The sequence below is a fragment of the Phalacrocorax aristotelis genome, chromosome 4, assembly GCF_949628215.1.
Source record: "Phalacrocorax aristotelis chromosome 4, bGulAri2.1, whole genome shotgun sequence".
In the NCBI taxonomy this organism is placed as follows: Eukaryota; Metazoa; Chordata; class Aves; order Suliformes; family Phalacrocoracidae; genus Phalacrocorax; species Phalacrocorax aristotelis.
In genome coordinates, this window is record NC_134279.1 from 21,398,206 (window position 1) to 21,470,294 (window position 72,089).

The following is a 72,089-nucleotide window of genomic DNA, read 5'->3' on the forward strand; positions in this document are numbered from 1 at the left end:
GTACTGGCTGCCATAAAGACACGTGGAGAAAGTTCTCTAAAAAATTCATGAGGGAACTTGCCTATAAGGTGACATTTCCTCCTAGCTCCTGGTTACTTATAGGTGACTTAAACTCTTAAATATGTGTAAGCCTACTTGTTATTCTTGTATCCTATCTGATAACATTGTGAAGGTATTAAACACTTGCAAAATATCTAAACCTAATGTTACTGATTCATTTCTTATTTGCCCAGTTACCTTTCTAACATTCAGATCATCAAATTAGATCTAAAAAGGCAGTCTTGCAATTTAACACAATTCTTTTCTGGTTCTATAAGAAGGTTAATTCCAAGACAGTATTTTATAAACTTCTTGTACATCTCTTCTGATTCATCTCCAACTGAAATGTCTTCATTTCCATTTGCTTTCCCATTACTTTTTCACCTGTATGTTTTCCAGGTACCTTGTCAACATGGTTCATCAGTTCCAAAAGGAAGTAAAATTTGTCCTTCACTTTTTAAACACTTCAAAAACTACCTTTTAGAGCAGATGATCAGGAGACAACACAGCATTCTGCATGGGGATATCATCACCAACATACTCACATTTTCTTACATATAACCACCACCTCAGAATTTCTACACAAAAGCAGGAAAGGGGAAGGGCAGTGGCAGATGAAAAGGGAAATCTGAGTCAGGGGAAGTAAACGGTAAGAGAAGGCTCAGGAGTAAATATTTCATTACATTGCCTTCATGTGTGTATAACCTGCAGAGTTATTGAACCAGAGGATACTTTTGTTTCTGCTTTGTCTCCATAACATACGATATTGCCACCAAATTACAGCAGCATTTTTTCTTCCATTCCTCTGTGATGGTTTAGGAATCTGTGTATTGTCACTCTCCTATCTGGTTTGTGTACACCTCCATGGAGTTTTTATTTAAATCAGTTTTAGTTGTGGACTGTCATTGGCTTATGTATCTACAGACAGATGAAAATTCCTTTGTGAAGTTGACAGTCACTCTGCAAGATTTTAACATGAACCCTTCCCTGAAGCCATTTAGATTGAGCTGATTCTGCTGACAGGATGTGGCATGGACAACATGGCCTGCCAGTTCTGAGGGGTAAAATCTCAGTTTTGCTGAAATTGGTGTTAAATGAAAGTATGAGTTCATCCACTGAGCTCAGCTCTTTCCCTCCTCCCCCCAGCCAGACTCCCATATAAGTTATACTTCCATTACTTCTCAGTAAATACTACCCTCTCTAATTCCATAAAGAAAGTTGTGGCTTTCAGGGTATGGAAAACTGGGTCTTCCCCCCATATTCCAACAGAACACTGACTTTGACCTGCTTACTGCTGCGGCTTCCCTATGAGCTCTGTGGCCATGTCAAATACCAACCTGAACTCCTTCTATGACCAGGTGACCTGCCTAGTGGATGAGGGAAAGGCTGTAGTTTTTATCTACCTGACTTTACAAAACCTTGACACTGTCTCCCATAGGATCCTCCTAGAGAAGCTGGAGGCTCATGCTGTAGACAGGTGTATTCTTCGCTGGGTAAAAAACTGGCTGGATGACTGAGCCCAGAGAGCTGTGGTGAACGGAGTCAAATCCAGTTGTTGGCTGGTCATGAGTGGTGTCCCCAGGGCTCAGTTTTAGGGCCAGTCTTGTTTAATATCTTATTGAAATATTGATGATCTTGGTGAGGGGATTGGGTGCACCCTCAGTAAGTTTTCAGATGACACCAAAGTGGGCAGGAGTGTTGATGTTCTCAAGGGTAGGAAGGTTCTACAGAGGGATCTGGATAGACTGTATTGATGGGTTGAGGTCAACTGTATGAAGTGTAACAAGGCCAAGTGCCAGGTCCTGCACTTGGGTCACAACAAGCCCATGAAACACTACAGGCTTGGGGAAGAGTGGCTGGAAAGCTACCCAGTGGAGAAGGACCTGGGGCTGCTGGTTGATAGACGGCTGAATATGAGCCAGCAGCGTGCCCAGGTGGCCAAGGAGGCCAACAGCATCCTGGCTTGTATCAGGAACAGTGTGGCCAGCAGAACTAGGGGAGTGATTGTGCCCCTGTACTCGGCACTGCTGAGGCCGCACCTCGAGTATTGTGTGCAGTTTTGGGCCCCTCACTACAAGAAGGACATTGAGTTGCTGGCGTGTGTCCAAAGGACAATGAAGCTGGTGAAGGGTCTAGAGAACAAGACTTATGGGGAGCAGCTAAGGGAACTGGGGTTGTTTAGTCTGGAGAAGAGGAGGATGAGGAGACACCTTATCGCTCTCTACAACTACCTGAAAGGAGGTGGCAGTGAGGGGGATGTTGGTCTCTTCTTCCAAGTTTCTAGTGATTGGACAAGAGGAAATGGCCTCAAGCTGCGCCAGGGGAGGTTTAGGTTGGATATTAGGAAAAATGTCTTTATTGAAAGAGTGGTCAGGCATTGGAACAGGCTGCCCAGAGAGGTCGTAGAGTCACCATCCCTGAAGGTGTTCACAAAACATGTGGATGTGACACTTCAGGGCATGGTTTAGGAGAGATGGTGATGTTTAGTTGATGGTTGGACTTGAATATCCTAGAGGTCTTTTCCTACCTGAATGATTCTATGATTCTATGAAATTCACCTACAGTACTGCAAAGTGTTATATTTTGTATACGGGAAGTAGCATTTTCCAGTTGAGCTATTTTTCCTAACTTCTGAGAAAATCAAATATGGGAGATCTTTCCCTTAGAGGATTAAAAGGACAAAAAATGAGAAAAAGAGTAATCCAAAGTGTGAGAGATTATCTCTAAATGAATGAAAAGGATGTGCTGGAGCAGATTGCAGCCCTGTGCTCCACAGGCTTGCTCCTGGGGTGGCACATGATCCACCAATTTGACATAGCTTGGGCGAGGCAGAAGGGTCTCATTCAACACAACATGGTAGAAGAAGGGCAGATTAAGTTGCTGGTAAAATGGAGTGAAAAATTTGCATTCTCCCTGTGCTGGAATCCTTCAGACAGGTTCTGTGCTTCAGAATAACCATTCATCCGCATCTCATTCCATGTCTGGACAGAGGCAGGAATGGGTCTCTAATCCTGACTGAAGACCCAATGTGTGACTGCAAAAATTAGTACGTTGTCATGATTTGAGGCTATATATTGGATTCTTAATATTTTTTAAAGTCAATACATCCTACCAGCCTGACTCCTCAGCTAGGTGAACTCAAGGACAGAATCATGTCCATAATCCTTTTTTAGGTTTTATCCCTTGTAATGATCTTCAGAGACTCTAGAGCAACAGTGCTTTATTCTGTCTTGGGGTGCACAGGAAGGATGTTTGCAGAGAAAAGAACTTACATTTAAAATTATTTTCCATTGAACTCTGATAGAGCTGAAATCTGTTGGTTTGGGAGATGTTCCAAACGCCATCCTTTTGCACGGACATTTGTAAGAGACTGTTACTTGAAGGAGATAAACCTATTTTCTCATATGCAGCTCAGCTTGTTTAGCATGACAGTATGTTATAAAACCAGAGGAAGCAAAATCCAGGAGACAACAGTTATGTTAATGCTCTTAAAGAATCACATGCATAATCTTACAATTTCTTCCTTTGTATTCATCAGATAAATCACTACACAGACAACAACTAGCCTAACAACTAGCAGACAGGATGCTAGTTACTGTTTGAATAGTCCTATGTTAAACTGTTATTAAAAGGAAAGTGCAGAAGAAAGAAATCAAAGTCTCATCAACTAATTGAATGGATTTATTCAAGGAGAAGGGAAAAGCCTTGATCTCAGAAATATTTAAGGGTGTGAAGGTTCCATTCTTAACCCTGCTGAGCACTCAGTCTCAGAAAACTGCTCTGAATACTCCTCTACTGATTCTTAAACAATACATTGAAATTTTAATGACCTTGTCAGCAAAGCACTTTCAATCTCAGATGTCATTGACATAACAACTGAACTAAAAGATGCTTGCAAAGGAGTTAGATTGAAATATGCTGTTTACCAAGGAAATGCTAGTACTCTCAATTTCCCGCTGTTTATCCATGATGAACTGGCAGCGTAGCTGCTCTAAAGCTTCAAAGCATCGCTTTTGTACCACTGTCATGGAATCATAGAATCATTTAGGTTGGAAAAGACCCTTAAGATCAAGTCCAACCATTAACCTAACACTACCAAGTCCACCACTAAACCATGTCCCTAATCACCATATCTACACATCTTTTAAATACCTCCAGGGATGGTGACTCAGCCACTTTCCTGGGAAGCATGCTCCAGCACTTGATAACCCTTTCAGTGAAGAAATTTTTCCTAATATCCAGTCTAATATTCCCTTGGCACAGCTTGGGGCTGTTTCCTCTTGTCCTATCACTTAGCTGGAAAAAGAGATGGACACCCATGTTGCTACACCCTCCTGTCCGGTAGCTGTAGGGACAAATAAGGTCTCCTCTGTAAGTTTTCAGAAGAAAAAAAAAACTAATTTACAATGCTGTAAAAGGTGAGGAAGCAACACATGACTTGGATACAAGACTTTTGAAAAAAGCAGAAAGTTTACATTAATCCCAGGTAAAAATATTGTAGGTTTCTGTAATTAAGGAAGTGTCCTTGCAAAGAGCTGGATTACCTCCTGCTTTACTTCAGTTTTGTATGGCTGTAACTCAAATCAATGGAAGCCAATGGACTCATGGAAATAGAACAGTAAAGCTGCACTATGACTGATGCTACCAGAGCCTGAGAAAACTTTTCTCAGCAGTGATCGAATGCTCTGACCTTGGTGATCTGGCATGGAAAAGAAAGATTCCAGTTCCAGGATATGAAAGGCAGCAACACCCTTCTAAAATTTACTGTCTCATATTGTTGTTGCACTACTTTAAATATAACAAGGGGAAAATTCAGATAATCTCACACACGCAGCCCTACTGTATTGAGCAGAGCATGAAAAGCCTGGTGATTCACCAGTGAAATCTATATTTCCAGCCTTGGAAAGCATTTCTATAGATTCATTTGGTTCATGTGCTCTGTGTGTTTCAGTGGGTGGTTAGTTAGTATTTGGAAAGCCAGGGTTCCACAACATAGTGGAATGGGTATTTTGTCCATTTCATGAAAAATATCCACTCCTGGAGAGTCTCTGGCCATGATACTATGGTCCTTGGGGAGGGATGGCATTTTGCACACAGACTCACTCATGTTACTACATGTTCCACTGTCCTCATGATCAAATATATACTGTCTTTTTAACAGTCCGTAGTCTCGGTAACTTGAAAATTGCTTAGAAATGTTAATTAATATCCACAGAACGGGCAGGAAAAGACCATTCATGCCAATTTATAGGCACACAGCAAGATTAATAGCTACTGCCCAAGAATATAGAAGGTCTGTGTCAGAACCATCGATATAATACAAATCTCTTGCACCTCTGCTTAACTGAGCTAGGATTTCCTCCTATAAATATAATGATGTAGAACATTAGCATGTACTTGCCAGTTCTATAAGACAGAAATCCCAACTCAGCTTTACACAGAAGAAAATTAATTTGTAGAAATACCAGATCAAAGAAGCAGCTTCCTAAATCTGGAAAACTGTAATGTGGTATTATACGAAACCTTTTGGGAGCAGAAAATAAAGTCACAGGCATACATAGAAGTACACATTGTCAGGTATAAATTTAAATAAGTCTGCCCATCTCTAGAACAGAATCCAATACTTAAGCCCACCTTCTGGCATGTATTTGTATTTTTAGGGTAAAATCAGGCTCCAGTAAAGTCAGAAATAAAGTTCTCACTGATTTCAGCAAGGCAAGGATTTAATTTTTCATATGTATTCTGCAGATGTCCTGCAAAGATTAATTGATTCCCATTCATGCTAAATGGTGCTGCAATGATTGTAGCCTCTGTACTTACCTTTAGCTCTTGGTTGGCCATGTTTCAACCCTTTGACACTGACATCGGAAGAACATCACTGAACTATCAATTTCATTGTACATGTTGAGTCCAGGTGGCATGGCGCTACTTTAGCTGATCTCCTTGTGGACATGCACATACGCACTTGCTTCCCCTGTTCTCAGTGATCGGTATAAGCATCCTGCCAAGACAGAGGGCCCAGCATAGCTGCCAGACTACACTCTGCTGCCACAGCCTCATGTGCTGGCCAGAAGCTCCAGAGTTCAGCAGATTACACAAAAGCTTGCTGCTGTATTGATTATGTTTTAATTTATACAATCATTTCCTAGGAGAGTTTTTTGCTCAGCAGAAACCATCTCTTCAATGAAGTAAGTTACCGTCAGCATTTGAAACAAGCAAGAGCTATGATGATCTGGAGATAATGCAAGTAGACAGCCTAATGGCACAGTTAGATGACTCATATCTGAAAATCTCTGAAAAAACTGACATTTTTGTGGAGCTGTGATTATGCTTGTTTGTTCTTTGCAGAGCTGGAAGGAACTTTCACAAGTCAACCTTTCTCAGGCAGGCTGAACTATACCTGCTCATTCCTGAATGATGCTTGCCACTGGATATCTTTAGGGAGAGAATACACGGTCTCTCTAGGTTGTCTACTTCAGTGGTTGCCTTTTTTCACATTCTTACTCTTCGCTTTCTGGCATAAGCCTAACTGCACTGGATCAGAGCAGAGATGTATCCAGCCTGGTATTTTGTTTCTGATTCCACCAGCGGCCAGCACTGACAGCCAAAGACACACTAGTTTTTCAAAGGATATGATGTATTTTGACATAGTGAGAATGTCCATGTACTCCAATGATCTAGTTTAATTCAGTTACTTTGGACTGTGCTAACTCTTGGTAGAGTCAGGGCAAATGACAGGAAAAAATAACCCAGTGTTTTTCAAAAATGTTCCAGAGAGCTGAAAGAGAAAAGTGCCAGAGAATTCCTGAAAACCTGCAGGTTTATCTATAGCCTTTGATTTGGAAGGTGCTCAGACACTACAGTGAGAGTGAGATGGGATAATCTTAGAAAACTCTTACCAGTGAAACAATTTTCATTTGCTCTGGCTGGAAAGGCCTCCTGCATTTTCCCCAAGATTTCCCCAGGAGTATTGCTTTACCCCAGTCTCTGGGGCTATATGGCCTGGTCCCTTCCTTAGCCCTTGCTGTTCTCATTGGTAGTGGAAGACCTTAGGTTTGTTTTTATGTCCTCTCTCACTTCCTGACGCCTGCAAAGCAGTCTTTCTAAAAATAAGTTGGGGTCACACTGTACATTATTTCTATATTAGATGTTACATCTTCATATGTTTTGTGAGCCAGTCGATAACAAACCACATAGATTTCCATTGGCTGTCCTGACTCAATTTGGCACAGAAAAAGACTGAAATGTTCATGGACCCACTGCTATAAAGGCAAATCAGGGAGCTCTCTCTAGATGGTGAACAAGGCAACAATATTAAAAGTGTCATTCCCCAACTGCAATTTGATTGCTTTCTGAACAACACCACCTATAAGGTCCCTTTTTAGGCAAAATAGACTGTGGAGTCATACTAATGCAATCACCAAGTGACAGACACATGATTGATTGCTTAAAGGTCTGCTAAAATCACAGATACAAAAAGTGGCCATAGCCATTCATACCCCAGGATTGGTAGACAGAAAAGTCTACAACAGAACTGAGGTGCTTCTCAGTTAGTAAAAAAAACCCCAAACCTACAAATAATTAAAGACATTCAAATTTACCTTGAGAAAAACTAAGGCACCATAAACTTCACATCAGGGAGAAAAGAACAAACATCCCTCACATTTCATGTAGGCCTACCGAAAAGGAAAGAAGAAAAGGTTTATTTAGTTCACTTTCTCTCACAACAACAAAAAAAGACATTTTCTGCAATGCCACACTGAACAAGCTGGTAATATCATCTGCTGTGAATAAAGTCTCTTGCTGATTTCACCCTTATTCCTGTTCATAGCATGCCTGTCCCTTAAACCCCAACTTCCCCACTACGACACAGCTGGATGCAGATCTCATATATAAGCTTCCCAGTATCCCTACACCTTGTTATTAAGCTGTAGACCATAGCCTCCTTGGCCCAGGTAGTTCACTAACTTAATCAGTTACTTTCACTTTTTGATTGCTTTAGACTTTTTTTCTTGCCTAACTTCACTTCACTTCACTTCTTAAGTCTAGGAGGTACAGGTTTAGTGAGAATGGTAACTACAAATCCTCATATGAAGGAGCTCTAATGAAAAACCTAGATGGAGCTATCCCATATGAATCCTCTTCAAATCAGACCTCGCAATCCCACATACAAATTATGTGTCTTTAGACTATGTGCTGCAGAGGTCCAAACCCATGTGTCCATATCTGTCCCTGATTGTACGGGATTTCTTCAATCATGTTGAACAAACCCAGCTCCTGGTTTCACCCTTCCAGCTTTCTGCAAAGCAGCTCAGCTGCTGCCTTGAATTCTTTCTTATTGCACAGGGTGCTTTGGAAAACCAACTGATTCACCACAGTGTGCTTAGAAGAATAACTCGATACAACCCAATACTTGGTTCTGGGGAGCAGCTGAACTGGCAAAAGATACCCCAGCAACGCTGCTAACAAGAACAGGCTAAAACAACTAAGATAGCAAGTAAACAAGAGAAAAGTGAAGATGAAGAGTAAGAGAGTGCTGGAAAGAGGGTCAAGTATCATTCTAATCAATAGCTACACAGAAGAAGAGACTGATGGAGCAGCAGGAGGAAACCAAGGCAGTTGATTCAGCATGAAGGATTAAATGTACTGTGCTGAACGTCTCCGGTGCCTATGCCATGACTGACCCCCAAGGTAGAAAGGTAACAGTTGGTCTAGAGCTGACTGTGCAAGATGTGTGACAGTGTGGGTGACAAAGCCTCCTCCCTTGCACTTCCTGGCACTTTGGAAAAAGAATTCAAGAGAGAGAAAAGACAAAGTATTTGCTGCTCCCCCTTCTTTGCTGGTGTAAAGGAGTTTGTTCACTGCTTTGAGGAAAATATACTGCAGAGGTGAGGGAAAAGATAAGTTTTTGTTTGCAGAGATTGCTAGGGTTTGTGGGATTTCTGATTTACTCTTTTTTGATGTTACACTCAGGAGAAGTATTTAGCTATCATTTAGTACAACATTAAAAGCATCTTGATGAAGAGGTCTTACCTTCAAGTGAAGAAATTCAGCATGTTTTGTTTAAAATTTGAAATGCACCCTCTCCAGCAAAGTAGAAAATAAATGTTGCATGTTTTAATGCGAGACCCAACGTGTTTCACAAGTACACACCAAACAACATAATGGGCCAGGTCAACTTTTACCAAACTGTCCAACTTTGTGTTACCTCAGTTACCTCAGCTGCTGATCAGTCTCCCTCAGAAGACCCCACTCAAAACACCCCACTCAAAACAGGTGAAAACACTTAGCAGACAGTCCTGTCTGCTAGTCCTGCCTACTACCTGAATCAGCCCCACCCTCGGACCCTTGTTCACACCTCTGACACCCAAAGGAATCTGACAAACAGTGAGGAAGAATACCAAGTTCTGAGAAACCATTCAATTGGCCTCAGTGACCGTGTGCTTGCTCAGTGCCATCTTTTATGCCTTAATCTTATGATTTATAAATTGAGATACCAGTGACAGATGATAAGGCTGTGAATTACAAAATAATGTGCAGCTTTATCTTTGTCTGCTTATTCAAAGTAAGTAAATGAGACATCCCCAAAGAAATCAAACTAAGATGTTCTGCATAGTATTCAGGATGAGTATTGAGTATTCAGGATGTGAGAAAGTGTCTCTGGGTGCTCTTGGTTTTGCCTTTTCCTTCAGTAAGTCTCACATCTTGTTGAGCATTTAAGTCCTACCTTCTCCTGCCAGGGAAGACATTAAGTGTGAATATCTACCAAGCACTGATCTCCTGCTTCATCCAAGCAAGAGTTTTTATTTGGAGTAAATCACACAGATCTTTGTTTCCATTGCCTCCTTTTCATGCTTCAATGAACAAGTAAGCAGTTAACATTGTTGACATTTGAAGTGTCATCACTGGCATCTCAGTTAATATGTGAAGCTGAAATGGGCTATTCTCACAGTTCGTGCTTTAGGCTCTTGGCACACTCGAGCATATATAATTGCACTGGTTACCTTCAGGTCATATTTTCAAGGATTTCTTTACAATTACAGCAGCTAACGAGGCTTCATTTCAAACAAACAAACAAACAAACCATACCAAAATATTTGGAAGACCAAGAAAATTGCTCTGCTAACATGTATGTTCTCTTTACAAGCCATAAGAAGACAGTTTCCACCAAAGCTCAAGTGACAGTATGACTTATTTTGTATGAAAGGCTCTTAATATAGTCTGCAAATCATTAGTGTGGAGTTGCATACAACTGAAGAAACACTGTAGAGATCAATCTGGATTCACAATGCACAAATTGCCTTGTGTCCTCTGATGTCCTATAATCATCTGATGTTATCAAGTGGGCTTATTTCATTCTAGTTTGTGTTTCTTGGTCTTGAAAGCATTAGGCTGATGTCTTAAGGTATTTAGGTGTGTAGATATTTGCATTATTTATACTTATCTTTTTTCTTTTTCCTAATAAGATACAACACATTTAATTGTATGGGGTAATTCATTAGCATTCTCTCCTCATCTGTTTGGGAAGGTCAGTATTCCGGTCTTAGTCTGGAAAACTCATTTCATTCAAACCAGACCAAAAACCTTGGGCACGGAGTCCAAGCATAGTGGTGGTAAGTAACTTTAAACTCAAAGCATCACTACTCATTTCAGAAGAGAAAACTGAATTCTTTAACCTAAAAGTGCTTTGTGATTGTGTAAGTGACTAATTGTATGCAGAGACCTTTTAATTAACTTTACCTAGTTAGAAAAAATAATAAAGGTGGCTAACATAAAAATATTACACCAAAGACGATGTTGTGTCTGTCAGGCTGTTTTCAAATCAACAGATTACATATATTCCTTCTATATAGTTTCTTACTTTAAAGAAAGTCAATTATAAAAAATAGACTAGATATGAATTGAAGTATAAAAAGGATGGTGCTTTTTGCTTTATTATATTAATCAAATTTTGAAATACATACCATATAAAAATGTGGCAAATAGATCTAGACTAAAAGCCAATCTCATTTTCCAATGAGAGGCTCTTTCTCCATGTTTATAATCATAAAATGCCTCCCCTCTACTACGGACTTCACAGAGAATCCCAAATGATATTACATATCCTCAGTTTTCCTTTACTTGTCCAAAGGGTCACAGCCCTGTAAGGAGCCGTGGGGACCATACTACTGTGTCTCTGCAGCATCCCATTTAGAATTTTTCAATAAACTCCCTGAATTTTCATCTGGGCTGCACACATGGTAACATGCATTAGGAGGCCTTGTGTAAGTCATCCTGCTTTTAACTTGCAGCCTGAGTAATGTTTTAGCTGCATCACATTTTGCCCGTGTATTCCAAGACCAATCTAAGTAGGACAATTCCCCTTTTGGTTAAAATTGGAGTAGGAGGTTAATACATTACATTTCACTGTTTCAAAATTTTGGGTCTGGAGATCTTAAGCTTTCTGCCCTTACCATTTGCAGGTTTGACTCTAGGAGCTCCTCTTTTATTCAGTACATGTTTTATAAAATTTGAAATTCTTTTATTTGAACACCACTGAGCATTTCTGGTATAAAGCAGAACACAAACCCAGAATACTGGGGGACAGTTAAAAAAGTCACTTTATTATCTCACTTTTTGTGAAACATATCAAACAGGAGTGATATTGAATGCAGAGATCTTTTTCCCTCTGCAGTGTCTCTTAGGCATCCATTTTAAAAGCCCTTTCCAATCTTTCATAACACAGAGTTTGAAAAAGGGCCTGGCATTCCAGTACAGAACTGCAGTTTGGAAAAAAATTAAGAAATGTCTGAATTTTCAAGAGTCTTCTAAAGCAAAGTTGAGAGTTCAATTACATTGCTGAAGTGGAGGAAGGTTGTACTGTCACTTGAGAAGGTTAAAGTGGCAATGACTTTCTCCTTGCTACCTGTGTCATCTGAGTGCTAGGAGTCTCTTCTGCCCCAGGCTGGTGTGCATCACAACGTTGAGCTGAAAGAGGACCGATGTTGCAAGTGCCTGCTAGGTTCTGTCTGTGCAATCTTTGAACCATTCAGATACCGAGGGAGGATTTCTTCTCCCTCATTTTAGCCATATGAAAAATGAAGCTTCTTATCTAAGCTGTTACCCTAACTTCTCAGCACCGTTCATGACAAGGGACAATTATGTCTGCTGAGTCTCCTCACCTGTCCTGGGGTCTCATAGCACTTCTTCTTTCCCTGCTTCGACCTGCTCTTCCTCCTGCTAGCCAGGACCAATAGTGATGAAGTATCCTGATATGGGTGCCAGCTCATCCTCACTGTACTAAGTCAGTGCCCATCTGCAACATGACACTGAGAGCAGTGTCCCTCTTGGTTTGCCTTTGCAGCACTTGTGAGCTTCTGGGAGAAACTGAGGAAAGACTCTCAAAAGACAGATGCTTGTCTGTGAATCCTGAGGAAGAAGCCTGAGGTTTCCCTCAGTATGTCCCAGATCTTAAAACACTTGGATTTTGGATTTCCTGCAAGATTAATCAACACCTGTAGCAAAACTCCCTTTGTTTATCTTTTATTTTGTCTTGTTTTTCTTTTTTTCCCCGCTGTAATCTCATTAATCTTATTGTTCTATAGAAAAAAGGCTTATGTGATCACACTGCAACTGTATTAACTATTCCTGAGCTTAATAGCCCTCAAGCCATAAAAGAACCACCTGCACCACTGCATTCTCTCACTGCTTTTGCTGCTGGATAGATATAACCTATCATAGTCTTTGGATCCTTTTTATTTTTAAGCCCCCCCTATGACTAAAAATTGCAAATTAACAGTAAAACTGTATGAGAGACATTTCCCTTTTATTCTTCCATTACAGGTCTGAGGTCTTCTCCCACCCAAGAAATTTATTGGAGGCAACAGATGAGACAGGAATCTGGTGATAGAGCACAAAACTAACTCTCATAGAGAAGTTCTTTCAGTTTTTTGCTTTCTGCTATGTTCAGGAGGCAGCAAAACCACAATGTACTCTCTAGTAGAAAAGATTACTTTCCCAACCAGACTTCCACTCTCTCTTCTAGCAAAAAGAGGAGCTACAGTATTATACCAGTTCCTCACCCAGAAACTGAACTACTCCTGCTTGCAGGTACCCAGAGTGTGACCTACCCTTAAAGATATACTTGCTGCACATTCCCAGCTGGAGATGTTATAGTCAGACATTTATGAAAAGCAAATGTGGTAATAAATATTTCAGCCAGAGGAAAGTGCAAGGGCACTCCCTTGTCTCATTCTCCAGTGATAAAAATAACTGGCCACAGGATCACAGATTACAATGGTAAACTCGCCCCTAATGTTTGCATATTAGCACCATGAAAGATATCTGGATAAAATGTTTGTAGGTTTATTTGTAGCTTTAATACCAATGCCTGACAGCATTATCTGTACTGTTTATATGACTATAAAATAGCTTTATAGTGATACAATTAGTAATGCTGATCTTAGATAGCATAAATGTTAGTATTGATTGTATCGCTATAAACTTAACTTTATAGTGACATAAATGAGCAATATTTGTGCCATCATGTTTTATGACATCAGGTAATCTCAGGCCTAAGAGTATAACACAAGGGTCCTGCATGCTTTAATTTCACATATAAAATACAATGAAAAGGAACATCCTAATTCATTCTTATGATGCTCAGCCCTACACTAATTTTCATTCACCTTAAGTTGCAGGGGCATTTTTTCTTATTCAGCTATAAAATAATTGCAAGCACCTCATTTCCAAAATTGTGTTCCTACAGCATTGGTGGGTTATGAGTGGTCCCAATGATGATTCCAGCAGGGCCAAGAGATAGGAGCTGATAGCTGGCACAAGCCAGGGCAGAATCTCTGCTAAGACTTCTTTAATGGTCTCCTTCCCTTCCTATTTCAGGCCATGCCTTTTATCCCAGAGGGGAAGGTGACGAATGAAAGACTGATCAGCTGCAAAACAAGTTTCAATTCATTTCATTGTTTTGCCTCATTCACTTCATAGCTGACATATAAATGACTTCTTTGACAGACTGTTTGCCTGCCATTCCCAGAGTAGCGCTCACTAGCAGAAGACAGGAAAAAAGATCTCTGATATTGCATTGTGTTCTCTGAAAAATGATAGCGTGACTACCAATTACTGGAATGGTATCTGTCCTGAGTTAATGTTTTATGCATATTGGTTAACTATGCAGTATAAATGTCCCCTTCTGGGCTTTTTGTATGAATTGCATGACTACTTACAATACGTCCTGATCCACAGGAATCATGACAGCAACTCCCCTTCTGTTCCTTTTGCTTTGGCTATAGTTAGCTTCGCAGGAAAACACCTTCTTAGGGCTTTCACCTACTTCCCTGCTTCCTTGTTTCTCCATGTTACCACTACTTCTGGACTCTTCCCTTTGGCCCTTGTACATAATGCCATTAAAGTCAACAGGATGAATTCCTGTTCCTCAATGAATTGGGCCTCATAACCATGGATCTTCATGTGAGAAGACCACTAAGTAGGCAGCACCCTAGAGCAGCCTGATTATCAGTATAGTCTAAAAGTTGAACAATCCTGGGACTCCAAACCTAGGTTTTGTCTCAAAAATGGAACCACTGCAGTGGACTGATGGCAAAATACACAAATGCAACCTTTAAGAAGCCCTGAGGGAATATACTCATCCACCTGTAAGTCTGGAGATGTATTTTATTTAAACAACATTGGTGTTCAGTGTATGCAGCAAACTGCACAATGTTTAAGTGCACATAGTAAGTTCTCCCACTCCTTCCTGTTTCAGCACTACATAGGCAAGGACATATGCTTACCATTAGGAAGATAGGAGCAAATATGGCATCACATGTAAATGAAACAAAGTTTTGCCCTCCTCAGAAATAGGGAAGGATGCTGGTAATGCTACGGTGGTACCACAGGGGCACTCTGCATTCAGTCATGAATTCCAAGAGCTGCTTTCACTTATGAAATATTCTGAATCCTTTTGGTGGTGCCCAAAGCCATTTAGTTGCAGCTTCCAGCCACTTCTGTGGTTATTTTGTATGGGAATACGAACCACCAGTAAAGATGTCTATATTTTGGAAGCAGTTAGACTTTCTGACAACATATAAAGAACTCAGAGATGACTGCTGGCATCACACACTCATTCAATGGGCATGCTGAAACCTGAAAAGAACTGTCTAAAAACAAGAGGATATTTTGTTCTGCTTATCCATCTCATCCATGGTGCACCTTTTATGTGCCTTTAGCATCCTAAGAATATCTGTGATCCCTGTTCTCCACTGTCCCCATCTTCCCAAACACATTGCATTAACAGTTAGGCATCAAAAAGGGGAATTATCTATGGTAACTACAAGGAAAAAGAGGGATACAGAATAGCAGCCAGAGACAATGCTAACAGAGCTGATGTAGAAACTGGTCCAGTTTCTAACAACTGCCTTCTGCTGATCACTAAAGCAAACTTTAATGTGTATTTCTATATGTTCACCTCTGAACAGAGGTCCCTGCCAATCCAGCACCTTTTTCAGCAGCTACTTCAGATTCTCATGGACAGCAGAGTCCTTCCTCATTCTCACACAGATTAATGCAAGCAACCAGTTCTACCTGATCTTACCTTACACAGCAACATCTCACACTCCTCTAATTTTTCCTTTCATGCATATTCTAGGAAATAAAGAACCAGGAAGGTCATATAAGGCTGCCTGGCATTTCCACATATCTGTCCTGCACACAGGTCACAAAACATGGGGCAAGATCTTCTTGCATCTTATTAGTAGTAAAATTCATAAAGGCTGAAAAAGTGGCAACTTTTTGACATACATTATCTTCAGGGAATTACAGATTAGCTTAAGGAGAAACTGCATAGCTACAATGAAACACTGAGCTAATTCCAGTTTAAGACAAATAAAACAAAATCAAAGATCCTATCTAAATTGGACATTGGAGATATTCCTCATGCTGCATAAACAACATTTAAATAGCCTTTTAGATAATCCTTTTCTAAATCTGAGAGGTTTCTTGGCATTCTTCTTTTATGGAAAGCAGCTTCATCTTGCAACATCCAGTTGTGGTAAGTGGCATCTCTTCAGACATACTCTATGCACTCCATGAAAAGAAAACTAACTCCAGTTGTTGTAATTGTTCCCTGTCAATATGTAATTCTGAAAACTTCACTTGTAGGAGTACATTGGTCACTTATTCAGTCTTTTCGTGGCTGCCTCTTATTTTATTCTGCTTTTTATGAGAGATATTAAAAGCTTTTAAACATTTTCTGACTTCCTGGAAGGTAATGAATTATCTGCACTTCCAAACTAATCAAGGATAACAGTATTTCTAGAATACTTAGACAGACCATATGGGGGTAACTAGGGAAATCCAGGTGGTTGCTACCACTCTAACATGGGTTTAACTGATAATAGCTACCCAGGTTTTCCAAGTGTCTCAGTATATACTTATATTAATATAGAGTCATAGAATCATAGAATGGTTTAAGTTGGAAGGCACCTTTAGGGGTCACCTAGCCCATCCCCCCTGCAGTGAGCAGGGACATCTTCAACTAGATCAGGTTGCTCAGAGCCCTGTCCAACCTCACCTTGAATGTTTCCAGGGATGGGGCATCTGCCACCTCTCTGGGCAACCTGTGCCAGTGTTTCACCACCCTCATTGTAACAATTTTTTTCCTTATATTCAGTCTAAATCTATCCTTCTTTAGTTTAAAACCATTACCCCTTGTCCTGTCACAGCAGGCCTTGCTAAAGACATTGCCCCCATCTTTCCTATAGTCCCCCTTTAAGTACTCGAAGGCAGCAATAAGGTCTCCCCGCAGCCTTCTCTTCTCCAGGCTGAACAACCCCAACTCTCTCAGCCTGTCCTCATAGGAGAGGTGTTCCAGCCCTTGGATCATTTTTGTGGCCTCCTCTGGACCCGATCCAACAGGTCCATGTCCTTCTTCTGTTGAGGCCTCCAGAGTGGGACACAGTACTCCAGGTGGTGTATCACCAGAGCAGAGTAGAGGAGTAGAATTATTTCCTTCAGTCTGCTGGCCACGCTTCTTTAGATGCAGCCCAAGATATGTTGGCCTTCTGGGCTGTGAGCGCACATTGTTGGCTCATGTCCAGCTTTTCATCCACCAGTACCCCTAAATCCTTCTCTGCAGGGATGCTTTCAAACCCTTCATCCCCCAGCCTGTATTGATATCAGTGCTTGCCCTGACCCAGGTGCAGGAACTTGCCTTGTTGAACCTCATAAGGTTCTCACAGGTCTACCTCTCTAGCTTGTCCACGTCTCTTCAGATGACATCCTGTCCTACTGGCATGCCAACTGCACCAGTCAACTTGGTGTCATCTGCACTCTTGCTGAAGGTAGACACAATCACACTAAGTCATTGATGAAAATGTTAAACAGCACTGGTCCCAGTACGGACCCCTGAGGGACACCACCCATCACAAGTCTCCATCTGAACATTGACCCATTAACCACTACCTTCTGGATGCGACCATCCAACCAATTCCTTATCCATAGAATCATAGAAGCATAGAATGTTAGAATGTCCTGAGCTGGAAGGAACCCACAAGGATCATCGAGTCCAACTCCCTTCCCTGCACAGGATAACCCTAAAATTCACACCATGTCTCTGAGGGCATTGTCCAAGTGCTTCTTGAATATCATCAGGCTTGGTGCTATGACTACCTCCCTGGGGAGCCTGTTCCAGTGCTCCACCACCCTCTGGGTGAAGAACCTTTTCCTAATATCCATCTAAACCTCCCTGAACAGTCCCTGATCCACCAAACAGTCCACCCATCAAATCTGTATCTCCCCAATTTAGAGAGAAGGATGCTGTGCGGATGACTCTGTCAAAGGCCTTACAGAAGTCCAGATAGATGACTTCTGTATATAGATATAACCAGATAGACATACTTCTGCTGCTGAAATAATGGTGAAAATTAACTGCTTCTAATTGAATTCAGTGGTGTTAAATCAAATTAGTATCCACAGCATAATATAGTGTCAACAATATTGACTCCTTTACAGCAACTGAATAAACTCTAAATACAAGTGCTCAAAATTGCATCCTTTATGGATCTCTACTGAATTAAATTCTGACCATTAAAGAAGAATGAGTATTTATAAGAACATCCCTTATGAGTCCCACCATCTCCCATGCATAACATGAGCTGAACCTGATCAAAACCAAATTTTGAAGATTCAAGGAAGGGTAAAAGAGCCAGTTTCCATAATTCCTGCTGCAGAAGATGTCTGATAACTTCCATGGCCCCAAGAACTTTTGTCCTTTTTCCCTCCCCAGGGTAAAGCTTTCAAAATATATTAAATATATGAGAAAGAAGAGCAATGGCATCTGTAAAACAGTAAAGTCTTGATATTTCCATTCTTTTCAAGCCTCATTTTCACTACTGCTAACAAGCAAGGTCCACAAATAGGGTAAGACTCTGGCTAAAATGACCAGAGGAGGTCTACTGACCCCAGTGGATCGCTTGAAAATTCTTTGGATTTCTCATTCTGAAGATTTTCTGAGATGGAATTCATAACTGTCACATATTATAGCAACCACAATTACTTTTCTTACTTAGAGTGATACTGATTATTCATATATAAAAAGATTTTAACCTGAAGTGAATTTTTGTACTCAGATACAAGAGCACTCTGACTCTGCAATATTTTCAAGTCAGAGCATGCATTACTTTCCATAGTTTTTCCATTTCTCCTGAATTTACAAGAATGAGCCTCCATCCTAACATGCAGTGGTATAGCTGTGGTTAATTATTTATGTAGCCCTTCAGGAGCACATCCCATAATAAGCTGCTCAGATAGAATAAAAGTTATGTAGACACTTGTCTTTCAGGTGATAAAATAGAGAAAGCGGGCTTAAAACTAAAAAAAATAAATACGAAGGAGGACCATTTTTTTTTTGAAGAGGGGTAAAATTTATTTTTCTAAAGTTCTATCCTGAGCTGAAGCAATCATCTAGAGAATTGGTGACAAACAGCTTGTCAAGATCAGTTCCATTACCTATGGGGAGATGTCAAATATTTACCCTTATCCCATGAAAATTCCACTAAACCTGCCAAATGTCATTTCTGTCCTAAGGAAATCCTCCAGTCATTCTGTGGAACTAAATATTGAAAAACCTAACCCACTTTCTGCAGAAGTTTCTTTGTTGGCGCTGAGCAAATGGAAAAAAATATATTAAAAGGGCTTACTCTGACTAAATGCAGGGTACATCAAACCATGGAAGACAGCACTCACAGAGCATTAATAGTGCAGATGGGTAAAATAAAACCAGACCATGGTTTTAGTTCTGAATTTCCAGGCAATGAAACCACATTCCAAAAAAAGACTGGTTAGGCTGTCCAGATGTCACCTAAATCATCCTTTTGCCCAAAGCTATCTCAACCATTTTTGAAGTACGTTTTTCTAACGTTATTTCTAAACCTGCTCAGAAAGTCAGAAGCACCACAGACAATCCCTTTCAGAGATGAAAATATTTTCTTAATGCCTACCTTCTTTTCTTATGCTCTAATCTGAGCCTGCTACTCCTTGTCCTCCGCAGAATGAGCATAGAAAAAGGTGATGCTTACTTTTCTAAGCTTTCTTTTAATACCTGAAGGCCAATGTCCTCCTCCAATTCTCTCTCTGATCTAGATGAGACAACTCCAATATCTCCAGCCTCTGGACATATTTTCTAGATCAATGACCATTCTTATACCAACCTGTCCTGGTTTCAGCTGGGATAGAGCTAAATTTCTTTGTAGTAGCCAGCATGGGGCTGTGTTTCGGATTTTTGCTGGAAACAGCGGTGATAATGTGGAGATGTTTTAGTTGTTGCTAAGTAGCACTTACACTGGTCAAGGACTATTTCAGCTCCCCGTGCTCTGCTGAGTGCACAAGAAGCTGGGAGGGGACACAGCCAGGACAGCTGAGCCCAACTGACCAATGGGATATTCCATACCATATGACATCATGCTCAGTACGTAAAGCTGGGGGAAGAAGAAGGAAGGGGGGATGTTTGGAGTGATGGGATTTGGCTCTCCTAGTAACTGTTACGCATGATGGAACCCTGCTTTCCTGGAGATCGCTGAGCACCTGCCTGCCCATGGGAAGGAATGAATGAATTCCTTGTTTTGCTTTGTTTCCGCGCGCAGCTTTTGCTTTACCTATTAAACAGTCTTTATCTCAACCCATGAGTTGCCTCACTTTTACTCTTCCAATTCTCTCTCCCGTCCCACCAGGGGGGAGTGAGTGAGCGGCTGCGTGGTGCCTGGTTGCTGACTGGGGCTAAACCATGACACAACCATTCCAAATCTTTCTCCAAGCGTGATGACAATAAGCATAAAAAGCCCTAGCACTAACACCTCAACAAGGGTAGACCAAATTACTCCATGTTGCTGGCATCATTCTTCCATTTCTACATCCCAAGATGGCATTTGCAATTTCTCTGATATCATCCAAAAGCAAGACACTGTTGACGTATATTCAACTTGTGACTTTAGTCCCATATCCTTCCATGAAGTACTATTCTCCACTTCCTTTATTTCACTGTTGGTAATTCTTCCAGCGGAAGTTATATGTGGAGAATACAGGCAAATAAAAGCCAATATTCTCTTATCAAACAGGCAAACATAATGAACATTGGTTCTCTAATATCAGATTACGTAAACATATCCTTCTGATTCCAATGTCAGTGAGGGCTGCACCAACTTCCACAACCGGATATGACTGAGTGAGGTATTTAATGAACAATGACAAAAAGAATGGTTTTATAGACGTGTCTTGTCAATGTTTCAGCTATTTCAATGAATGTTGTAAAGAGACTTATAGGAAGAAATCCATAGAATAAGCACACAGATCAGATTATCAAATACATGGCACATCCATCCCTTTCCTTTTGGGTAGCAGAGCCTGAAGAAGGGCAACATAGTACACAAAGAAGCTTGAGTTTCGAAACTTTCAGTCCACTAGAGCTTTGCGACTGATGCTTTGTGTCCCAAGTTGCCACAAACTATCTGCCCCAGCAAAGTAAATCATTACTCCTAAAAATAAATAACCAATTTATTAAAGAAACAAAACAGCTGTACCTCATTGCTCAAAAGATGATTTGCCTATTTCATTTTCTTTAGTTTTATGTTAGATCTTCTCCTCTTAGGTTTGTTAATTTTGTTCCAGGTTTGCAGATATTGACTGTCTATGGTGATTTTTTTGAAAGTCAAGGCTATGTTAGAATCTGAAATGAAATTAGAGGCAACTGTTTTGAGTTCTGCTATGCCTGAAATATCTTCTAAAAATCCAATATTTTGGCAGTGTGGTGAGCATGGAAAGACATTGACCCTTGATTTCCCTGCAGTGAGCTAAGGTGTTTCTCTATGTGTGCAAAATATTGACATATTAAAATATTTATGTGTTAAGTAGACAAAGATGTTTCACACTGAGATGCTAGAAAAGTCCTGAAGAATATCTTTAAATATTAATGTTTCCCAGTGCAGCCCTTAGACAATCTGTTTGCAGTAACAAGACATTTCAACTTGTTATCATTTTGCTATAATTACACACCTCCATTTTTCTTTTCCCCTAGATATTTTGTGCATAGAGATAATGTATTTTGCTGGGGGAGGGGTAAAATTAATTTGTTATTTCACCTGCCTCTTTTATGAGCAGGAACAATTCAAAGTTATTTAGCACATTTTAAGCAATTTGTTCTTCTGTTGGTAACTATACATTGCACACTCTTAATAGCCAGGGAACAAATGGCCAGACAAAAATGAACATGAAAGTAATACTTCAAACTGATGTTGTTAGGTAACACTGTACAGAACACACTAATTCTGGAGGATAAATGAGAAAGAAAATATTCACTCCTCATCCTACTCATATGATGTGTCCAAGGATCAAATTTCCAAAATACATTTAGGTAACTTAGGAACATAAGTTATTTTTCAAAAAATGAGACTGGCATTCAGATATTCATGTGTCTCTAAAAATGAGCGTGACTTCAGTTTCTGGAACTTCAGGAACTGTAACAAAATTGCACTGTTCATTTACAGAAAATTCTTCATTTTGAAAACTGAATTTGAAACACAGGAATTAGGGGTGAGTTCTGAACTTTCGTTAAGCCCCACTGCATTGATATGGGTTGTTTTAAAACATTCAAGAGCCATTGCTCTCATCTCCTTAAAGAACATACTGTATTAAATAAATTAAGTATAATATTTTAGTATAAAGAATACATTATTTTAGTAATTAGTATATAGCCAGAAGCATTTTGTCAGGACCCTTACTTTTCCTGAACAGCCAGTCAAATCAACACTTATGTAAACACTGTTAGGTTGCAGGTCTGACTGCACAGACACCACCTTTTTTTTTGGCATTTTATTGTGTTGCTCATCTCTGCAAACAGCACACAGAGTGTATAAATAATTTTCCTTTGAGTTGTGAATTATTGCAAGACTGGATTAAAATGATTGCCCACTTGCTCCTTGGTCCAAGCAAAAGAAATCACTTCCTTTCATGTAAGTCTACATCAGTGGAACAACTAACATATCTTCTTTCAGTCCCAAAATACCATAAAATATGGCTACTCCAGCACTGACAACTGCCTCTTTATCAGGTTTTACAGACAGTTGCTACACCTAAAGTACAGATAGTTATGATACAACAGGACATATGCTATCCAAAAGAGGTGGGCTGACAGGCTTTTTGTGCTGAGTTAAAAATAAATAACTGTATAAAATGACTTACATGCTAAAATACACTCATACATTTTATCCCTGAGAGAATGTGGCTTTTATTCAATCATTGTTGCAACCATTTTAAAACTCTAGGTGTGACGTGATTTCACCCTGGGAACCATCTGGCTATCATAAGAGTAATCACTGGCTTCATTTTGTTAATTGATCTAGACGTATTTCACAGACATCATCAAAATCATTTGAGAAACATGAGATGGGAAGGCTGTGCTTAAAATTATGCTCTATAAATCCTGCATAGGAGTTAACTGGGCCACAAGGTTTCAGAAGGATAGAGTGTCTTTATAATTTTGGCAACAAACTTCTTTTGCCTCCCTAAAAGCCCTCAGGTTTTCAAAATCTCCACCTGGACATTAAAAAAAAAATCAGACAACCCAGAACTATCTTGAAAATATCAGACCTGAGATCAAAACAAACAAGCACAAGGTAAAACATCTCTAGTTAGTGTTTGTAAGGATGAGCAAACTTCAGACCCAAAATGTAAAAGTGAACGAAGTATCCAATTGCAAAAAGAGGTGCTCCATGTGAATTTTATTATGTTCAACAAGGCCAAGTACAAGGTCCTTACCTGGGTTGGGGCAATCTGCAATATCAGTACAGACTGGGGGATGAATGGAATGAGAGCAGCCCTGTGGAGAAGGATTTGGGGATATCCAGTGGATGAAAAAATTGGAAGCAAGCTGATAATGTGCACTTGCAGCCCAGAAAGAAAATCGTATCCTGAGCTGCATCAACAGAAAGGTGGCAGGCAGGTGGAGGTAGGCGATTCTCCCCCTCTTTTCTGCTCTCATGAGACTACACCTGGAGTACTGCGTCCAGCTCTGGGGTTCCCAGCACAAGACATGGCCCTGCTAGAGCAGGTCCAGAGGAGGCCACAAAAATGATCCATGGGCTGGAACACCACTCCTATGAAGAAAGTCTAAGAGTTGGGGTTGTTCAGCCTGGAGAAAAGATGGCCCTGGGAAGACCTTATTGCAGCCATTCAATACTTAAAAGAGGCTTAGAAGAAAGGCAAAGGCTTTTTACCAAGACGTGTAGTGACAAAACAAGGGGTGATGATTTTAAACTGAAAAGGGGTAAGTTTAGACTGGATATAAGGTAGAAATTCTTTATGGTGAGGGTCCAAGACACTGGAACAAGTTGCCCGTAGAAGCTGTGGATGCTCCACCATTGGAAGTTTTCAAAGTCAGGTTGAACTGGGCTTTGGGCAACCTGTTCTAGTGAAAGATCTTCCTGCCCATAGTGGAGGGGATGACCCTTCCAACCCAAACGATTCTATGATTCCAGAATTCTATGATTTCACTTGTTCAAATGAAAACTTCATTCTTCTGTTTAGCTATTTCTGGGACCTGCCCAAACAAGTCCAGATCTTTGTTACAGACCTCTGATATCTCTTAATATATACATGTCATGAAAAAAGCATTCCCTGAAATCTCTAATGTAAGTAATCACAGGAAAACATGAACACTAGGCACCAACCTCCCATAAAGCAGCACATCCACATTGGCTCTAATGTCCAAATTCTCCCAATGTTTCAGCCAAAATGTTGGGTTATCTGAATTTCCATTAAAGATGACTTCTTGGCAGTAACTCACAAAAGTTTGGAAACATAGGCTCCAAAAATGTACACATGTTACATTATCTGAACTTTTTTTACCATAACATCGTAGTATAAACATTATATCTGAATGCCCCTACAGTACCATCTCAGCCACATCCCTCTTTCTGAGTTTTGCAAACCGAAAGTGAAACTCAGTACTTGGACTTCAACTGAAACACTGTTTTTATGGTGCATACCTGTAAACATCTAAGTGCTTTCACAGAACACTTTCCAGCCAAGAAATGTGTTGCTGCTGCAGCTGAAATCTGCTTTAATGCCTGCTTGATTTCCCTCTTCTTGAATTCTGCCCAAATTGGGATCACGGCTGATGTCTGTACTGCCTATCTGAAAAACGTTACTTAAAGAAAAAGGAATTAGTTTTCAAGAAAAAATATAAGCCTTTCAAAGTGTAAAAAAAAAAAAAATGCCCGAGCAAGTTAAGAATAACCAGATGAAAATAATGACCATTTCTTATTAATTCAGAAGCCCTTAATATACAGGACATAATAGTAAAACAATTTTACTCCTTCAGGTCAAAGCCAAATGGGTTGGTTTTAAATCAGCCAGCCTTTAATAAATGATGGAAAATAGAATGACATATTTCTCAGACAATGGTTCATAATACTAGATTTTTTCTGAGGTGAAAATGTTATTAAGTTAATCACCCTACTCTTACAGCACAGGTGCACGTCAAAATTAAATCCTGTTCTTAGAAAGGAGGAGATAGATTAAACTTACAACCTATTTCAACCTATAGTGATGGAATAATAGTTATTACATTTGGCAAAAAGAACCTGTAATATGATGGAAAAGTCAAGGAAAACTTGGGGCCTACAGTTGTTTCTGTAAAACATAAAGATTTGTGCAAGTCTTAAAAGCTATTAGAAGCCTTAGGATAGCATAGCACATATGTTTCAGTTTCTTTTCTGCTAAACCTTCTGAACCTGAGGCTTTTTAGTAAAATCACAAAGGACAGAGAAGGAGGAGTTGCAGAAGGGGAACTGATTGAGTCAGTCAAATGACTGAGAAAAAGAAGCTGCCCAGCATTACCATGCATTTAAAGAAAGACTTCAAACAGAGAACAGCCCCCAGGGCAAATTCCCAACTCTAACCATTGATCATCTGTGCACAACTGGGTCTCATGTTCACTAGAAGAATAACTTGTGTAGGAAGTGGTAAGTCATTCTAAGAACTAGTGGCCATGGGCAACACTGAGGCAAGTTGTGTGGGCAAGTAAAATTCATTTGGGCGAGGAAGGCACTTGATTTGTAGGGAAGAAACATTCTCACTGGTATACACCTAAACCTGTTTTTTCTAGGCACTAAAATAAATTTGTATTCCAGCAGGACTATTTTATCCAGAAAGGGTGGCCATAGCTGTAGGCACCCTGTAGATTATGCTAAGGTAACAATGGGTCACTCCAGCTCCTCTGGCAACCAACGGGAATAACAACCACACAGCAATTAAGTGTGGTAACAAATCATTCCTACATCTCAAAAGGTGCAGGGGTGACAGCAGTGAAGATGCTGCAGTAAGAAGGTATGAGTTAAGGCAGGTATGATAGGGTGAGGAAGCCTGAAGTGTTGATAAAGAACTGGAGAACAGGTCAGCAGCAGGAGACACAAAAAAGAAGGAAAGGGCTGAGGGGAGAGACCATGTGCAGGCTGGTGTAGCAGCAACAAAGGACCAGGATCAAAAACAAAGTGCCAGAGTATTTGAGTGGGTAGTTTTGAACTGCAAAAGTAACACTCAGACAAAAGATGTCTGCTGGTAGCCACCATAATCTGTCAAAACCCTGTTGAAGGTAAATTCTTTACTAATACACTTCTGTCTAAAGTGGGCAGGTTGCCCTATGAGTAAAGAAGAGGCAGGGACCCCAAATCACTCTGAAAACAATGAAATGTAGAGATAAAAGACATCTGAAAAATAATAAAATATGACTGCAAAAAGGACAGCAAAGCAAGCCCACCTAAGTGAACTGATGGAACAGTATTACCTTTCTCCAGTCGAAACAATGTGGCTGGTGATGTACCATTTTCTTTCTTTTGAATAATTCTGTAAGACTGGAGTTTTTTGCTTTGCTTGTTTTTACCAAAAGGCCAAAGCAAACAAATGGTTGAACTTTGCTGCATTTTCTCCATATGTACAAAATAGCTGTTTCCCTAACGTAGCAAGCTTCCTGTGGGCTCGCTGGTGCAAAGCAATAACTGGCCTTATTTTTGTAAGAAGATGATAATAGTGAGGTGACATACCTTCTATTCCTAATGCTCTTACTGCTTCTTTCTCAACTTCAAGAAAAACATTTCCTCTGCTGATAATGTCCCATCTACAAAATTGGTCTCATGAAATTTTCAAACTCTAGTTAAGACCTCCCAGAGTGTTGTTACAAAAATCTTTATTTCCTCACATCAGTCACATTGTACCTTTTTATCACATGATGGGAAAGCTAATAGTATACTTTAATTTCAGTGACTCTGAGAAGATGCTCAGTTGTCCTTCTTTGGAGTGTGGTGGGGAACAGTTAGACAGATCCAATACAAACTAAACAAAAATGAACTGCAAACAACCAAGGGAAATAAAACTTGTTAATAATAACAAACAAACACAAAAAATTAAAAGGTAAGTAGGAATGAGAAGAAAGTATATAATCCAAAACCTCCTGGGAAAGGCAAAACTTATAATCTTCTCACATCCATCCTTACAGGCAGCTGGTAGTGCTCAGAGTGATTTTCTTATTCAGAAGGAAAACAAGATTACTCACAAGAGTTGACTAAGATCACCTGCTGAATCATTCCTAAAGATGTTCTTCTGTGTTCAGAATGAAAGACTGTTGGGAGATGGTAAGTGCTGGATGCTTGATTAATTGGAAATTTTGGAGAAAATTGTTTAGATTAGGCTGAAATTCAAAACAGAAGCTGAAACTTGGAGATAGAAAAAAGATTTCTTCACCTGCTTTGTCAAAAGCACTTCCTCTCCCCTCCCTGCTTTTCTCCCACATATGTTGGACTTTAAGTCCCTCATCGTCTTGGAGTTTAAGTGTCATTTTAACTGAATGCCTGTCTGTAAAATAGTGTGGTAATAGACATGAGTAATTTCTACCCATAGCCTGTGATTTTCAGCCTGCTTTAAAAGATGGCTTAATTGAACCATTTCTCTGTTTTACTGTAGTCTAGGTGATAATAATATTTGGGGGGGAGAGGGAGTGTTCGGGTAGTTTGTTGGTTGGTTGGGATTTTTGTCCCGCTGTAACTACAACATTGAAAGTATGAGTGGTTTCATCTTAGAGGTCCCTGGTGAAGCTCACGTCCAGCCCCCCAGCCCCCCACCCCCAATGTAAAATGACTCAGTTCTGCCTTCCACTGGATTTTCAGCAACATCAGAGAATTCAGTGACTTTCTGCCAGACCTTCTCGTGTCATGAGAAGGAAAAGAAAATCAGGATTGCAAGAGCTAAATCAAAGCTGAGATTAACGCGAGTAATGTATTTTAAAATCTAAGGGCATTTTGGGTCCTGTGAGCTTGACAAAGTTGTGAAAGGCAACTGGCTGACCAAACACAGTAGTTTGTTAACTGTAGTAAACTGTAGATATCTAAAGTTAATTGAAACTTCTTCATTCACACCAATAGCATCCTAAGTAGAGAGATTTGGAAAATGGTACTCTCCTTGATTTCAATCTAGAATGTTTGATTTTTTTTATTAAGCTTTTCTATGTAATTTTTTCTTTCTTCAGGAGAGGAAGAAGGGGAGAAGATTTTGCATCTAAACAAAGAAAGGTTCTATTTGTTGTGGGTGTTTTTTCTTCTGTCGTGAGCCTAAATCTTTTCCTGGAAGTTCATTATTAAAGTAATAGTTTTTTCAGTTCTCTTATAGGAGGATGTGGAGGAGAATACACCATAGAGAAAGCTCATGTGAGATGTTTCTCACCAAAAGCTTGTGGTATCCTGTCTTCTAATTCACTCTTCACAGTTAAGTTCATGATAAAAGAAGTAGAAAGGTGAATTTAAAAGGGAAAGCTAAGCCCCTTTATGCTCCAGACAAAATGCATTATGTTTTTAAGTAACTGCTTTCCTATGTAATGCCAGGGAGACAAGTGGAAAAGGACTTTCTGAGATGATGGACAGTTTGCAAAGTAATCTGGTAGAATAAAGATTAAGAAAATCAAATGTACAGACCTGTATAGCAGTTAGGAATGTGCAAACTCTAATCTACGCCATCGTGATGTATCTATTTCTAAAAAGAAGTACCCACATGTGGGTTAACCAGATATTGTGGTTATAAAGAAAATAATAAACAGGGTCCTAATAAAATACACTGACCTTACACCGAATATAAAAAGTGTACCTCTCCCTTCTAAAGATGTGAATTGCAAGGGAATACTTTGGTGCCAGCCATTTCAGCTGCTAGTCTACAATGGAATGGAGAGGAATTATCATATTTGCCTAAATTTTCCTGACTATACCAGTGTGTCAGATAATATAGATATATAGCTTTATGGAGAAAACAACCAGTTGTGGTTCATGCGTACAACCATGAGGATGAGAAATCTCATGATTCATGAACAATTGTAAAGGTTTAGCTTCAAAGTTTGTAAGTAAAGACTAAGCAAAACCATCTTTTTTGGATTTAAAGTATGTTTAAATACTTTTAGTTAAGAAGTTTAATAATGAAATATTTATTAATTTTACATAATTTGCAATTACAAGCCTAAAGGAGAAATTTGCAAATAAGCAACTTTAGCAAGTATCATGGGTGAAAAATAATATCCAGACAAGACAGACAGAAAAAAATATTTGTAAATGCATCAGTAAGAAGTTGTACCAGCCTTCTCGGTGGTTCACTTATTTATTCCTGGTTATGCATTAAAATAATCAGCACAATTTAATCTCATTCAGGCACAATGTTTTTGGCACAAGGATCAATGTCCTTTTATTCATTAATATACATTTCCTTTATAATTTCTGCTATCATTTGCAGAGTGTAAACAGTTTCTAATGGTTTCTTTCTGCTCTACACTTGAACAATGGCTTTAGTAATCAAGCAGAAAATTAATGAGAAGCAAAAGCTTATTTATAATTACACTCAGACCAGACTGTTATTTAAAGTATGAACAGTGTGTGAATTATTATTCTACAAATCTCCCCTAATTCCACACAGATGCTAATTAAAGTTTGTCATACTCATACCCCAGAATTACTTGCTTTCCCAAACTAATTCTAAAATAAGCTTCTCCTTCGTAACTTAGTTGTCATCTAGAAAGCATTCTCTTCTATTTTTTATCTCACTAACATCAATGGTTCCATTCAGATGCTTAAAACTATGCATGTGCTTAAGTATAAGAAAGGTACCTTGACTCCACCAGTATTTACTGATCTTGGCAGGGCTTTAATGGAGCACAACATCCACTACTAAAGATGTCAGTCAAGATACAGGTGAAAACTTCAGCAAATGTGGCCACTATATAGGTAACAGCAAGCAGGTAACACGGAGCTACCTGTGATGTGTGTGTTCAGGCAGAGAATATTAGTGAGAAGACCTCTCTAAGGGGCAAAGGATTCTTTTCATCAATCATATTTCTTTTGGAATCATATATTTAGGGCTGTTCTTCAGAGAAAGAAAAGAGTTGTTGGTTTCACTTCCTGTTATTGTTTCTCCTTCTACTTAGTCTTCTGTATGCTCCTGTTATTTTCTCCCCCTTCCTAAGAGTACTCACTGAAGATAAATTCCAGATGCCAGTTTCATTCCTGGATGATCTGAGGGCTGATTTATTAAAACAAAATACTGATCTGCCATTACTGTGAGATAGTCCTGCTATGTTACAGAAGGTATCAAATGATATGCACAGTGTTCCTGGGTGTGGAACAAAGTCTTTGTTATGAAATGCCTGTAAATTATCAGTCAATTCAGGATCAGGGCTAATGGCATTCTAAATAAGATGCTATGAAAAGAAGAGTGAGAAGGAAAATAAAAAGAAAAACTGGAAGAGCCAGACCAGACATCAATAATTGTCAGAGTGCAAAGCCCTCTGTAGAAAGAATACTAATAATAGTTTGGGCTCACACCAGTCCCCTCATCAACACACTGCAAACATTTTACAAACACTAGTTTGTACAACCCTGCCACAACCTAACAATGTATTATTTTAGGTAGAGCTCCACAGGCAAGTCTTGATGGTAGCAACCAATGCTAGGCTCAAAATGCCTCAGGGTCCTTTTAGGCAAAATGACACAAAGAACAGCTTGAGGCCATAATCACAAACTATATTATTTCATCTCTGAGAAATATAAAATAACTCTCTGTGAACTCTCTGACAGATGTTTCTTCCCTGGTTGCAAAGCCACCTGAGTCAAAAATGTAGCAAGCATACATAAAAACAAGAAACTCAAATGACCAGACCACTTCTGAAGCCATTCCTTACACAATCCCAGTGGTGACGACCTAGCTGGCCACTACCGTCCTCTCTGAAATGCTGTTCACATTTGGGTCGCATTACAAGCTGAGGCATCTAGGCGCAAAACACTCCTTTACTTGTCTGAAGATATCCTTGAATTTACCACCTTGGTCATCTGAGGCGGCACCTTCTGGAACTTAGCCTGCTAATTGAATCTCTTCAGGTAGGTTTGGGAATACAAAAGAAGTAAAAGGACTCAAAGTAAAGACACCAGCATCAGAGTGTGTCAAGGATTTCAGATGGTCCTGAATTTCAGAAACACCGACCTCACATTCTGGTAAGTAACTCCATTGTAATGCAGATGTCTCAGATGCCTTTAGAGTAGCTAGTATGAATACCAGCAGCACACCCACAGCAGCACTATGTAGTGCTATGTAGTTTAATATGAGCCCAATTTAATTAAGAAAAAAAATTAATTAATGAAATTGAATTCATTTTAATTACACTGGTACGGTGTCGGAAGACCCTTACTTTGGCTGCAATGGTATGACTGTACTGGAGGACTCAGAAGCACCATGTAAAAATCCACACCCAAAATTATGTCCCTTCTTTAAACAGAAATAGCATTTATCCTTTCTTCATTTATTTCTAGTCTTTGCTTCATCTAATACATTGAGACTGTTCCCCTACCCTTGAAATGCAAGTTGCTTTTCCTTTCATTTTTCATTTGACAGATCATCTCCAGAAATATCTATCCTAAACAACTTCAATCATTCTCTCTCTTCTTTGCTTTGTTCATTGTGGTTTGTATCAGACTAGTACCTTCAGGAGTTTCCACCTCCACATTCCAGCCTCTCTTACGCAAGGTGCTGCACAGGCATGCACACCCATGCAGCCATATGCAACATTTTTTGCTGTAGGTCTGCCCACACCCTGTACCATGGCAGCATAGACCAGCTGGAATACCTCCATGTGCTAATATTAAAGCATGGCTTTACCCACAGTAATAAGCCCGTCAGAAACTACTTAATATGGGACTCCCGCCGCACTGCAATAACAGAACTTCTTTGGATCTCAAACAGGTTCATATCCTGACAATTCAGAGCTTCGACCGAGGTAACATGCTATCACCTGCACCTCACTGAGCAGACATTCTTTAAGAAAAATGGTGCGCTCAACAAATAGAGATAATGCTTAGCTTTTAACATGTACACAACAACAACTAAAACAAATCAGTGCGATCCTGTGGTCTTCATTATCACATGTGAGAGAACATATTTTTCAAACACAGGATTGAAGTTTGCCTCAAATGATCAAGTCCCCCCACAAAAAGCAACAGAGATCTACAGGCAGAAGTAAAAACAGTATTTTTCAACCTGGATGGTATGCAATTGATGTGTCTTTGAAAATGTGAAGCCAAAAAGCACTGAAAACTCATCATTATGCACATCATTTAGTATTCTTGAAAGATCATCCTGGTAATCTGTCATCTGGATAGGATTCTGAAAAGCCATAGAAATTGTATAGATTATTACTTTTCTTCCATGTGGGACGAATATCAGACAGTACTTTTGCCCCCTCTCTTATTAAAGTGTCTTGTCTCTTTAGGGATGGTGACAATAATTAAATCTACCTCAAGAGGCTGTCTCACCCCCTTATGTGAATAGCCTTGTGTGTTCAGTATGTTTTCAATTACTGGAAATTTCAGTCTACTGCATATTGAGTTAAACTCTGTATGCTTATTTTCCCAAAAACAAAACAAAACAAGACATCCCCTCCAAAAAAAAGAAAACAACACAAAACCACAACAAAAAAAAACCACATTAAAAAAAAAAACCACAGAAGTGCGAAAGCAACAAAGGAGCCGAGCTTTGGCAGACCTGTGCTACTAGGGAGTATCTCTGACTCCCTGTCCCAGAGGAGCTCAGGTGTACATGGAAACTAGGCAGGTTTGCTTTTCTGTGTTTGGAGACCTGGGGTGAGCAGAACCTTCCTCAGGTACCCATCAGGCTCAGTTCCCAGTGGGATACAAACATGCTCCTGGCAGTCCTACTGGAATGGATTCCTTCTCTTTCCTATAATTCGCTGAGCAGTTTGATAACCATACATATATATATAATATTAATTCAGTATATGCATACAATCTCACATTATATGCATTATATGACTATAGAGTTGGAAGCTATACTAGCCAAACTTCTTCAAGATTTCACAAAAAAATCCAAATGCAAAGTCAGGTCCAGCTCTTGAAATCAGTGGGAACTGTTACAGGGATTACAGAGGGAGCTAATTAGGGCTCATATGGGAAGCCCAGGCTAGCAAAGGCATTTCTCCAATTTTCTTGGTTATTTTCTACTTGCATGTCTTTCATTACTTTGGCAATGGGGTAAGAAATGGTAAGAGCTCCTGGGTGGAGTTGGCATCTGCAGGGAAAGAACATTATCAATACTACGAGGACATCTAGAGCAGATTCCCCTCAAGTTGACATGTGGCATTTGACATGAAAGGGGAAGTAAATATCAGGTTGCTGGCCTGGTCCTGCTCTGTCAGTGCACAGGCAGTGTGACAGAGGAAAAGCCAGCATGGAAGTCTAGTAGGTTCTCAGCAAACGTCCACAGTTTGCTGTCATCATGCCCTGACCAATGTCAGCTCCCTTCTCACAGGCACAGAGCACAGGAAAGCTTCCCATTCCAGGTCACAGGAATGGCACTGGTACTGGCAGCCGTTCCTCTGACTCCCAAGCACAAAGGAATTAAAGCGAACGCTCTCTCAAAGAGAGGGAAAGAAGTCTTGGTAAAAATTCCATTGACCTCACCAAATATTCCAGTCAGAAGTGTCCCATACAAGTTTCTGTACCATTGCTAAAGCAAAAAACAAAGTGCAATATGGTCTCTTCTCATGCCCTAATGTCCCTACTTGATCTTCATCCCATCTTGGATTTCTGAAGCTCAAGACTGCAGTTAGCTGAATTTTGCAAAAGCAACTCAGCCTGCAACTTCTGTATCACTCTGTGCCATACAAAAGCCATCCTATAAATGTAAGGGTGTGCTTAGAGTACTATTATCCTCTACACCCTAGGGTTATGGAATTAATCATATTTCAGTCCACCATAGGTAATAATTCGACCTACATTTGTGTTGGCTACTAATGACAGAGAGTGCTAATGTAGGTTTACTTCTATATAAAAGCTGTGCTAGGTCACCATGTTCAAATTTGCTTACAGTGAAATGACTGTAGGCCCTCTCTTATACTTTATTACTAAATATTACTCATTTTAATTGTCACCACTTTATAAATAATGAAAATATCTCTCAGAACTTATATGCAACATTATTTCTTCTTAGGGGCCTAAATTTACATTTTTTTTAATTATTCAGCTTGCTTACTAATGTAAATGCCATTTTAAATATTAATAATACTGATATGACCATGTATTATACAAAAAACCCCCACTTTAATTCTCTACCCATGTATGAAAACAACTTGTTTGGGACCTGGAGAACTGGGACATAACACATCTTTGTGTGGATGAGCAAATGGGGAAAAAAAGCTTGAATAAGAGAGTCTTTTAACAGTCTGTCCTACTTACAATGTAATTGGACTTAATGATGCTTAAAGATCTTTTACAGGTCTCATTTCTCTACACAGCAGAGAGAGGGTGTAATCCAGGGTGACATGCTTATAGCTCAGCAGGTTAATTATGCCTTTTCAGGGCTGACCATTTTAAATACCTGGCTCTGGCCAGTTCGCATTGTTCAAATGGCTGCAGGGCACTGTTAGTAAACTGTGCTCAAGGTCTTCTGTAATAAAAGCAGGTAATCTGAATTATTCACATGACATCTCTTCAGTGGGTATGTATTAGCCCTGAGAAAATCTTAGTGATAATTTACAGTAGCATCCGTCAAAACACTGACAGTGAATTAGCCACGTTATTAAGCTTAGCATGGAATCCATTCTCTTTTAAATTCATCAAGCTTAGCAGCTATTCTCAGTGTAGATTATTTAGGAACAAATCAGGATTTGCATGGATTTGCACATTAGTCTGATCTGTCTGATAAACACATTAGATAAACAGTTGTAAACAACTTGCAAACTGTCTTCTTTGGCAAGGTTTTTACAAGCCAGCTGCAGCCCCTCTCACGTGATGTGAAATCATGCTGTGCTGGTCCTGTCTCCTGACAGGATGACTCAAGTGTTTTACGTAAGGGGTCAAAGAAGCAGTTTGGACTTTAATGACTTTTGGAGGAGAGAAAGGTATTTGAGGAAGGAAAAATAGCTAAGGCCTGTACAGCACAGTCAGAATATTTTGGGAGTGACTGAACATAGGTGTGTAGCACTATTTTGATCATCTTTAGGTACCAAGATGTCTTCACAAGGCTGCAGATGGATTTCAGAGATACCTATAGACTCTGAAGGGCCTGTTGGAGGCCATGTGGGATCCACTAGAGTATGTAAATGGGGACAGATGTCCATGCTTACATAGTTCAACAGTTTCTTCTCTGTCTTCACAAAAGAGGGCATAACTTCTGTCTGATGATTAAAAATGAAACTCTTGGCTGAGATAGGTAAAAAGGCAGAGTTTTAGTCGTCTTATCTTAATATGATCTATTTATCTCCATTTCTTCTGTGTCTCCCATTGCCATCATATCCATACCTTTGAATGATAGAATCATAGAATGATTTGGGTTGGAAGGGACCTTTAAAGATGATCTAGTCTACCCTCCTCTGATGTGGGCAGGGAGATCTTTCATTAGATCAGATTGTTCAAAGCCCCATCCAACCTGACCTTGAACACTTCCAGTCATGGGGCATCCACAACTTCTCTGGGCAACCTGCTTCAGTGTCTCACCACCCTTATTGTAAAAAGTGTGTTCCTTAATCCAGTCTAAACCTACCTACTTTCAGTTTAGAACCATTGCCCCTTGTCTTGTTACTACAGGCCCTTGAAAATGTCTTTCTCTGCCTTTCTTATAAGCTTCCTTAAGTATTGAATGGTGTTGTGGGTTGACCTTGTCTGGCCACCAGGTGCCCACCAAATCTCTCCGTCTTGACTGGACAGTGGAAGAAAATATGACCAAAAACTCGCAGGCTGAGGTAAGGGTGGGGAGATAGCTTACCAATTATCATCATGGACAAAACAGACTCGACTTGGGGAAATTAATTTAATTGATTACCATTCAAAGAGAGTAGGATAATGAGAAATAAGAACAAATTTAAAAACACCTTCCTCCACCTCTATCTTCTTTCTGGGCTCATCTTCACTCTAGACTTCTCTAACTCCTGTCCCCAAGTGGCGCAGAAGGATGGGGAATGGGTGTTGCAGTCAGTTCATAACACTTTGTCTCTGCCACTCCTTCCTCCTCAAGCTGTTGCCCAGCTCCAGCATGGGGTCCCACCCACAGGATACAGTCCTTCATTAAATTCTCCAAGAAGGGTCCTTCCAATGTGCGGCAGTTCTTCGCAAACTACTCCAGCATGGGCCCTTCCCACAGGGTACAGTCCTTCAGGAATTGACTGTTACCAAAACCTTGTCATGTAATCCCAATACAAATGGCTGCAATAAGGTCTCCTCAAGCCTTCCCTTCTCCAACCTGAACAACCCCAACTCTGTCAGATTTTTCTGGACAGGAGAGGTGTACCAGACCTCTGATAATTTTTGTGGCCTTCATCTGAACCCACTCTAACAGGTCCTTGTCTTTCTTGCACAGAGGACCCCAGAGCTAGACCTGGAGGTAGGGTATCATGAGAGCAGAATAGAGGGGGAGAATCACTTCACTCCACCTGCTGGCCACAGTTCTTTTGATGCAGCCCAGGTTATGATTTTCTTTCTGGGTTGCAAGTGCACATTGCCAACTTGTGTCCAAGTTTTCATCCACCAGGTATCCCCAGGTCCTCATCTGCAGGGCTGCTCTCAATCCATTAATCTCCTAGTCTGTACTGATAGTGGGGGTTGTCCTGGCCCAAATGCAGGAGCCTGCACTTGGCCTTGTTGAACTTCATGAGGTCCCCCTGGATAACACCCCTTCCTTCAAGAATATCAACAGCAGCACATAGCTTGGTGTCATCTGCAGACTTGCTGAAGATGCACTCAATCCCACTGTCTATGTCATTGATGACGATATTGTATATATGGGTTCCAGTATGGACCCTTGAGGGATACCAGTCATTACTGGTTTCCTCTTGAACATTCAGTCATTGACTGTAACTCTGGATGTGACTATCCAGCCTATTCCTTTTCAAATTAATTGTCCATCCATCAAATCCATACGTCTCCAATTTAGAGATAAGAATGCTGGAGCATCAGAACTCACTCTTTGAGTATCAAAGGCATTAAGGAAGTCCAGGTAGATGACATCAGTAGCTCTTGCCTTACCCACCATAGCAGTTACTCCATCAGAGAAGGCCACTAAATTACTCAGGGTCAATTTGCCCTTTGTGAAGCTGTGTTGGCTGTCTCTGATCACCTTCCTGTGTTCCATATGTTTCAACATAACTTCCAGGAGGATCTGTTCCATGACCCTACTGGGCACTGAAGTGAAGCTGGTTGGCCAGTAGTTACCAGAGTCCTCCTTATTATATTTTTTAAATAGGGTCAAGTGTCAGGTAAAAGTAAGGGTTTGGGCATATCTCTGAGTTCAGATTTCCAAGTGGGCAACCTCAGGCCATGTCATACTCATGACAGTCCAGATCTTACTCTGAGGCTCATGGTCCTGCCCATGTGCTGGGTGAGAGGATGAGCACCGGACACTGGAGTTGAGACTGCATGTGCCCAGTGCTCAGAGAGTGCAAGCCCTCACTTTTTTATTTGATTTTATTTACATCTAAAGGCAATGGCACATGATCACTCAGGATCAAAACCCAGGTCACATGCAACATAGACCTGCATCCTAGTCACCATATTATAACTTAAACTGATTGCAGTTACATCCATGTGTATGGTTTTGCTTGCAAGAGCAGTGGCCTGCCACCCATCTGCCTATCAACAGGTTCTTCTCTTTGCAGATAACTTTCTGCTAACAGAAGAGAAGATGCAGAAGCCTGCAAAATATGTTTCTTCACATTGTTCTGTCAGTCTGAATCTAACATAAGATTAGAAAAAAGGATGGGCTTCGTGGTAGATTCTTGTTCTTGGTGTAACAGAGACCGTTATCTATGTTGAAGCTGATACAGAGAGTGATTCCATTCCTGAGATGTGCTGTTCACCTCAATCTGGTTTGACATCTAATGCACAATGATGACAATTTTACTTTATGGTAATTGTACAGGTCAGACAGGGAACACTTAAGAAGCATATTACCAGGTGTTCTATGCACAAGTTTTTTTAGGAGACCTGTTGATCTATTCTAAAAGAGTGTTTCAACACACAGTCCCATCATGTGTGAACTCAAGGGGGATCAGTGGTTTCAAAAGATAGAACTTGAATGGGGTTGGCAGTAGGGCTGCTTCCAAAGAGAGTGGTTCCAAGTAAAAGGAGAATGCTACACCTACATCTGTTACTGATGTGAGGAGACAATTCAATAGGAGGTCAGGCGTGTGGATATGGTCAATTTTGAATTGAAAGCCCAAGCTAAAGAAAAAGCACATATGCTTCAACCCATTGCCACGCTGTCACACATGGATTCCACACGTTACGCTCAGTAATCATAAAGTCAAATAATAATTCTACAGCACATTGGCCCCAGAGATAGAATGCAAATTTCAGAGGGTTTTCCATAGGTAGAGTCATTGATTGTTCAACACTGTATCTGTATTTCTTCTTGTGGTGTGGTCTGCAGGGACAAAATTTGATGAGAAATGCATGGTCCCAAAGATCATGTGTCTGGACCAGAAGGAATGTACTAATTTCGATTAGAAGGAGAAACATAAGACAAAGGATTGAAACCGGTCCTGGTGGAGTCTTTCCCAGACAGGTTATGCCATAACCAAGGGTGACTCCTGTAAATATAAAAAGAAAGGAAGCATGCTCGGTTTAGTATACAACCGACAGGGTTATTATTATCTTGTTTTCCAGTGTAAAATCCCATAGGATATTCTCTTGGCTCAGTAGGAACCTTTGGGGCAATGGTATTAGCAGATACACAAGAGGCTTTCATTTTGGGGCAGCCACCTCCAAGGCTGGGCAGCTCCCTGTATCAGTGTCACAACCTTGGCAATGTTTGGCACTGCAGCAGGTGAAAGGTGCAGCATTAGCATTTAACTGTCGGTAATCCACGGTGAAATGCCATTGCCCAGTTGGTTTCTTTACTGGCCACACTGGTGAATTATAAGGTGAATCAGTCCTTTTGATGATGCTTCTTTCCTCTAATTCTGTTACCATCCTGTCAGTCCCCGCAATTGCTGATAGTCAGAAACTGAAAGGGAATCATTGCTGCTGCTTGTGGTTAGTTGGTACTGTGGTTAGTGTTGGCTGTTCACCACTGTCAAGGCAAGATAGGAAAATGTGTTTCACTGATGTAGGTGGGCCTCAGTCCAACCCAGCATGACTGTTCTTCATGTTTTATGTACCTATCTCTTGACTTGCATTTAAAAAGCCTGATTTTTCAAATCCCAGACTCTTTCTGAATCAGCTCCAGAAACAATTATCTTGGAGCATCTGGCCCCTCTAATTGGATACAAAAGTAATCTTTTGGGATATGTTTCAGCCATAGAGCTGGCTGAAATTCTGCCATCAGACCTGACTTGCTAACTGTTACCACTGGAAGCACACCACAATCTTAGTATGAGCTGCAACACGACACGGAACTAAAATTGAATTTTCATAGGAATATATATGAGCCTCTGCAACATACCCCTGTTGTGCTGTATGCTCTCCAGCTTGTGCCAGAAAGGAAATCTCTGAAAGCATGAAGCACTAGGCTTGGTGCAGCTGAGCCCCAAGCAGTCGCCCCAAGAACAACTGAGAGGTCTCTCTACCTTTCCACACAGGCTACTAGATTAAAAAGAAAATTAGTCTTATAATATTATTTAATTAATAATAATAGCAATAATAATACAGAATAAATTGATACATCAGGCAGGCAAAGAAATCAAGAGGCCAATGTGACAATCTAGGGATTAATGTGTACCTTGTAGCAGCACAGCGAAATGGTCTGTTGCTTAAGTGTCACACTAAACTAGCACCTTACTCAAGTGTGACACTTATTTTCTCACTTTCTCGTCTCCTGTCACACTTAAAAACCTTTCCTGCCTCTTCAAAAGCACTATCTGATAGAACAACTATGAATAAACACATTTATTAAGAAAATCTGTCTGATAATATAGTCTACAGTGCAAAGCTCAATGTAGAGAGCATTAGATTGTCATCATTAGTTTTCAGAATAAACAACAATCAAGGTCACTTAGAAAGCTGTAACTACCAGAAAGGCAATGAACTCAGAATAACAGAAATTCATGTTAAGTATGTCAATTTCTATAGATTAACAAAAAGTGAACTAAACTGTGCGTGCAAACTGAAAAAAAAAAAAGTTCAAAAGCCTGTGAATAAGCATTTTAGTCCAGTTCATCCTCAACATTGGGAAAGACAATAAAAATTGAGTATACTCAAAAGAAAACTGCCTCCTCTTGAAGTCTAGGACACTGGCTTTTCCGCTTACCTCAACCTCTTTTATTCTTCAAATCTTCCATCTAGTGTATGCCTCAGTGCCTGGCTACCAAGTAAGAACAATACTCCTTTCTTCCCAAGGAATTCATACTTACTGAGTCCTTAAACACCAGACTCATAAGGTCATATGGATATCTAGTCATACTGCAGTCCTTTTGCTTATGATGCAGAGAGATCCCAGCAGAAGAAGCAGGTTCTTGAAAAATACACTCAGGTTTAATTTGTACTTTTGAATCAAAAAGTCAGTACCAACAAATAATTTCCCCAAGTAACTACAAATAAGCATATAAACATATAAACACAGTAAAGCATGGACCCGTTTTTGCCGTGGTGGGTCACAATAAGTTGTGCCTTGTTTTGCAAAGAGTCCCACTGATCAGATCAGGCCTATTAGTGGAATAAAATACTGCTCAGCATGATTCAGGATGGCAGAATTGGCCCAGAGGAATGTCAAAGTTGTTTAAAAGTTACCTCCTCAAACATATTTGCAATCACTTAACATATTGAATCACGCTGTTTTATGATCTGCTTTTGGTTAATCCTAGACTTAATAGTCAATTGTTGAGTCTTCAAATCATTGTTTGCAATTATGCATATTTCTGTGTCTGTCTCAGCAAATTATACTAAAGCACACTGATGTAATTAGAAAGATTAATTCCTGTGTTATGGGTATTAAAAATACACGTATCTATATGTAATACTCTGATACTCATATATGGAGGCATCAAGCATTGAAAGGTTGTTAACACCTCAAGGAATAAAAACATTTTATTTAGAGACCTTTTATATAAATTATGATTTTCTGTGGTTTTCTTCTTCATTCCTTGTTAATAGAAACATTTGCATGAAAACAGGATCCCTATTCCTTGGATCCCGTTCCTTGTTCCCTTGGATCCCTGTTCCTTGGATTTGCTGCTCCTGCAGGTGCCTCCTCTTCACCAGCATTTACTAAAATCCTCCTTTGTACATCCCACTTGGTGCTGTATATTTAACTAGGAGGTTAATCTAAAAAGATTTCCCATTCTAGCTGGGAGCAGATGAACTAGGGGAAACAGCAGTCCTATATTTGTTCCAGTGTCATCTGAGAAAAGTCAGAGAAGATAGAAAATAACAGCTATATGCTGCATTCTCTGAGTAGAGTGTTTTTTTCACAGTTCCCCATAAAACAGCAGCTACCGTCAAATAGGTTGTAGTGACAATACTTCACTTCTTGGCAGTCTGATAGTGAGAAATGAAGTGACACTACAATTGATGTTTCACTATATCAAGAAGTCAGGGTTACAAGGTTAAACTTCACATCATAATGTAACAACTCATTTTCTATTGCTCCCTATTAAATGCTTATTTGTGAAATAGAATTGCCAGAGGTTACGTGATTCAACAAGCTTATGCTGCACCTGTACACAATGTGTTTTGGTCACATAACAAGAAAGCATTCTCAATTATATTCCTGACTTGTAAATAGTGAAAATTTTCGCTCATGTAGGAAAATATACAAATCTAAGAATTTGTCCTATTTCATAATGCAGAGGCCAAATCTTACATTTTATTCATCCACAAATGCAAACTGCTACCCAGGTGTGAATGGTACTGTTCCATATCGTACATTTTATGGCTTCAGTAGGATGTAGGGTCAGGTGAGGTAAATATGACCATGGGAAAATTAACAAGGAAATGTTCGAGATTCTGACTGACTTTCAAGGTATCAAGGAGATGGCAGTTCTAGACACACATTTCTACAAGGTCAAATAGCACAAAGGTTTCAGCTGATGACTGGAGAAATCAATCATGGCAGTTCTAGACACACATTTCTACAAGGTCAAATAGCACAAAGGTTTCAGCTGATGACTGGAGAAAGCAATCTGAGGGGCAAAGATTATTGAGTGAAAAACTATTGAGATAGGTTTGTGAACTCAGCTACAAGATGTCACCAGAGTTAGCAGAAAATGGTAGACACCTCTTTGTTTTCAACACAGATGACAGCATCATATGCAATGAAGACTTTCAAAGACAAGCAAAAACTTAAGTAGTTTTTCTTACCACACACCAACACAAACTCTTCACAAACCTTTATTCTGTTGCTTTTTGGGCAATTAGAAAGCAGACAGTATACACTGTATTCTAAACTCACTATAAAATTTTTAAGATCCCCATCCCTCTTTTCTTTAACTTGAGTACAATTTCTTCTTATCTGGTGATGCACTCAATCTATTTTATCAAACAGCAGCTTGGTGAAGCACAACCCTACATAATAACTATAAATTCTTCTGACAATGCCGAATGGAGAAATGTATGATCAAAAGTTGTGAAATACCAAATGGATGATAGTCCCTATAATGTACTTGATAAAAGCTGACTCCACAGGGGATATTTTAATGAATGTAATGATGGTGTGTTCCTAGGGAAAAGCTTTAAAATGCTCAGATTACATTGAGTCTGTAAAACCTGTTCAGAAATTAAAACCAATTTTATTATTGTAAGACGATCACTGTACTTAATCTCCACATTTATAATTGTCAAGAAAATAAAAGCTTGGCAAAAGGTATTGAAAAGTAGCTACCTGTAATTGTGCAAACATATCGACCCTTTGTGATTTAGCAGTACGTGTTTCATGGCAATTTAATACAGTTTGTGTTCTGCTCCCTTAGCCCTTTTTGAAACCCTGTTTCCCTGGATGGAGTTTCTGTTCATCACCTAACCTTACTCATGGATATCTGTAGTTGCCATATCCTAGGTATTCAATCACCTCTCTCCTCAGGCATGCATTTTTGTAGATGACTGATCTTCCAAAAATATAGATTACACACACAAGTGTATTTTAGACAAAAACCTTGTCTACCTTCACATTCAAGCCATGCTAGCACAAGGGAGCCCCATGCTATCCAGAATCTTTTTGGCATAGATTTTGGTATGAATATTAATGAATTAAGACATGACTGAACCTCAGCAGAAAGCAGCTTCAAACTTTTATTCTTATATAGAGAGCAGAAATCATCATATAGAAGTCTTCCTTTCCAGCAAGGATAGGAGCTAAAATGTTTATTAAAACTGGTGACTGGGATCAGATAGGGTTGCTACCATAAATGCTTACCTTATTTCTTCTCAGTCCCCATCAGAAATAGGATATTGGGCTACAGGGAATTTTGATGTGACCTAGTATAGCCATTCAGACTATCTTGAAATTTATCCTACACATTCTCCAAAGGGTCTTCAGCAGTACCATTGTATTAATTGTAATTTGTGCAAGGTCTTCAATAAAAAAGCCAATTCTCCATGTCCTGGCACAACATTTGTTTTTCCAAAAGGCATCATTTGGGCCCACAGTTACATTTGATCAAACAAGGCAACAGTCATACCACTTACTATAAAGGGCATGATACAATACTGATTTTTTAAAATGAGTTTATTAAGGAAGTTCTTGCACTGTGCAATTCTTTGTACTCTATTACAACACCAACCATCTGCTGCAGCTACATGAATTTTATTATTTTAATTCTATGTGTAATTCTCTGGTACTCCAAGTGCTAACAAGAAGAATTAGCTGCAAAGAAAGCAAATGTTTCTAAGCCAAGCTGTAGACCTACGGCTTCTCAGTACTTTGGAAGAATAATGAACTGCTGCGGCAACATTTCCTCAGCTGTGGATAGAGGCCTGGCAGCAAGTCTTTGCCTCAGTAAATAGGAGATCGCAACCACTTCTAGAGGAGAGGTCCTTCAGGGGTTATTAAGAGATTTGTTTAGAATGATCTTAAAAGGAACCTTGAAAAATATTTGATGTTTACCAAATTATCAAAATGGAGTAAAGTGTAGCATTCAAATTCTTGTTTTTTATGCAAAGTTTTATAGTTCCACACCAGAAGAGAAGAAATCATACCACCAATTCCTCATTGGAACACCATGAATCAAAGATAATTGTTCCAGAAGGAAAATAACAAAGGAGATTTTGAAGATATACCTTTAAGGGAGGGAGAGATTTATTCACACAATTGTTCTTATTAACCAGAAGAGTAACACAGACAATGTAAATGAGTGGGTGAAAAAAATTTTGGGGAAGGGATTATACCAAAAGGAAGAGCACTGATTGATTTAAATGGTTATAAATTGAGCAGAGTCAGAAGGATCTCCAGTCAGGGAGGTACACAAAGACTGTAGAAGCCGACCAGCTGGAGAGCAACTTGGTAGGAAAGGACCTTGTGTTCCTGGTAGACACCACGTTGAATATGAGCAATCAATGTGCCCCTGCAGCAAAGACAACCAACAGCCTTCTGGGCTGCATTAGGAGGACTGTTGCCAGCAAGTCATGTGAGCTGATCCTTCCACTTTGCTCAGCACTGGTGAGACACACCTGGAGTGAGCAACTGGCTGAGCAACTGGCTGATGGGTTACATCAGGCTGGTGGCCAGTCACTAGCAGGGTTCTGCAGGGATCCATCTTGGGGCCAGTACTCCTTAATCTCTTCATAAATGTCTTGGATGCAGGACTGGAAGGAATACTAAATAAGTTTGCTAATGACAAAATTAGGAGGAGCTGTTGACACTCTTGAGGGCAGAGAGGCCCTGCAGAGAGATCTAGACAGACTGAAGAGCTGAGCAATCACCAACCATATGAAGTTTAACAAGGGCAAGTGCTGGATTTTGTACGTGGGGCACAGCAACCCTGGATGTGCATACAGACTGAGGAACGAGAGGCAGGAGAGCAGCTCTGTAGGCAGGGACCTGGAGGATCTGGTTAAAAGCAAGTTGCACATCAGCCAACAGAGTGCCCTGGCAGCCAAGAGGGTCAACCGTGTCCTGGGGTTCATCAAGCCCTGCATTGCAGCCAGTCAAGGGAGGAAACTGTCCTACTCTACTCTGTGCTGGTGCAGCCTCACCTTAAGTACTGTGTGCAGTTTTGGGCACCACAGTACACTATGGATGTTAAGGTACTAGAGAGTGTCCAGAGAAGGTCCACAAAGTTGGTGAAGGGTTTAGAGAGGAAACAACATGAGGAGTGGCTGGGGTCACTTGGTTTGTTCAGCCTGGAGAAGAGGTGACTGAGGGGAGACCTCATCACAGTCTGCAGCTTCCTCACAAGGTGAGGAGGAGGGGCAGGCGCTGATCTCTTCTCTCTGGTGATCAAAGATAGGTCCCCAGGATATGGCAGGAAGATGCTCCAGGGAAGGTTTAGGTTGGATATTAGGAAGAGGTTCTTCTCCCAGAGGGTGGTGGAGCACTGGAACAGGCTCCCCAGGGAGGTAATCATGGCATCAAGCCTGACGTTATTCAAGAAGCACTTGTACGACGCCCTCAGAGACATGGTGTGAATTTTGGTGCTGTCCTGTGCAGGGACAGGAGCTGGACTCGGTGATCCTTGTGGGTCCCTTCCAACTCAGGACATCTGATGAGTGCTGTGTCCAGTTCTGGTCTCCCCAGTACAGGAGAGACATGGACATACCAGAGACAGTCCAAAAAAGGGCCACTAAAAATGGTGAAGGGATGGAGGTATCTCTCCTATGAGGAAAGGCTGAGAGAGCTAGAGCTCTTCAGCCTGGAGATGAGAAGATTCTGGGGGGAACTAACTAATGTGTATAAATACCTGAAGGAAGGGTATAAAGAAGACAGAGCCAGGCTTTTTTCAGTGACAGGACCAGATGTTCCTCCTGAACATCAGGAAACACTTTTTCAATGTGAGGGTGACTGAGCAGTGCCACAGGTTGTCCAGGGATGTTGTGGAGTCTCCATCCTTTATGATATTCAAAAGCTGTCTGGACATACTCCCGGGCAGTTGCCTCTAGGTGACCCTGCTTGAGTAGGTGGATTAGACCAGATGATCTTGAGGCTCATTCCAACCTCAACCATTCTGTGATTCTGTCATCATGGATCTTTAAGGAAATAAAACATGCTTGATTATAAAACCTAAGCCAAAGGTGTGCCCTTTTTTTATCCTGTAACTCTTTGCCTGATAAGAAATATCCCTGCATGCCAGAGGTGTGCTAGATTCTACAGAGGTTAAAGCAACTTAATCTATCTTGGACTAGATGTGGCAGCACAAGTTCAGCAGCAGAGGATAGGTGGGGGAGTCCATAGGAGACTCATACAACTCGCATTGAATCCTAGCCTGTGGTACCTTCACTGCTGGAGTTAACCAGGTGAGCACAATGATCCATTTTCACCTTTAATGTGGATATACCATGTAAAAGGGAGCTAAATGCACCTCAACCTGGGATGGAAGTTGGTTTTCCAATATGTTTCTCCACAGATGTGCCAGAGATTGTTAATGTTATTTGATACTAAGGCTGCACTATTTTCTTGTCTTTTGTGATGTAGGGCAAAATAGGATTTTATGCTTGTTCTTCATGCTTATTATTTGTAGCTGCGGAAGAATAAGAACAGTAGTGATTACGGTAAAATTAGTGGTGACTGCAGAAAAATAAAAATGTTTGGAATGTGAAGAGGGGCACCAGAAGGTGTCCTTAAGTCTTTCCCAACTGTGTGAGAGAGAGCCTTCTCCCATTACAATTAGCATACTGATGGCAGAACAGTTGATGTGATTGCTGAAGAAACTTCAAGCCTGTAGGACATCCACCCGTACAGAATAATGGAAAATTTACTTAGCCAGCCAACACTGCTTTTATTGAAGGGAAGTATTGTTACACTGCATTGTGAGAAACAATTAAAAAAAAAATGGAACAATGGAAAAAATGCATTAATTAGAACCCAATAATTAGAACAATTTCAAGCTTAATTAAAGCTGCCTGTCACCATTGTAAATGGGCCAACAAAGCATTCAGAGATGAAACAACTAGGCAGAAGAGAAGGGGACTTAATTTTGTGTATATTTCTGGGTAGAGTTCCAATCCTTTAGACAACTAAGGCTGATTGGACATTTGCTCCTTTCCTTGTGAGTACTTTGGATGATCATCTTCTTCCTACCAGCAAGGACATAAACAACCTCTCATCTCTCCAGTTTCAGAGTCAGTGCAGCTACTGATTGCAGACTGATGCAAGGCTAGTGACTGGTGAGTCATTTCAGTTTTATACCATGACATGTAAATATTTTCTTTGATGCAGGCCCTATGGGTAAACAGTATGTGCTCTTTTGTGCATCAGAGAAATTGATTGGCAGAAAGACTTCGGATATATTAGCAGAGAAAATGTGGGTTCTCAAAAAAAATTTAATTGTTGGTAGGAACTACCCATTTATCTCCATGGATTTTGGTTTTCTGTACATAAAACAACCCTTTTTGCAGCGCAAGGTTTTAATCATTAAGGAAAATGAAGAATTTGGGAACAAGAGAACCAGGAAAACAAACTGCAGCTGCTTTCCTTGAAATCAATATGAAAGCAAAGAGAGGAAGGCACAGTGATTTTCTGCCATGTTGTTTTTATACATCTGCTTGAACAATTCAGTTTCTTTGATTTTTTTTTTTACTTATTATGCCCACTTTTATTTAAATGAAGCTGCTTATATTAAGGTTTAGCCATTGAAAACAAGCCATTTGACAAAGCTTCTGTTCACAAAATCACTATTGACGCTGGAATGCAACTAAGTAGCAGTTGCAAACTGCTGGGATGTCATCACTTCTGGGTATGCTGTTGTTATCTACTTGGGTCAAACACGCTGGTAACAAGTTGGAACCAGCAAAACTCCGTGTAACTATCAGCCTTTCTCTTGCATTGGTCTAAGCAACTATACAGCAGTTAAAACAACAAAGCATGAAAGTCTGGCCAGACATAAATAGAGAAAATTCTTCTGAAAGAAAGTATTAATTTTCCTGACATGGCTTTTAAAAGCCATTTCCCACCCCAAGTTTTATGCAGAGCTTTTTCAGTATGAACACAATGAATATTTATAATGGGAAATCTTGTACTGAAGATATTTTGCTTAAGTTACCATTTATTTTTTGTGATGATTTATTCATTAAATCACAGAGAAGAGTGTTAGACGTTTGTTGTGGTTTAACCCCAGCAGGCACCTAAGCACCACACAGCCATTCACTCACACCCCAACAGTGGAAGTAGGAAAGGGAGGGGGAATGGGGTGAGGGAGAGAACTGGAAAAAAGGTGGAACTCATGGGTTGAGATAAAGACAATTTAATAGGACAAAAAGAGAAGGGAAAATTATTGTAAAAGAATATACAAAACAAATGATGCACAATGGAATTTCTCACCACCTGCTGACCTATGCCCAAACAATTCCTGAGCAGTGTCTGTGCCCCCCCCAGCCCACTCTGCCCCAGTTTATTGTTCAGCATGATGCCATATGGTGTGGAATATCCCTTTGGTTGGTTGGGCTCAGCTGTCCTGGCTCTGTCCCCTCCCAGCTTCTTGTGCACCCCCAGCCTGCTCACTGGTGGAGCAGTATGAGAAGCTGAAAGGTCCTCAATTTAGTGTAAGCACTGATCAGCAAAAACTAAAACATCAGTGTATCAGTATTATACTCAACCTAAATCCAAAACACAATACTATACCAGCTACTAGGAAGAAAATCAAATCTCTCCCAGCTCAAACCAGGACATTATTGTCTCTGAATATTTTTAAGTGGAACTGCTCTGTCACTTCATCTGTGACATAAAACTGATTAAATGTAAGAAATAAAGGTTACTGCAGAGAAGATGACGCAACAGGAATGAGAAATAGAAATAACTAGCCTGTGTTAGATGTAGACAAAGCTCTAATAAGGGTGTTAACTAGCGGAGTTCATTTAAAGTTACAGGTGTTCAAGGAATTTTGCAGCACAAGGTATGTCTTCAATAAACAAATTGGGAAAAGTAAAAAAGTAACAGAAGAGTTAAGTGAAGCGTTCTTATATCCTATATCATTGCTTGTGGAGTTTAATAATAATTTAAGGCGTTGTCAAGGCAGCATTGTCAAAATAGAAAGAACTGAACAAAGGAAGCTAGAAAACATAATCATACATGCTGGACAAAGAGGTAAGAAAGATTTCAACCAGACAAGCAGTTCTCCTTCTTGCTGGATTTATTTTCTTCATTTTTTTGAGTATGTAATTTTTGGAGCTGCTCTGTATCTAGGACTGCAGTATATCACCTTTCCCTTTCCTTACAGTGGAGTCTAACAGGGAAAAATGTTGCCACCGCTCCTGCTCTTGGCTTCAGTTGGGGTTTTGCTGGACCAGCTTCAGTGAACTTTCTTAAAAGCGAACAGCATATGATGCTAGCAGCACAAAAATATAGTAGCAGGGAAAATAGTAAGCAACGAGATAATATATCTTGCTGTTATGCATGATGACAGATTAACAGACAGTGAAATTATTTGGATATGTCTTTGATGACAGTAATGATAAAAGTCACTGTCCCAAGAAGGTGCCTGTTGAAGCTGAGTGAGGTGCCTCTGTGCAGCTGAAGAAAAGAGCAGCTAATGCGGAGCATCTCTTCCCTGCTGTAGGAGGCACTACCTGCAGTTGTGCTGTGTCATGGCCCCAGTCAGCAACCAAGCACCACGCAGCCACTTGCTCACTTCCTCCTGGTGGAACGGGGGAGAGAATAGGAAGAGTAAAAGCGAAGTATCTCATGGTTTGAGATAAATACAGTCTAACAGGTAAAGCAAAAGCTGCACATGCAAGCAAAGCAAAACAAGGAATTCATTCACTCTTTCCCATCAGCAGGCAGGTGCTCAGCCATGTCCAGGAAAGCAGGGTTCCATCATGCATAACAGTTACTAGGAGAGACAAATGCCATCACTCCAAACATCCCTGCTTCCTTCTTCTTCCCCAGCTTTATATACTGAGCATGACATCATATGTTATGGAATATCCCTTTGGTCAGCTGGGCTCAGCTGTCCTGGCTGTGTCCCCTCCCAGCTTCTTGTGCACCCAGCAGAGCACGGGGAGCTGAAAAAGTCCTTGACCAGTGTAAGTGCTACTTATCAACAACTACAACATCTCCATGTTATCACCACTGTTTCCAGCACAAATCCAAAACACAGCCCCATACTAGCTACTACAAAGAAAATTAACTCTTTTCCAGCTGAAACCAGGACATGACTAAAAGAAAATTTACATATCTTCTCCTTTAACAAGCAGGCATTAACCACCTTTAATTCTTTGAACCATACTACAACATGGATAGGCTGGAAGAGTGGGCCAGCAAAAACCTTATGAAGTTGAACAAGGAGAATTGTAAGATCATGCACTGGGGAAAACAATCCGGGAGTGCAGCACAGACTGGGATCCACCTGGCTGGAGAGCAGCTCTGTGGAAAGGGACCTGGGGGTCCTGGTGGACAGGAAGCTCAACATGAACCAACAGTGTGCTGCTGCGGCCAAGAAGGCCAACAGGATGCTGGGTTGCATCAAGAAGGGCATTGCCAGCAGGGATAAAGAAGTCATCCCACTCTACTCAGCGCTTGTCAGGCCACACCTGGAGTACTGTGTACAGTTCTGGTCCCTGCTACACAAAAAGGATGAGGACAGGCTGGAAGGGGTCCAGAGAAGGGCCACCAAGATGATCAAAGGACTGGGAAGCTGCCATACGAGGATAGGCTGGGAGAGCTGGGTTTGTTCAGCCTTGAGAAAAGGAGGCTTAGAGGGGATCTCATCACCATGTACCAGTACTTAAAGGGCAGCTACAAAGAAGATGGAGACTCCCTTTTTACATGGCGTTCACGTGGAAAGGACAAGGGGGAATGGCCACAAGTTGCTCTTGGGGAGATTCCGATTGAACATGAGAGGGAAATTTTTCACAGTGAGGACAGTCACCTGTTGGAATAATCTCCCCAGGGAAGTGGTTGACTCGGCCACATTGGACACTTTCAAGAGTCATCTGGACAGGGTGCTGGGCCATCTTGTGTAGGCTGTGCTTTTCCCAGAACAGTTGGACTAGATGATCCCTCAGGTCCCTTCCAACCTGTGATTCTGTGATATAACTTGTTGCCTTTCCATCATGCAGTGTGTTTCTTTACCAGGTGCAAAATGCTGCATAGAGCTAAGACCAGCATTGTATGAGAAATAAAATATCCTTTAGCTGAATGTGAAAGGCACAGACAGCTTAGCCTTCCCCTGAGCTTTCCTTGGATAAGTTATGGTCAGGCATTGGAACAGGTTGCCCAGAGAGGTAGCAAAGTCACCAACCCTGGAGGTATTTAAAAGATGTGTAGACTTCAGACCATGGTTTAGAAGACATGGTAGTGTTGGGTTGAAGGTTGGTCTTGATGATCCTAGAGGTCTTCTCCAACCTTCATGATTCTATGATTCTATGAAATAGCCTGGCACATTGCAAACAGAATTGGTACAGATTGGTGCTACATAGTGAAATACTAATGGACAGTTTTGTGACATATGGCTGGTATGCCAGTGAAGTGACATATGCTGCCTTTTCTGCTGTAAGATACCATAGCCTGGGTTGCACGCATCAGCTGCACATTCAAGGTACCAGACCTTTCTCTGACTTCCCTGGGCACACTGACCAAAAATGCTGCACTATCTTCTTGCTTTTTACAACGATGGGTTGTTTACAGCCTGCACCTTTCTTCCTGTGGAGGCCAGGAGGCCATCTGTGGTTGCCTGACCCCAGGAGAGAGATGCCAACCCTTCATGCAGCAATTCCTGTATGTGTATCAAGACACACAGACACCATACTGACCAATTCATATTATCACAGCAGTGACTTTACCATCATCTGATGGCAACTAAATTTAATGCACTGAATTGGGAATCCAAATGCCTTTTAGGGGGTTGTTCTGGAATAAACATTGAGACCCATGCATGCCAGTATTTGAGAAGTTATGTGTAAGGAAGGCTGGCATCCAGACCTGCATAATCAGATACGTTGCAGTAAATGTAGAAATATATCATTCAACACAGATTACATTGTATCTGACTCATATATGTTCCTGAGACCTTCCTTTTTCTTTTTTTCATACTTTTAAATTATCCATGAACCATCAAGCTTTGACTCCGATGTTAATATTATTTTTTTGCAAGAATCTGCGTAGGTTAGATACTTACTCTGCTTAAAGCCCAAAGGCACAAGATAATACGAGTTTTCTGTAACTTATGATGGCAAGAGTCTTCATTAGCATTGCAAGATACCTTGGCACATTTTGAGGCAGTATATAGCATGGGAATTAGCCTTCATTTCTATGCAACTCCATGGGACTGTTCCTGAATTACAACAGACCTTCTGCTTCTTTTCTGAATTAAAGTAGAAGTAGACACTGGAGTTGTTTATTAGTCTAGCTTCATATGAATATAATCTTTTTTAATTTCTAACAGGATTTGAAGGAGGAAGCTACAGTTTTAAATGTAACCAAGTTCTGAACAAACTTCATGATCAAGCAGAAGAAAGATTGTGTAAATAATGCCATGGAGGAAAAACCACAAAGAGAGTGTGTTGTTCTTTTTGGCAGCAGCAGTCAGCTGGCAGAGCAACCATCAGCAGTGTCTCTTACTGACGAGGAGCTGTACTACTACAGCAGAAAACCATGGTAGTTGTAATGAAGGAAGTTGTTTAGGACACAGAAGTGAAAAGCACTCTATGATTCCTTAATAAGTGACAGTTCCCTATTGAAAGGAGCAGCAACAAGACAGCAGAGGTGCAGAAAAGCCAAGCAGTGTTTGCATAAGAGAATGAAGGAGGGAGAGGAAAAATCAGTCATAGAGATACTTCAGTAATTTTTGCCTCCCAAAGTTGTTTGTTTTTGCATAACTTTATTAACAAATCATGTACTCCACTTATCATGCCATGTCTCCATGTATCATCATGACAGCAAAATCCTTGGAATTGAAGGAATCTGTGAATCTATAGGGCACAGCTTCCATATCAGCTCCAACACAGCAAGCACCCATCTTAAGATTTGGACATGGCCATACTGTCATTGACTGTGATAAAGGAATTATAAATCATAGAACACAATCATAGAATCATGAAGGTTGGAAAAGACCTCTAGGATCATCAAGACCAACCGTCTACCCAACACTACCATGTCTCCTAAACCATGCCCTGAAGCGCCACGTCTACACGCCTTTTAAATACCCCCAGGGATGGTGACTCTGCCACCTCTCTGGGCAGCCTGTTCCAGTGCCTGACCACCCTTTCAGTACAGAAATTTTTCCCAAGATCCAATCTAACCCTCCCCTGACACAGCTTGAAGCTGTTTCCTCTCGTTCTAGCACTAGTAACTTGGGAGAAGAGACCAACAGCCACCTCACTACACCCTCCTTTCAGGTAGTTGTAGAGAGCGATAAGGTCTTCCCTCAGCCTCCTCTTCTCCAGGCTAAACAGTCCCATTTTTCCAAAATGTGGGTTCCTATGAGGAATACTTAAAAGTTTTGCATCTAAACAATTGAGCTATAAATGAGGTATAGTAGTCAAAGAGATCAGCAAGGTTTATATCTGTCCTATGAAGCTCATCATCTTCCAGTAGTGTGACAAAGTACAGCTAATACTCTACAAATCAGTTTATAAATAACCCTGTTGCTATTTTTATAAAAATATTGTTTCAAGCACCCTTCAGATTGCACTGAAATTTTCACAGAGCAGACTATTAAGTATATTCAGAAATTGTTTTACAGCCATTAAACATATATTTCATTTATGAAATAAATTTCTTGCACTTAACAACCTACCTGTGCAACCAGCTTGGAAAATGTATCACTCGCTGTCTTCACGCTGAAGTGATGTCTCTGTAGAGTAGTGTTGCCTCTGAATTTGTCTAAGAAAGTGTTTAGTGGTACAGCTTACTGCTGCCCATGGCATACCTAATGCCAATGGAGAAGGTGCAGAAAGAAAACAAGATGTTCTCCCAAGATGCACCTGAGATCTTGCTCTACTGTCATTGATAAAGGTGCTGGGAAGAGAGAAATTCTCCACATCAGCAGAACAGCAGCAGATGATACAGGCAAATGGACCACGCTTGCTGATCTTGAATGGTGCTTTCCTCCTGCAACCCCTAGCCAAGTCCATGGGAGATGCAGGCCTTCACAACCACTCCAGGTTTAGTCCTTAATGTCTGTGGTAGGGAGACGACGACTGCTTCATTCTGTGTTTTGTTACCCAGTTAGATTATTTACTTTTTTGATGCTGTCTGGTTTTCAGAAATGTTGTGTGAAACCAAACACCCAGTAGGCTAATCAAAATTGCCAGATCTGGCATGTCTGTTACATATAAGGCAGAGTTTTTGAGCTGGAATCACATCAGCATGAAACCAGCCAATATTAATCCAGGACTCAAGGACAAATTATATCTGTGGCTATTAATCAGGGGTGGTAAAAATCATTATAATTGTTTTTTTTCAAGGCAGAATATTAATGCACATTTATGTATTACCACACAGGTACGAGACACACCTGTGTGTACAATGTTAGTACTTCCTAAAGAAAATACAGTAGCTTGTAGTGTACTACCACAGTGAATATAGGCTTAATGAAATAACAGACAGTTTAAGTAGTTGCCAAAGTCAAAACAGTCTCTGAGCTCGCTTGAAGACCTTCAGATTACCAAGATCTGTCATACATCTTATCATATTTTCCTTTATTTTCTTGTTCAGATGAAAACACTCAGTTCACGTGAAAGGAAGAAGGGGTAGATATGACTAGCAACTCATAGCCATAACATGACTGCCCAGTTTTGCCAAGCTTCTGCATCCTGACAGCATTCCTTTTGTTACCCAGGACTGAGCCAGATCAACGTTTTCTAACAATATGCTCCTCTATTAGGAACTGTTGATTTAGCAATATCAAACACTTCCACAGAAATTTCTCAAGTTACTTGCTCCATTTGGCAGCAAGAACTATGAGAATGCCAAAAAGAGACAAAAGGTTCCCTCATTTGAACCTTACAGAGATGATATGTCAGAGTGAAATATCTTACAAATGTTGTGCAGGGAGTAGGCAAAATGTCTTTCTAATGTTATCTATAATTTCTTCCTGATACATTTTCCATTTCTTATTCTTATTAGAATATATGCTAAATATCTATTCTGAGTAAATTACAAAACTCCACATGACATTGTGGTTTGAGGAAAAAAAGACGTTTTAGAGGTATCTTGGGCAAAGATAAATTTGGCACTTCAGGCCAAAGTCTGAAGCACAAGCATTTTTATTCATATTATTTTCTAAATTTTTTTAGATTGTGTCTCTGAAGAACAGCCTCAGTTTATAAGGACATGTTTGTAGGCAGATTTCAGTATGGAAAAGGATCTGGATTTTAATCTTTTTAATGACTGAATTCAATGGTGGAACTGGGGTCAGGATAGTGATGTTCAGAACAGGAGAGAAATTATTTCAAAGGCAGGATGAAACCCTGTTTTCTTTGAAGTCAATAGTTATCTCAATGAGGCAGAATTTAGTAAAAAATGTGAACTCAGAAAACATGAGGCTCAGATTGCCTTTGCTTCCATATCATGGATGGAGTGATGCACTTCACTTGTAAGAGAGAAGCAAAAATATACTTTATTGATAAAAACAGTGAGTTCAATGGTAAATGTGACAGTGGTTTAACAAGATTTGATGGCAAGGTACACTGGATTATTTACTTTATTGAGGGCAGGGTCAGACAAAACTGTCAGGGAGACCCTCTCCTTGAGTAATGAGGTTCAAAAAGGACTTCCCTTGCTTTCTAAACTTCTCAGAGAGGAGTCTAGGTGCAGCTGGATCCAATCCTAGTCCCAGACTTGGTCAATGGTTTATGTCTAAAGGATTATATATGCTCAAACAGCCCTTTGTATCACTTAGCCAATATTTCAAAGTTTAGCATGCTGTTAGTCACTTAATGAGGATCTGTTGTGCCAAGGAATCTCCCAACCTCAAGGAGTAACCTTGAGAAGTGTCTCTACAGGGGAGAAGACTGGCTTGGCTGAATAGGGAGCTTTGGCTGGAACTCAAGAAAAAAAGGAGAGCTTACCACCTTTGGAAGAAGGGGCAGGTGACTCAGGAGGACTACAAGGATGTTGTGAGGTTATGCAGGGAAAAGATTAGGAAGGCAAAGGCCCAGCTGGAACTTAAACTGGCCGCCACCGTTAAAGATAACAAAAAATGCTTTTATAAATACATCAGTGACAAAAGGAGGGCAAGGGAGACTCTCCCTCCTGTATTGGATGCAGCAGGTAACCTTGCCAGGAAAGATGAGGAGAAGACTGAGGTACTTAATGCTTTCTTTGCATCAGTCTTTAATAGTCAGACTGGTCATCCTCAGGGTTGCCAGGCCCCTGTGCTGGGAGATGGAGATAATATGCAGAATGAAGTCCTAGTTGTTGAAGAGGTGGCAGTCACCGACCTGCTCCCTCACCTGGATGTTCACAAGTCCATGGGGCTGGATGGGATCCACCCAAGGATACTGAGGGAGCTGGCAGAGGAGCTCGCCGAGCCACTCTGCATCATTTATCAGCAGTCCTGGTCAACCAGGGAGGTCCCAGATGACTGGAAACTAGCGAATGTGACGCCCCTCTACAAGAAGGTTTGGAAGGAGGATCCGGAGAACTACAGGCCCATCAGCCTGACCTGGATGCTGGGAAAGGTCATGGAGCAGATATTCTTAAATGTCATTACGTGGCACATGCGGGACAACCAGGGGATCGGGCTCAGCCAGCATGGGTTTATGAAAGGGAGGTCCTGCCTCACTAACCTGGTCTCCTTCTATGATAAGGTGACCTGCTTAGTGGATGAGGGGAAGGCTGTGGACATTGTCTGCCTGGACTTTAGTAAGGCCTTTGACACTGTCTCCCACAGCATTCTCCTGGAGAAGCTGGATGCTCACATCTTGGACAAGCTCACTTTGCGCTGGGTTAAAAACTGGCTGGACAGCCGAGCCCAGAGAGTGGTGGTGAATGGAGTCAAACCCAGATGGCAGCCAGTAACGAGTGGTGTTCCCCAGGGCTCAGTGTTGGGGCAGGTCCTGTTCAATGTCTTCATTGATGATCTGGATGAGGGGATTGAGTGTACCCTCAGTAAGTTTGCAGATGACACCAAGCTGGGTGGAAGTGTCGATCTGCTGGAGGGCAGGAAGGCCCTACAGAGGGACCTGGACAGGCTGGATCAATGGGCCGGAGCCAACGGTATGAGATTCAACAAGGCTAAGTGCTGGGTCCTGCACTTGGGTCACAACAACCCCATGAAATGCTACAGGCTTGGGGAGGAGAGGCTGGAGAGCTGCCTGGCGGAGAAAGACCTGGGGCTGTTGGTTGACAGCCACCTGAACATGAGCCAGCACTTTGCCCAGTCGGCCAAGAAGGCCAATGGCATCCGGGCTTCTATCAGGAACAGTGTGGCCAGCAGGAGCAGGGAGGTGATCATGCCCCTGTACTTGGCACTGGTGAGGCCGTACCTCGAGTACTGTGTTCAGTTTTGAGCCCCTCACTACAAGAAGGACATCGAGGTGCTGGAGCATGTCCAAAGAAGGGCAACAAAGTTGCGAAGGGTCTAGAGAACAAGTATTATGAGGAGCAGCTGAGGGAACTGGGGTTGTTTAGCCTGGAGAAGAGGAGTCTGAGGGGAGACCTTATTGCTCTCTACAACTACCTGAAAGGAGGTTGTAGCGAGGTGGGGGCTGGACTCTTCTCCCTAATAACAAGCGGTAGGATGAGAGGAAACAGCCTCAAGTTGCACCAGGGGAAGTCTAGATTGGATATTAAGAAAAACTTCTTCACGGAAAGGGTTGTCAAACATTGGAACAGGCTGCCCAGGGAAGTGGTTGAGTCTCCATCCCTGGAGGTATTTAAAAGAAGGGTAGACGTGGTGCTTGAGGATATGGTTTAGTGGTTGCCTTGGCAGTAGTACGTTAGTGGTTGGACTCGGTGATCTTAAGGGTCTTTTCCAACCTTAATGATTCTATGATTCTATGATTCTATGATTCTATGATTCTACTCAAGGCTGGCGTGCACCCCGTTGCCATGCAGGAGAGCTCAAAGGGCTCTTGGATTGCTCAGTATTTATGGGATTAAGATGATTGACTCATAGTCATATTTACATACTGACCACAGATTTTTAGATTCTTCACCGTGGTTAAGAGGGTGCATTGCACAATAGCCCTTGGCCGTTGTGTTGTTATCTGTCTCCTGAATCCACTTTGAGGGGTATGCAGCCATCATGACCAGATGCATCCATTAACACCACAGTTTGTCACCTGAGCAGGGTTAGGGAGATAAAGGACAGGGTGGGAGGCAAGTGGGGGAAGCACACTGTCACATACCAAAACCTGAAAACAGCCAAGACATGTAGCAAGGTCTCCAGCAAGAACTAAGCTCCCAGTTAGGCATGCATTCCCTGAAGGGTTGAGCCATATGTCCCCATGGTGATTCCACCAACCACAAGGAGACAGTAGCACAGTCCCTGCTACATGGTGAGCTGACTCCTATACTCATTATTCCTACTAATATGGGGACATTATTCTTTCCAGTTTCCGTGAAGGGCAATGAAAATGGCTTTTCTCCATGTTCATTCATGCAGGGTTTGACACGAATCTAGCTCATTGTACTTTATTACTCTTCAGCTCTTTCATTTATAACAGCAATAATAAGCTGAGATAATGCAATTGCAGCTGCTTAAAACTGCTTAGTGCTTCTGCACTATGCCTTCTCACACCATAGATGCACCTCATCTCCTGATAAAAATCTTTACTGCATTGATAAGCTGTTCCCGTTTTTGTCAGCTTGCCACCTGTGAATGGAGGACAGAGGAAGCTCACAGTAACAAGAAGCCTGTCAATACTCTCAGAGGACCACTCAGAGGCCATATCAGAGTGTCAAAGCGCATAGGTTGTCATGTCAGTTGCCCTGTTCCTGTCTCTGCCTGTTGTGAGCTCCCCAGATGACTCACTCTTGATATACAGCAAGATACTTACAACAGTGAAATAAGAATTCCACCTAATAAGGTGCTTTCAGTTTACTTTTAAGTTAGTTCCCTGAGTCCTGAGAAAGGGAACTGTTGGTCCTGTGCTTCAGTAAATGATCCAGGATTGTTTTGTCCTGATTATGCAACTTTCTAATTACAGCACACCTAAAAGTGGTCCTGTAACACAAGACCACGTCCACAGTTTCAAGAAAAGAGGCCCAGTGGGGGTACATGGATGCAGTTGGCACTGGGGACCCAACAACATGCTGTAGGCATTTCATTAAGTCTTACTTCAGAGACTGGATCTAGTCCAGTCCTTCTGATGAAGCTCGCCCCTAAATATGTGGTTCAAAGCTAATCCATGGAAAGCTATCCCACAAGAATCTACTTTCTGGACTGCAGGTCCTTTTGCAGGCCACACTCTTGCAAATATCATGCTGTCCAGTTAACTTAGACAGATGATGGCAGCACATTGCAGCTGCTGCCCCCATTGCCTATACAGGGCCACCCATTCAACAGTAAGCATTATTTGACCTTACGATCATGTTATAAGCCAAAAAAGCAGGGACATTTTTGGGACATGGGACAACCAGCTGTGGGCACAAAATATATAGAATTGTAGAATCATAGAGTGGTTTGGGTTGGAAGGGACCTTTAAAGGTCATCTAGTCTGCTGCTGAGATGCCCTTCCTCATACAGTCCTCAGCCCAGAGCAGCTACAGTTACATGAAGAGCAAAGGCTTCATAAACCTGCCTGCCCTTGTGAACCATGGAGGCAGGTGAAGGGCAGGAAAGTCTTATGCAGCCCTTGACTTCACAGTCCCTAAAACACAAGAGATGGAATGTGTGAAGATCACTATACTGTGGTCTTCCTTCTTTCTTGCTACTGTGAGCTCCACAGCTTTCAAGTGAATAGTGCTCCCCAGAAGAGAGAATGAAGATGAAGCTCCTCCTCTGCACAGAAATTCTTCATGTTATGTACATCTGCTTTAACATCCACTTAGATAGCACAGCCCTTTTCTATTCTGCACTGAGCATACTCAAAACTTTCAGTACTTCAACACTGATCCATCTTACCTTTTTCCTAGCAGAAGCTCAGGTGTCCTGAAGGACACCCGTTCCCTTCTAGAAACTTTAGGAAAAGCTCTTTCTGTTTCTTCTGTATGTTTGTTCCATAAACCCATGGGGATCCCTATGATACTTTGACTGTCATGGTTTTAAATCTGTTTCTTATTTCACAAAACCACGACAATGGCCAGTAATCTCATCCAAGGTAATGATTGTCAATAATATGCCAAAAATATGTAATAAAGTAGAATTATTTCAAGCCATAGCAAAGCTTTATTATGATGATGATGATAATTTGTGATCCTCATTACAGAATAATTGCTTTTCACTATGAGCAGAACAAGAGTAATCTTTTCTTCATGTCACTGGAAAAGTAAACCCACTTGATTTGATTTCCCCTTGGTGCTCTGTTGCTTCATTTGGTACTCAGCCTTGCAAACCTACTATAATACCCAAAAGCAGAACTGGACCCATACATTATGTAATAATCAGAATACTTGTATGACCTGCTATTCCTGTGATAAGCAAACCAATAACCTGGAGCACAGCATTCCCACTAGAATACAATAAAATCTAGTTAACTAAACAATTAGAGCATATCAGCTTTAGTTAGTTATTAGAAGTGAAGAGTTTCCTAATAAAAAATGACCAGAATAAATAAGAGGTTGAGTGAAGTCAGTGAACAATAGTCATCTTGTAGTCTGCCTGAAAAAGTATCTGAAAATGGAGGTATTTGTTTTAATTTTTCAGAGCAGCATGTATAGAAAATATGTAGTTAAGTGAAACAAGAAAAATTTATTATTTTATTAAATACCTTTTTCCACCAGATAATTTCAAGTAATTTTCTCTCTTCTTTGAAAAGAAGGCAGATATGGCAGATTTTTATAATACTGAATATGGAAGTGTCATGGTTTAGCCCCATTTAGCAACTAAGCACCACACAGCCACTCGCTCACTCCCCACCCTAGCAGGATGGGGGAGAGAGTCAGAAGAGCAAAAGTAGAAAAACTCATGGGTTGAGATAAGAACAGTTTAATAATTAAAATAAAACAGTAATAGTAATAATAACAACAATAATAATATAATGAAAAAGAAAATAGTGGGGGAGGCTGGGATAAACAAGCAACAAGTGACACAACAGCTCATCGGCCAACACTACCAGCCCCCAAAACAACAATCACTGCTTCCCCAAGCCGAGTTCCCCCAGTTAATATACCATCATATGATACAGAATATCCCCTCAGCCAGCCCTAATCAGATATCCCAGTTGCACCCCTTCCCTTCCCTTCCCTTCCCTTCCCTTCCCTTCCCTTCCCTTCCCTTCCCTTCCCTTCCCTTCCCTTCCCTTCCCTTCCCTTCCCTTCCCTTCCCTTCCCTTCCCTTCCCTTCCCTTCCCTTCCCTTCCCCTTCCCTTCCCCTTCCCTTCCCTTCCCCTTCCCTTCCCTTCCCTTCCCTTCCCCTTCCCTTCCCTTCCCTTCCCTTCCCCTTCCCTTCCCTTCCCTTCCCTTCCCTTCCCTTCCCTTCCCCTCCCCTCCCCTCCCCTCCCCTCCCCTCCCCACCTCCCTGGCCCCCTGACAGAGCACAGGAGCCAGAAAAGTCCCTGACCAACACAAGCACCGCCTGGCAACACTTAGCACCTAATTAGCAATTACTTAGCTACAACTAAAACATCAGTGTGCCATCAACACCATTCCCACACTAAATCCAAAACACACCACACCAGGTACAGTGAAGAAAACTAATTCCATCCCAGCTAAAACCATGACAGGAATTTTAACAAACATGGCGAAAAAAAGGATTTTCCCAAATGAGAAACATTTTCCAGGTTATGAAATTTTTTGCATCCTCAAGATGAAATGGAAGAACTACATATTTTTTCATAAACAATTAAGTTGCAATTTAACAATTTCAAAATATTTAGTTTTAAAACACTTCATTTTGGTTTTGACCTTTATTTTTTGAAACAAAAGTGACTAAGTATCAGAGGAGGAAGATCAGTAGAAACGTAAAGAAAGATTTCTGTTTTCATTCTGAAAATGTCAAAGAGGATGTTTAATCAGTCTCCAAAAGCTTTCCAATCTTCCTAAAAATGAGAACCCTTTCAAAATCCTGACCCATTTACATTCAACACATTATCATTTTTCAATAAAAAAAGCTTATTATTTAAAGAAATTCCCAGTCAGTGGTAGAAAATGAAGCAGGCTATAAAAATAATAAATCAGTTGACTATGAGATCTTAATTTAAGTATTAGTATAATATAAAGCAATGGATTGGTTAAAGTCAGCTGCTTGTTAGTAAAGGTTTGTTTTACAAGTCAATTAATTTTATTTTCTTTTATCATATTTTACAAATATTATACATACAATAACTAAGGGAGCCAGAAGTGAACTCCTGGCTCTGAAGAAATGAGCGTTTCAGCCAGGTGATACAGGTTGATAACTTCATTCCAAGCCTGTGCACCTGTGTCTTTTCAACCACACGGTAATAGCGCTTATGCCAATGACACTAATGTATCTGTATGGTCAGAGTGCTCATCAGATTAGCTCTGAGCATGCCAGAGGAGTCAAAGCCTCTGAATTCTTCCCCATGGGGCTGAAGGTTTTGTGGCTTGGCATATCTGGGTCAGATTGAAAGTTCTCAGTGGTAGCCAAGACAGGCTAGCTGAGAGGTAAGGGTGATGAATCATTCCCACTGAGGCCATTACAGACAAAAAAAAAAAAAGCCCACAACATTTTTTAAGCTAATTCCTGAGCTGGAAAATGGCTTGTGCAAGTAAGTACACTGAGAGTCAAATGGATTGCTGACACGTGGAGGAATCACTTCACCTGCAGCTGGACATCTATAAGTTAGAACCTAATGTAATGCATCTTTCCAAGCTGCCTCTGCAGCCCCTGGCCCCTCCACAGTGTGCTCTTTCATCCTAACACAGACCAAGAAGGGCAAAGGATTCACTTCTGAAAGTGCATCTTTCTCTTTGGTGATAATGGAATAAGCCTAACTAGCTGCTCAGCTGTTAGCAGCTGGAGGTCAGTGAAAAAAGACCTATCAATGTGGTCCAACATCTTGCCTGAAAGAGGAGATCTTGCTTCAGTAAGGCCATGTGGCCATAGAGCTGCCTTGAAAGAAAGACTTTGCCTTAAAGAAAAACAACTAAACAAACAAAAAAAGAAACAAAGAAAAACATGACAAAGGCAACTGGTTTTGTTGGTTCTACCCCTGTTCTGTTGTGCTTGTTAACTCCCAGTCAGTGGACCACAGGCATGTGTGTTATCCCAAAAAGCAGGTTCATTTGCGTGGTGCACAAAACACCAAACTACACGCAGAGTGGAGGTATTTCATTCAAATCATTTTTGCACAAAGATTGGTCCTGGGTGGTAGCCCACACAGCTAGCATCCCGCTCCGAGAAACTACAAGGCATTTATACAGTTAAATGTGTCAGTCACAGCTAATATTCACACACCTCAACTAATAATTGGTTAATTTCTTTCTCCCTTCGATGTAAAGGTACAGCTCACTTTTAATTTACCACACATGCTCAGGGAGTAAGGGACTTCCTAGAGGGGGGGAGGTTCCTGGCCTATGGGCCTGATGTTTTAGGATTACAATGAGGATAGCTCCCCTACTGGGCACTTTGTGTTAGTTCTTATCAACATCCCAGTTAGTTGTTCTCCTTGACTATACACTTTATCACCCCATCGTCAGTGTCTTCTGAGGGGGGATGTTTGCTTTGATCAGTCTCTCAGCTCACCTCAAGGATATAGTCCTAAAAGAAGTGCTTCCCTACCTCTCAGTTCCCTTCTCTGGCCGCCAAATTCTGTTTTGCCAAGCTCACATGGTTCCTTGTTATGGCTCAGTGGAAAATTCCAAAAATTCCATTTTCTTCGGGATATCACGTGGAATCAGCTATCTCACCCGTGATACTCACCTAGCCTACACGACCTCAGTGAGGTAAGGAAGGTGTAGGTGTTTTGACCCCTTTGGTAACACATGTCTCAGTGACTGCCTGCAGAGAGCTGAGAAGACACATCAGGTTGCTGCTTGTGTCATGATCACAAAGAAATTCTCTCTGGCTTGCTTGAGAACAAAGACATCAAAGATCTCCACAGTTTGGCCTGCTAGGCTAAATTGCATTAAGAGGTGCAACAAGCACACAGCCCAAAGGAGGAATCTTCACCACCAGAAACAAATAGGCAACAAAAGAATAGGTAACAGGGGTGCAGTGAACAACACATCAAAGAAGGTATGTTTCCCATTATAAACATGCTTTAGATGAGAAAACAAGAGTTCCTCCTGGTTCAGGCATTCATGACAGCACTGAACCCACAGAGGATCTATTCTCAAGACTTAAGGAAACCCTGGGGCTGGCTATGTAATAAACACCATGAGCAGTGTTTTCCACATTGCCCTTCCATTTTCATCTACTACCAGGAAGCAGACACAAAAATTTATACAGACTTTTCTGTAAATAAAGAAAACAAACCCAATTTGAAAATCATAGGTTTAGAGTCTCTTCTACTGAAATTGTCACTGATGCTTTTTCAGGTCACTTTGTTTTATTTGGATCCTTTAAAATACATCCTTTTGTCTTGATCTATAAAATATCAAAAAGAGATAATTTATTAAAAAGCATGACAGTAGAGATTAAAAAATAAGAGGCATTTGTGTGGTAGAATTTGGATATAAAACATAGCATGCACACATTTTACTGTAAAATTATTTCGAGCTTGTCCCAGTGGAAAGTTAATATTTCCATTACAATGTAGGTCTTTTCAAGTACAATTCACCAGAGACTAAAATAACTTTTTTAGTTCGTAAAGAGAGTAATAAAAGCAAACAACCCAACACTGTATAAGCCCTAGGGACTATACATATACAACTGGTCTTTAAAGCAAACAAAAAAAAAGAAGGGGTAATGTAACACTAGAAAACGACATTTTCAGACTTCAGGTCACTTTTCCTATAGTTCCCCACTGAATGTTAACTTCAGTGCTGCAAAACAGCTCCTCCCTTGATGGCAACGAACAAACTGCATTCCAGATGAATACAAAAATAATTCAGAATAAGGCCCAGCTCTCACCGCCTCAGTCTCCCAAAATAAAAAGCAAGAAAAATCCTAACACAGAGACCCTCCTATTTTAGTGATGGGGGAAAACAAAAAAACATAATAAAACACAACACTGTCAAGATATTAATTCAGACGATTTGTGCATAAAAAAAGCATAAATCCTTTGCAAAGTGATGGCATTCCAGAATGTCTTAAATCATTCTGGCACACAAAATAAACCACATCGTCTTGTATAATATGAGGAAAGATTGCCATTCACTGTGCTGACATTTGAGAAGATAAATATTTTGCCTGCATCTGTTCTCATCTTTTTCTAGGATGACAGCAACAGCCTTCTAGTTTCTGCCCTGGACTGGGCTAGAGGTGTATCTGGAGAATAAAAGGTAGGATTTTCTTTAGGTGAAGACTGGAATAAGATACCTGATGGCTTTTGCACGCTGTTGAGAACTTGCCTCTTGACTTTACTTCCACCATGCACAGATATTTACAGGGCTGATAGCTCCCAGCCTCGTTCAAATCAAGTCTGAAATGATCAGGACAGCCCCTGAGTGGGGGGGATCTTAACTCCACGATGTTTGGACCAAATCTATGGACAGTGGTTTTGTTGCAAAAATCTTCAAATTTGATTATAGTAGAAATAGAACATTAGAATATTGTGTGTTTTGAAACTTGTAACCATAGAAGCCTCACTAGGTAGCTACTGCTTTGCATTGAGAAACTAATAGAAACTGGGTGAAACAATGAAGAATCAAATATGGGAATTTTGTCTGAATCTTCTAACTCTAGGAACTGTATTTGTTAGTTATTGCATTTGTTAAGTCTTGTGAAACCAAGGAAACTTGCTATAGAAACCTGTTATGCACCAGTGATGCTTCTAGGAAATCCCCTTACCCTTCCCATCTGATATGAATAATAAGAATTTTAATTAATAGACATTAATAGAGGTGACCAATTATTATTTGGGGCTATGAATATTGATGAAGTGATCTAATCAAAGAAACCAATCAATGTAAAGTTTAAATTTAATAAAGAACATAGTATGCATTTTTATGTTAAACAATTTATGCAATAGTGACTTGACAGAAAAAGTGTATAAAAATTGGTGAATTCTTCTGCAAAGGTGAACACACGTTTGGTGGAACTATCCCCCCATGTCCCCAGCGCTGGAATAGAGAAGTGCCTGCTCACCTTCTCTGTGTAGATGAGTTTTTCCTCCTACAGATTTTTAACAGTTTGATAAGGTGAGCAACAGTCTAAGCCAGCTCTGAAACCTAGGGCTGAGGATCACATCATAGATTCCTCAAATACTGATGCTGTATCTGGTATAAACTAGTTGAATAATATCTTGTCTGTCCCACTATGCACAAATCCCAGTCTTCCATCAAAATATTCCTCATCTGATGAAGACAACATTGGCCCGTAAGAGTCACTGTAAAATGTTACTGTCAGTCTCCATCGTTTGGCTACACAAATTCAGTTGTGTATCATTACTATTTCCCAATCCATTACAACAAAGCTGTTATAGCAAGGGCAAAACCAACGAATACTGCTTATCAATATGTTGATAAAAGCACAAAACACGATGCAAAATGATTGAGGAAGAAAGTATCCATTTTTGATGTGAATGCTTATATACAGCCCTGTTTCCCTGCATTAGTATGCTAGCCGGCCAAAGCCTATCATTCTTACATGTGGTCTGAGTTCATGTGCTGGGCTGACAGTTATATGGTAATAAATGGTGCATATAGACTTGATAATGGGATAAAGAGTGCATTTCGTGTCCACCTGCTCATCAGCCACATTCATGAAAAAATAACAATGTAGACATGTCTTATGGGGATTGACCCCAAAGTCCCTCCTTGTCTTCCCCACTCTGCCCCACTCCCCCAAATTCCCAAGGATGTTTGAATGAGACAGGTTTTGCTTCTTCAGGCAAGACTCTGCTCCACTACTCTCATCTGAGCACAAAAGCTTTAAAGAAAACAGTAAATACCCTGGAAATCTTTTATTAGCATGACAGCAGCACACATTCTGGTCTTGATCTGTGTTTCTTTGTGCTGGCTGCTGTGTGCGCTGCAAGACTATAGTCTAGATGCAGACAAATGTGATGGAAGATGCAGCCAACAGAGCAGAGGAGAACAACAACAACATCAAGGGGAACACAGGATTACATGTGCAAAAAGTTTTTATGTTCTGTGCCTCATTATAGTAAGAAAATTTAAAATAAATAAACACAGTTTATTAACTAGTTCACACAGACTACATGCCCAGCCATCAGCAATTTATTGTCAACATCATTTCAGTGGTGTACAATAAAATGGGCTTGAAAGAGCTTGCCAGACAGCTGGGTTTTATAATAGTGTTTGAAACACATGGGGAGGGATCAAAAAAGTACCAGTGTGATGGGGGAGGAAGCAAATTAATATGCAACTGGGAGAAAGAAGAGCAAAGGGAGAAAAGAAAAATGGCAGAGACAAAGTGCATTGGAAAAGTTATTTTCAATTGAAAAATTGCAGCTATTAAAATTCAGAAACTATGAATTTTGAGATCATATCTAACTTCAGGCAATACTTTGGAGCAGCTTCTTTGTTACAATTCATATTACCCTGGATTAATTTTCAGAGGTTACTAGAAACAGCTGATACTCTAATGAAATTGACAGAGATTCAAAACAAACCCAAGGGTTTTGAGAACACAAGGACACTTTAAGTCCCTTGAAAATTAAATTGTGCTGCTAATTTAAATCATCCAAGAGACAACAAAATTTCATGAGAGTTCTATTTTTCAAAACCCATCCACATCACTGTGATCTCAGAGAGGGCACCAGCTACTAATGTGTAATAACGTCTGGAACAACACATATGTTCTGTACTGTTGTATTCAACTACAATGCTAAAATCTCCCTTTCCTCTGCACATCCTGTGCCCGTGGTGAATGCTTCTAGAAGAAAAAAAGAGAGAGAGAATGAGTGAATGAGAGTAAACTAATTAATCAGTGAATCTATAGACTAGTAGGAAGGGCAGTTGCTTTCCAGAAAGGAGATCCTGCGTTCTTGTGTTCCCTCAGGTAACTTTTGAGCAGCCTGAATGGATCCTTACTGAATGATACACACAAGTAAGAGAACTTGGCTGTTTTGGCATGCAAGTCTCTATATGGTTCTTCCTCTAAGTTTGTTCCATAGTTTCTGCATCGAAGTCTCCCACTGATTTGTTACAACACAAGCAGAAATCCTTTAAGGGTAAGATATTCCAATTTGCACAAAACTGTTGAAATTAAAAAGAACAGATTTTTTTTTTTAAAAGTTCTGAAAGAAAATCTGAATTATTGAAGTGACCTATTGAGGTTCTTTATATCTGCTTCGGAATCTGCATTACTTAAAAATAAGTAAATACACAATTAGCAAATTAAGAAATAAAATTCCTAGCAGTTATAAAGCACTTCATTTTTTGAAGGCACTCTAGACACATTAAATACATTGCCTAATTAATTCCTCCAGAAGCCAGTCTAGCAAACTTCACTGCATTCTGTGCACTGAGAAACTGTTGCTTGATTTAAGGTTTATGTTTATTACTCTTCAGTTTTTCTGCTTCTGACCAAACAAAACCAGTTCTTTAATGCTTTTAATTTTGCATAGCTTTTTGGTTACATAGTATATACTCAAATGCCATTGAGGTTAGCCCCCTTAAAGTCAGTAAAACTAGCAAGATAGTTTACTGCTAGGTTTTCTGCAGACTATTAACACTAAGCCTCCCTGTTGTGCAGTTAAACAGTGTTTACAGTGGTTCACCCTTCAGGATAACCTCTCACTGGATTAGTGCTATTCAAGAAATGAAAAGGCCGTGTTATTTTCTGTCTTTTCTGTCTTTTAAAATACTTAGCACACATCCATTATAGTCCATCTACTAGACTTACTCAAAACCTCCGCAGCTGGGGCTTGCAGCAATGGCCAAACTGAAGTTTTTAAAAAAATAAAAAGGCAAATTTGGAGTTTTTCAACATGCAATTGTACAGGATGTTAGCTAGTCTCATCCAGAACCCCTTTCCCTCAAAATGTTGGATCTGATGATCTTTCAAGGTCTCGTCCAACCTGGGCTGTTCTATGATTCTGTGAAACCTGATGGACATTTAAGCTGTTTAAAAGAAACAAGGATTTAATGAACAAAAATTCAGGGTGAGATTAAGGCACTTTTACTACAGAGTCTTCGGTGTTTTGAATACAAAACTAAAAGCTGATATGAAGCACAGCAGACTGCTTCTGGCTCCACCATTAATAATGTTTCTCCTGTAAGGTTTTTAGATCCTGAATAGATATATGAATAAGAAAATATAAATACACCTTCTCCAAAGTATTTTCTTCCCAGGAAGGTAGTATCTGACAGAAGTATGTACTGAGCATCATAGGGACTTCTTATGCATCATCTGATGGGGCACTAAGAATGGGGAAAATATAAGGGTCAACTGCAGTTTGCAGGTGCTGAGTATTTGTAGGGTGAAAGGCTCTATTTTTTTGAAGTTCAACTTTCCTTTTGAAAAAAATATACCATGGAACAAGGTTATGAGATAAAAATGAGAATTCGAATACTCCTTTATTTTTATTTAAAAAGCACGTGGGTGTAATTAAGAGAAGCAGTGCTGCATTTTGACTTTAGTGTCTTCTTAATTCTTTCCACAGGATGTACTCAAAAAACCAAGAGTTGGCCATACTAAGTCTACATTATCTAACCCCTAACAGTGCAGACTGTGCTTTTCAGAACGGTAGCTTACTTCACGAGATGCCTTCTTTTGGACCAGGAACCTTTCCAAAAAAGATAACACAAACCTGGTCTGGGTTTTATATAGACAACACACTGCTGATTGCTCTGTGGTTTTGTAGAGTCCTTCACATCTCTCTATATAAACCCATGAGATCCCTCCTGGCAGACCTAAGAGATTCCCAGAGGTGTTGAAGGCTGACAGCATGTAAGTTAGCCACTATGTGGTCCGGCCACTGTGTTAAGCTGACTTTTAAAAGACTCAAGGACATTCAGGGCAGATATAGCTAAGGACAACATATGATATCCATTCCTGTATGTGGCACCATTACAGCCAAAGAAGCATTTACGCATGACCTGTGGGATAGTTAAGCCAACTATGGGCTCCCTGAGCAGGTATGAATTTCACTTTGATCAAGTATCTTATTTCTGGCATTTCATTAGCAAGCACTTCTTTTTTATTTTTTTTTAATCAGAAATTCTGGAGCTTTATCCCAGTGTTTGTTAAAGGTAGTGTAAGCACTTTAAGGTACATTTATTACAATGGAAGTGCTTGCATTTCATTAACAATATATAAAATGCAGAAAATTATATAAAGATCAACATGTTTTACTATCTAAACTATAGTTACATCATGAGAAAGACAACAAAATAGCAATAGAAAAGTTAATCTGATAAGAAATGAGGACTTTTGGGTTGAAAATGCTTTATCCCAAAGCACTCAGACTCTGACATTGACTCTAGAGCAGTAAAACTGGTATGAAAAATTAATCAAAATTGAGTACCAAAGGATAAAATAAGAATAAAATTAATTTCAGTGGACAAACCTCTAAGTAATTTATAGTGGAAATTAAGGGGGAGATGTCTTTCATAAAAAACTAAGATTAATTTCAAACTGGAAATTGCAAACTTCCTAACTGAAGTTCTTAAACCTTAAGTTCTTAGAGACTTGACTTCGCAAATTTGGAACAGTTCTGAAGCGGACGCTCAGAATCAAAGTAAAACCTGTTTTCCAGGTAAAATCATTATTAACCAAGTATACACAACAGTTTCTCTGCCTACTCACTCTTGTTTGAACAGCCATGTTATATCTCTGCAAAACAGTACAATAAACACCAGGTAATGCTTTATGCTAATTACCAGTATGAGAGGACAGCCATGCATCAGATTAGACCCTCTGTTGGAGACAATGTTTTATTTTTGGTATGATCATTTACCCATCAAAAGACTCAGAGATAACACAACCCCAGACTGAAAGATGCTGGAAATCAAAAGATGAGACTCGTCCATTCTGGATATTGCACACAGGTGATTTGGGAGAGCAAGGAATTTCTCCTCATGGACGTATGAGGGCCATTTAATACCGTCTTACTTTGTGGGACTCCTTCCTCCCACAAGACTTACTGGTAAGATATATCTTTGTATTTTAATCCTTAACTCGTGGTGGAGATCACTGTGCAGAACATGACAGACTTACTTGACTTGTTTGAACAGTTTGTTCAATATGCCTGAGACAACCTATGTGCCGGATACGGCTCCCTGTCACCTCCCCTTGATATAATTACTCTGTACACTTCTAGCACAAGAATGCATCAGAGCCAAATACAACCCAGCTAGCAATGGGGCAGGCTTTCCTACTAATTTGCTAGAGTTTTTGTCTTCTTTTGTCATTATTCTGTAGCCATGATTTTTCTCATTTTTTGGTTTAAATTTTTGTTCTTATGTCTTTCCTATTAATATGTTACTTCTAGCCTCTGGAAAATCCTTACAGGGCAAGCTCAGACAACAATGAGCATTTCTGAATTTTTTTCTTTCAAACCATCTCCTTATTCCCTCCCATCTCTTGCTGCCTTCAGGCCTTGCAAGACAAGCAGCTGCTAGCTTATTAAAATTTGAGGTACTGCAGCTATTGATTTCCAGTAGACCTCAAAGACTTGACAAAGAAATATACCTTAACAGTATAATAATTTTGCTTTCTCAAACAAGCTCTTCCTTTTAATCATAGCAACCCCATCACTTAATGAACAATTCATACACCATAAAGTCTTTAATAAAGACTGGGATATAAACTACATTATCTACTA